This window comes from Wolffia australiana, chromosome 9 (genome assembly GCF_029677425.1).
Source record: "Wolffia australiana isolate 7733 chromosome 9, ASM2967742v1".
Lineage (NCBI taxonomy): Eukaryota > Viridiplantae > Streptophyta > Magnoliopsida > Alismatales > Araceae > Wolffia > Wolffia australiana.
This window is the reverse complement of record NC_135843.1, coordinates 993,583-1,054,530: the sequence shown is the minus strand read 5'-3', so window position 1 is coordinate 1,054,530 and position 60,948 is coordinate 993,583. Positions and strand designations below refer to the sequence as shown.

General features: G+C 39.2%; 3 long non-coding RNA genes across 3 annotated transcripts; 2 read left to right on the top strand and 1 right to left on the bottom strand.

The window, feature by feature from the left end:
• Positions 1-8,009: 8,009 nt before the first annotated feature.
• LOC144707810 (uncharacterized) lies at positions 8,010-9,250 on the bottom strand. Its single transcript, XR_013582547.1, has 2 exons — positions 8,552-9,250; positions 8,010-8,468 (listed from the first exon to the last, which is right to left on the bottom strand). It is a non-coding gene; the product is annotated as an uncharacterized LOC144707810 (long non-coding RNA).
• Positions 9,251-12,044: 2,794 nt separating this feature from the next.
• On the top strand, positions 12,045-13,083 carry LOC144707739 (uncharacterized). The gene is made up of 2 exons (XR_013582532.1): positions 12,045-12,675; positions 12,748-13,083. It is a non-coding gene; the product is annotated as an uncharacterized LOC144707739 (long non-coding RNA).
• Positions 13,084-60,084: 47,001 nt separating this feature from the next.
• Positions 60,085-60,865, top strand: LOC144707731 (uncharacterized). Its single transcript, XR_013582531.1, has 2 exons — positions 60,085-60,355; positions 60,421-60,865. It is a non-coding gene; the product is annotated as an uncharacterized LOC144707731 (long non-coding RNA).
• The last annotated feature ends 83 nt before the right edge of the window (positions 60,866-60,948 follow it).

The window sequence follows — 60,948 nt, the reverse complement described above, 5'->3', positions numbered from 1 at the left end:
CTTAGAAAAATCCATACTAAAGGTATATTAAAAATTTAAAACGTGATTTTTTTATTTGGGGACGAGGGACAGTACCTTTTTCTCCGGACGGGACGAAACTGGCGAAGTCGGGATATGGATGATTTTTGTCTTCAATGGACGAATCCCTAGATGGGACAGTTGGAATGAAGTTGAAATATCCGGACGACCCGGAACTATACTAGTGACATTTTGGTGTTGACATAATGTCATTTCTTTGAGAGAAATATTTGTTCTCTCTCATACAGAATAAGTAGAAAAAAAAAGATTAATCGTGTAGAAAAATCTCGATTTTATTAATTAGCGGCCTTAAAGCTAGCAGTTAAAATAGAGAGAATGAAACTTGTCATTCTCCGTATTTCTTTGGCAAATGCATCTTTCTTAGACATAAAACTCAATTTTTATCAACTAGCAGTCTACAGAGATATAATATAACAGAGGAATGAAGCTTTTCATTCTCTGCATTTCTTTGGTAAACACATTTTTCTACTAAATTTCACTACTGTTGTCTAGTTATAAAACTCAACTTTTATCAAGTAGCAGCCTGCAGAAATCAAATAAAAGAGAGAAATGAAGATTCTCATTATCTGTATTTCTCTGACAAACATATTTGTTTTCCCCATTTGTTGCTTTACATTACACTGAATTTCACTACATTTATCTCATCTAAAAACTCAAGTTCTACCAAGTAGCAGCCTATAGCTATCAAATAAAATAGAGAAATGAAGTTTTTCATTCTTTGTATTTCTTTGATAAACATTATTCACTTGTTGTCGCTTTACTTTTACTTTACTGAATTTCACTACATTTATCTACTTGAAAAACTTAATTTTTAGTAAGTAGAAGCATGCAACTATCAACTAACATGGAAAAATGCGACGTCTTCTTCTTTGTATTTCACTGACACAAACCTGTGTTATTCCTTTTTGCCACTGAATTTGGCTACGTTTATGTGGTCCGAAACACCCAATTTTCTTTCAGTTGCAGCCTCAACATAAGTTTATTGCATTCACCATTTTGCATATTATACTAGGGAGGAAAATCACAAAGAGTACTATAGAGATTGATTCGTAACCTATGACATATTTCCTAAGAGTATTTTCAAACATTGACTCACGCACAGTCTTCATATTGAACTCTTAATTGTGAATTTGGGTACCTGTATTTTCTGAAATATTTTTTAGAAAATACTAATACCGTAAATACAGAGTTTGATGTCCAATAAACCTGATGTGTGGCTATTTATGCTATGAACCAGTTCAAGTAATGTACTTGGACTCCAGTATATATATATTGCTTGCGTAAGTGAAGTGTGTCCAACTTATATATTTATTATTTCATTCATTTAACCCAGTCAGTAGATCAAGGGATCGATGCATTAAAAATTATCAAAAGTAATATTCTCATATGTGCACTCTATCGGTCAAGGATGTCATCACATTGTCTTTTTTGATTTGATATCTGGACATATGGTGGGTGTGTTCAAATTATATATTTATTATTCATTCATTTAACCCAGTCAGTAGATCAAGGGATTGATGCATTAAAAGTATCAAAAGTAATATTCTCATATGTGCAATATATTGGTCAAGGATGTCATCACATTGTCTGTTTTGATTTGATATCCAGACATATGGAGGACCTGAGATCCCATTGAGATCATCCAATGAGCTGTGTGGACTTGGAGTCTGTAAAAAACAAACATACATCATGGGTTTGTCATGTTTTATCAAACTTCGGTGAAACCGGATCAAACCAATACATTCGGTTTGGGATTCACGGGTTTACCAAATGTTTGGCACAGGCTTTGGACAGCAAAACATACCAAAAACCAAACTTAAAAAAAAACTAAAAAATATTATATTTGTTTTACTACAACAAGGTATGGAACACTGGTCTCCTCTCTTGTAGAATCTAGTCCATTCAACCAACTGCACCATTACACTTTTCTTTAACTGAAATGTCTTTAAAATATATAATGATAAAAATATTATTTTGATTCCATGTCCTCTTTGTTGGGTTCGGTGCCTTGGTTTGTCCACGGAAAACACGTTCCATGGATGCGGAAGTGTGTAGATCAATTCACGATCAACCTTTTGGGGAACTCGTCCCACCCTTGACTTTTTTGCTCCGAGACCGTTCTGAAGCCGTTCACGGGTTCGACCTCTAGAAGTATCCACACGATCACTCAGCGCTTGGGTCTCCACGTCTTCTTCTTCAACTCTTCTTGAAAATCTTGAAGACCTCACCATGAAGACACTCTTCCTTGGATGAGTGGAGAAAGGGAGGGGCTCTCAAATCTGGCTTGCATGGGTGCTTAAAATGAGACTCCTTTCCCCCTTTATATTTCACTTAAGGTTTTTCTAAAAAATCCTACAACAAATAAATAACCCTTAAATATATTATAAATTAAAATATTTTAAGTATAATCTACTTTGGTAGATCCATAAATTGATACTCTCAAATCAATTTTTCGTGCGAGTAACACTCTCCCTATGAAACTCTGATTCTTCTATGATTAAGATAAACTATGATTTCTAGTAAATGAACGGTGCTTTTATTTTTTATGTTTTAAAAAATTGGGGTAGAATCTGAAATAGGTAGTGGTAGTTTTCATGAAAATTAGACGTAATATTTTTATTTAGCTTATCAAAATATTAATTTGTTTTTAAAATAATAAACAACAAATGAGTAAATACTTTACATTTTACCATATTGGTCTCTTATGTTGAGACTTTGATGAAATTAAAAATCATGATAGCACTATTCTTTTGATGATACATATATGAGAATTGTATTTTATTATCATTAATGAAACAACTTTTAAAGTCACAAACTATGTATCTAGGTTTATTTAAATATTTTAACAGACTTATTATATTTTAAAAATGATATTCTGACTTTTCTAGATTTTCTAGTATTTTATGAAAATTTATGAAATTAAAATTCATAAAGAAAATAGTTTTATATGTCCAAAATATGATTTAAAATTTAATTAAATATTTTAATAAATCGACTGACTTACTTCCAGGGGTCATCTCAAACGAGGAGAATGTCATTTTCATGATCAACGTAGACTAACTTCCAGTCCGCCCTGTGAGGGTCTCTAGTTGACCCTCGATCCCAAACAATTTTGTGCAATTTTTGATTCCATGTGCGAATTTTGTTCTCTTTGTGCAAATTTTGTTCGGGTTGTGCAAATTGTTCTAATTGTGCGAATTGTTCTCTTTGTGAGAATTTTGTTCGGGTTGTGCGAATTATTCTAATTGTGGAAGTTTTTCTATTTGACCAAATTTTTCTAATTGTGCAAATTGTTCTAATTGTGTAAATTTGCACGAATTGTTTGAATTTTTTTCGGATTGTGTGAATTTTGCGAATTGTTCGAACATCTGTTCTAATTTTTGCACAAAAAAAGAACAGAACAATGAACAGACCCCTGTGCGGTTCTTTTGTGCAATTTTTTTGTTCGTTTTAAATGAATAGAACAGGACGACCATGCCTAATCACAGGTTGAGAAGATAGATCATAGTGTATAGTTGGAAGCAATGTAATAGCCGAGTGGGGCCAAAGCAAGGAATGTAGGAGCAACCTATTTTTTAGAATAGAGACAAGGAGCCGCATGAAGTTGTATCCCTTAGTACAAAAACCTATTTTTGTTTAGTAATTTTTTTCCTATGAAGCTTTGAGACAAAAAACTCATATCAAATTATTATTTGATTATAGGGTGAATCAATGGTGAACATGTTTTAATTATCCACTCAGATTGATTGTTTCACTATTTTAATTAATAATTTAACCTAAGTTTTTACTATAATTTTTTAACTTTGATTTTGATTTTTGCTTGATACTCTTGACTGAACTATAGAATTTACTGAACAAAGACTGATCTTTGATAGAACCGAGACTGTACCAAGTTTAGGTATATGGTTAGGTTTTGGAGAATTTGATATGTAGACTGAAACCTTCTTTCTCTGTATGATACATTCACTAGATTTCCTCGCCTATCTCAATTTCTAAGAGATTTTTTAGCATTATCGATTATAATGCTTTGATATATTTCCATCAACTCTAGAGTGGTCATATAATTGGATCCATTTCCGCTATACTCTACATCATATATGCCTATAAATAATGATGTAGTATGGATTATATAGGTCAACTTGATGTCTCATCAGTATGATACATGTGCTAGATGTTTCATTCAGTTTCAGTTTAAAGCTATCAACTAAAATAAAGAAAAGGAAGCCTCTCATTCTACATATTTCTTTGTCGAATTCCTTTCTTCTCCCTATTTTCTGCATTACATTTATCTACTTGAAAGCTCAATTTTATGAAGTATCAGCCTAGATCTATCAACTAAAATTGAGAAATGAAACTTCTGATTCTCTGTCTAGTCTTCTCCTACTTTAATATATTCAATAAGTCGAGTGCATGCATACTTAGAGGAGTTCCACCTTTTTAATCCTAGGGTTAATAGTATTACATATATAAAGGAAATACTACCCAAACTTAATATGCTTTTTCATTTTCAATATCAGAGTTTTGCTTTATCTGTCATTTGGGATCCTCAAGCCATCTCATTACCATCTCATCTATTTTATTTTCTTTTGTTCTCTAACCATATTTGTTCGTTCTTCTCTCTTGTGGTTTCACTCTCTTGTCAAATTTTTTACAAGCAGTATAAAGCATTATATACTCCACATGCTATATTCTTGTGTCATTTTTTGCATTACCATTCCAGAGACATTGTGGAAGATGGAACTAAGAAGAGGAGATAGGGAGGCTGGAGCAGTTTATAAGCAAAAAGAATCCAAAAGGTTAAAAAAATTAACTATATTACTTTTTGGGTGGAAGTGAGCCAAAACAGGAAGAGTGGATACATAATCCTAACAAAAGTTCTCTCAAATATTTCTCATTCAAATATATGGTCAACGCTGGGAGCCATAGTTATGGGCATAAAACACAACACATCTACCGCGTTGAACCCTTAAAAGTTTTTTTAGAAAATTAGGCTGCAACTGAGGCCTCCTAGTAAACAATTAGTTTCAATTAACTAAGTCAAATAAAATGACTGACTTCTCATCTTCATTTTATTGTTGAAGACCTAGTTTTAGTTACATTTTGACTTAACTTGCACGTACCTTTTAAAAATATTTCTGCTTCTTCTGCAAAGCTTTTGTATGCACTTGTTAGATAGTAGGACTTGCCCTTTCAATGAAAAGGTTATTCATGTTCCTTTGTTTTAAAGAATACTCATGTCTTGTTTTGTTATAAAATATACCTAAAATTTGATATAATATCTGAATTACACATAATACCGCTTGTTTGAAAGAAACTCCCAGAAGTTTATTATTCAATATTTTCAGTATACCCCTGGAAAATACCTATTCTACATATATATATCCATATCATTAAATTGAAAGGTTTAATAAAACCATGTTGATGTCTCAGTTAGGAACAGAAACATAATAAGGGGTGAAATGTTTCCTTAACGAATCCATCCAGGTTTGTATTCTACCCCTTATGAAAACCCATCCAGGTTCCCTAAAGTATCTCAATACTCTAATTTAGTATGTAGTTAAAAGTATCTGAATTTCTTTAGTAACTGATGTATATATATATATATATATATTTATTAGAATACATTTTCAGATTATCTCTTTATTTCAAGAAAAGTTGGTTGAAAATATAATGACTTCTTATAAAGTTTTGACTTTTTCGTACTTCGCGTTCTCTTTTTGGTTGAAGTCAAGTTTTTTCCTTGTATGTCATTTTTTGTTTTAAGTTTTATTTCTTGGAAATATTTTACATATTTAAAAATAATTACGTGACTGTGCTTATAAATAATTTAAGATGATAGCTTTTTATGCGTGATTGAAATACTATCTGAGAGTAAGAGACAATCATTGATCACTTTGACAAAACTATTTAGTGAAGAAATAAGTCGTGATAGCCCAGAAATGTGAAGAAAATATTTCTATAACATTATCTCATCTCAATCATTGGGAGATACAATCTAGGAAATTGAGGTTTTTGTGGTGGTGCTTTTTTAAAGAAAAATGGGATTAATTAGAATAATTACTATACGAGGTATTCTAATTCGCATTAACAGAGTTTATGATCCCAATTCTGGATTGACTTTTGGGTTTCTAAATTATTTACTAAAACGAGTCTCTTTAGATAAATACATATATCACAATTCTATTTGAGTAAAGAATTACAAAAGTGATCACACCCACACTGGTCTTTGTGCACACAAACATCTCATCTTGAATCACAATGAAATTACATGTTTTGATGTTTTGAAAAATATGAAGGTCTAAACGTGGAAAGATAGCTTCAAACAATGAACGGATCCTTGCCACTCTCACAATATTTTGTTAAATAAGACGAAGAATATTTTGTATCAAATAAAGCTCTCCCTTAAGAGATCCACTCAAGTAGTAACAACATCTATTTTACAAACCATGTAATCATGGTGTACTTAATGAGAATCATAATTTTTATTTACTTCATATTGAAAACCAGTAAGAAGTTTCCTCATAGTCAACTTCTGGTATTTAATGATACCTTGACCTCAACCAAAAAGAGAAAGCAACCTAGCTGGGAAAGTGTAAACTTGTCTATCAGTATTGCTATTTCTCCAGATATATGCTTACACCTAATGCATATAATATGTAATTGACGGTTTACCAAGTAAGGAACTTGGTTTGTATGCATATAATGTATTTCAAAATCTGTCCATTTTAGTGTATCCCTTGAGTTCCAATTTCCAATCAGTTCTGAATGGACCAAACGATGAATCCCCTTTGGATTGAGTGTCTCCACTTTACAAGAATTAATGTCTCCACTACATAGGTTTGGTAGTCAAGACACTCTACTAAATAACCTGTATTGTTTTGTGTTTATGTAAAAAATTTAAGGTAATGGATCAAGTAAATTTTCATTAAATAATTGTAGAGGTTTCATTAAATTTGATTGGGTTTCGATTTGATTTAGTTTCGTTCCACCTGGTTTCGATTTGATAAATAGGCCGAGTTTTTAGCGAGGGGACTTTTTTACCAGTCATTCAAAGACAATTTTTTTGTCCTCACAATATTTGATCTCAGAACAACCTGTAAAGGAGTAATAATGAGGCTTTAAGCATTCAGGGAGAATTACCACTGGTAGCTACCAAGCTATTAAAATAGGAATAAGTTAAATTATTAACCTAATGACATGGCGTGTTAAAATATGCACCTTGTGTATCACAATAAATGCATACGAATCGTGATGATGTGGGCCAATGACAAAATACACATTCGTTTGAGAATGAATGCAAGCCAAGGCTGGATGAGATGGACCAGTTAGATAATTTTACAGTTATAACTCATCACTAATGTGACGAGACTTGAACTATGCATCGATAAACATGTACTGGAATTATTTGAGAGACCTAGCAGCAAGTCAGTGCCAATCTGATTTTGCAGGGACATGTACTCCTCGGATTCATGCAAACGAAACTAAAAACTGATCACAAATTGTAGAGCCCATCAGGGTGCGTCAGTTCGATCTAATCAAATCGTGGAATAGATGATGAGAGATGGAGAGAGGGAGAAAGGGGAGAAAGCGGAATATTGAAGGAATGAAGGAGAGAGACCAAGAGAGAGGAAGATAGAGCGAGAGAAGGAACATAAAAAGAGAATGAGTAACGGAGAGCGAATGAGTAAGAGGCAAAAAATAGGACGCGATTAAGAAAGAAAGAGACGGAATTTGAGAGAACCGCTGAGAAAGAGAGAGAAAGAAAGAGAGGCTGAAAGGGAAGACAGAGAGAATATGAGGAGTAAAAGAGGGAGTTTGCGGGAAGGAGAGGAAGAAGGGGAGAGAGAGAGGAAGAGAAAGAAAGACAGAACGAGAGACAAAGGAAGATAGAGAGAAAGCGAGAGAGATAGAGAAATGAAGAACGGAAGTGAGATAGAGAAGAGAGAGAGCGAGAAAGAGTATAAGTGAGATTCTAGAGAGGGAGAGCTTTAATTTATTCCACAAACAAACGGGCGCAGGCCGGCGCTTTACAAACATGCAAGATCCCGTTATGGCGAAGGAAAATGGAAACATACTCTCAAGCTGAGAGCCCATAACATTTCAAGAACTTCCTGGGAATAACTTGTTCGATGAAAACAAAGGGCAGTCTCCGGCTAGAGACACCTTATCACAAGGTCAGCCCCTATTATTTATTCTTAGTTTAAGAGGAGCGGCGGCTGTTATTCTTCTTATTTTATTTCAAGTCGGGCAGCATCTGTAGCAGTAGCGCCCCCCACCCGGCATTGTGGGTGACCCCCAGCGGCAGCAGCTGCGGCAACACTTTGGGTTTCCCCTTGGCCGCGGTGGGCTGAGGCAGCAACCATTGCAGTATGCGCCGGAGACGATGCAGCAACGCGCACAAGGGATGGCATACGGGCCCTCAACGCACACTGCAAAAACTCTCAACACTTAGCGAATAAAAATGGAAAAAAACCCACAAGGGAAGGACTCCTGGGAGAGTATTATTATTTACCTGGGGCATTACCGAACGGGTCGCCCACTGCAACCGCGGACAGACTCGCCAGGACAGCGAAAATCAGCAACGCAGCCATGCCCATCCCCTTGGAATTCATTTTCAACCTCCTCTGTTTATCTATCTTTCTATCGGTTCTTCTCTCCGTATGAGCGTGATATTCCAGTGCCAGACAGAGCTCAATTTATAGAACACTATGCCCGGTCAAGTGAACGTCAAGAGGGCGGCTATTGTAGCCGCCAGGATAGACACAATAGATCGTGCTGGTATATTCTAAGTGACATTATCGACGAGCGTTCTAACTGGCCGAGAGGTCTTTGAACAGGTTTGACTATCGAATGCTACGCTGTCCCAATGACCTTATCACCTTTGTAGTTAGTATCTGCCTTAAATAAATATCAGTTAGGTACAAGCCATATCTTCCGGATGAGAAAGCGTTTCCCGATTTGACTCGGAACGGTTGCTGAGAGGTGGGGATAAGAGAGAAATCCCGATATACCTATTATTTCTTCTGAGAGTATTCTAATCTTTAATCAATCTTGCAAGGGCAAATGGTTTGGTTATCAATCTCTGTCGCATAATAAGACAAGTAATAGCGCTCGCCCACTTGGAGTGGTAGTAAAATGGTCGAGAAAACAATAGAGAACTGGGTTTTATTTTCTGGGTAATAAATTACAGTAATATTTATTATGTTGTATGAAGCTTGGACAGGAAGTATCTTCAATGTTGTGTCTTACGACAACATTGAACTTTGATACATTCTAACATCAAAGGGAGAATATCCGTCTAAGAATATATAGAGGTGCTTAACTATAACTTTCGTTTACCAACCCAGCCATGAAAGTTTAAATTTCTCCATCAGAATTGATATTTATATAATTATACTCTTGCATCTGATGCATTCTATATTACATGGAGGGTCTAACAAATACTAAACAATATTTAGGCATATACTGAAAACCAAAATCCATTCCCTCTTGTAGATTCTTTGACTGCCAAATTTAAAACGGTGTGCAGTCGGGGAAATTATGACTCTCTACATTGAATGTCTTAACATCATTTGTATCCATGTGTCAACTACATAAATTTGGCAGTTGAGATGATCTACGAGACCTGCATTATAATGTGTATATCTGAATGGTTTAAGGTGCTAAGTCCTCATTCCTGATGCTGGGTTAGTATAAGACCTGCAGTTTTTCTTTCATTATCCCATTATGTTCCAATGTTCTTATAGAATATATTGATAACCCAATAAGACATTAATAATGGACATAAAAATCATATACTTCAAACCTTCATCCTATATTTTTTTTGGGTTCTGGGATGATGGAGGCTCAACCAATAAACTCTTCCAGAGGCACTAAACTGTTTTGATAACAGGGGAAAAACTAAAAGATCGGACGATTATTTTACATTTTTTAGAATTGAATGTGCTCAGCATCCTGTCCATCGATGAGCCCCTTTAAGCATATCCATGTTGTTCAGTACATTGTAAATATTATCTTCTTGATTTCTTGATTAGTGACGATTGAAATCAAGGACGATCTTATCACCATTCGACTACCGGCCTAATAGGATGGTCGTCTCAAGTAAGAACTTGCAAGATAAGGCTAGATTGATAGAAAATTAAATCAATATCAGCACATATATGGGAAGGAGAAAAGGTTTAATGATTTATAAGCGGATACGTCTACAGGAATGATATCTGAGCTGTTTCAGGAGTTTCTATTGATGAACCAAGAAACAACAAATTTGATCCAAGTAGGCGTGACATTTTTGTCTTCCTCTGGTTTTCGTTCTCAGACCTGTCTTGATTTTTGAATTTTACTTGTGTGATATCGACTCATTATATCAATGACATTACTTCCTAGTAATCTATGATTTGATAACCCAATCCTCACATACCTCAGCATATCCCATATATTTAAATTTTGTTAATGATGGAGGACCATTCAACAGGGCAAGCCCAGAATCGTCATCAACGGCGGCGGAGCCCGAGCCAACGTGGCTCCAAGCTGTACACTTACGCCACCGAATTCCTCATTACAGTAAGCTTTTCCTCAACCTTTGTGTGGTGCTCATTGACCGAGAGAGAAGAGAGAGAGAGAGCTGTTGATAGAGAAAGAGATACACAAATAGAATCTGAGTACTATGGAGAGACATAAATAGAAAGGGCGAGAGAGATGGACAAATAAAGATAGATAGATAGATAGATACATAGATAGATAGATAGATAGATAGATAGAAAGATAGAAAGATAGATAGATAGACAGACAGACAGATAGATAGATAAATAGATAGATAGATAAATAGATAGATAGATAAATAGATAGATAGATAAATAGACAGAAAGATAGAAAGATAGGTAGATAGATAGATAGATAGATAGACAGACAGACAGATAGATAGATAAATAGATAGATAGATCGATGGATAGATAGATAGATGGATAGATAGATAAATAGATAGATAGATAAGCCAATAAATAGATAGATAGGGAGCAAGAGAGAGAGTGAGGCCGAGAGAGCGACAGACACCGCGAGAGACAGAGAGACAGAGAGACAGAGAGACAGAGAGAAAGACAGAAAGACAGAAAGACAGAAAGACAGAGAAGGAGAGACTGAGAGACAGAGAGAAAGACAGAATGAGAAGGAGAGACTGAGAGCGAGAGAAAGAGAGAGGAAGCATGAATCTTAAGAGTCGTGTGCTTAGTTTTGTTGCTGCTTTTGGTACTCCTAAGAACCCTTTTGTGTCTTTTATCAATCAATTTAGTTACCACTACAAAAAGTTTTTTAGGGATGTGTAACTACTCTGAAATTAAGCCCTTCAATCTAGCTAGACTCGAGCTTCTACGAAACCTTGGCAAGGGGGTGTTGGCTATTCGTTGTCTTATTATACAACGGAAACAGTTGGGCTAGGAATCGACGTGAAAATACTGTTTTTTTTCAGATTGGAGCCACTAAAGGCATACACCGTGTACCATTTTCCTATCATGCTGAACCTCACGCTGCGATACAATATCATTACTTTACGAAGGAATATCCAGATTCGCAATTTATTCACATTCCATCACAGTCGCCGGGGTCAGACGTTGGGTCTGCTTCTCTTAATCTGACTGGGTATTGTCATCCGGCAGGTTGTTTGGTTGTCTGGTGTTTTCTTTTACGAGTTAAACTGCTTTTACAATGTCACGAGGGATACTTAGAAAATCCGTGGGATTTGAGGTCTATGTTACTTTACCCGTCCAACGTGGTAATAGAAAAAGACATACTAGACTAGAAGACAAAGGCACATGCTGTTATTGAGAATGGGATAGGTGTTCAGACTGGAGCGCATAGAAAAAGGATACCTCCCTTATGATGGCTGTTCGGCCACTGAAAAGGCTAATCAATAATGCCACTTTAAAAACGTCAGCAAGTTCAATTTGGACTTTGCTGGCGGCTAATAGCCGCCCTGATAAATAGCGCACTTTCTTTAGCTTCTGGGCATGTTCATAGAGAGAGAGAGAAAGAGCGAGAGAGAGAGAGAGAAACAGCGAGAGAGAGAGAGAGAGAGAGAGAGAGAGAGAGAGAGAGAGAGAGAGAGAGAGAGAGAGAGAGAGAGAGAGAGAGAGAGAGAGAGAGAGAGAGAGAGAGAGAGCGAGAGAGAGAGAGAGAGAGAGAGAGAGAGAGAGCGAGAGAGAGAGAGAGAGAGAGAGAGAGAGAGAGAGAGAGAGAGAGAGAGAGAGAGAGAGAGAGAGAGAGAGAGAGAGCGAGAGAGAGAGCGAGAGAGAGCGAGAGAGAGAGAGAGAGAGAGAGAGAGAGAGAGAGAGAGAGAGAGAGAGAGAGAGAGAGAGAGAGAGAGAGAGAGAGAGAGAGAGAGAGAGAGAGAGAGAGCGAGAGAGAGAGAGAGAGAGAGAGAGAGAGAGAGAGAGAGAGAGAGAGAGAGAGAGAGAGAGAGAGAGAGAGAGAGAGAGAGAGAGAGAGAGAGAGAGAGAGAGAGAGAGAGAGAGAGAGAGAGAGAGAGAGAGAGAGAGAGAGAGAGAATGAACTCCAAAGGCATGGGCATAGCTGTCATGCTAATCTTGGTAGTCCTGGCAAATCTGTCGGTGATTGCAGTTGGAGGGCCATTCGCTAATAGCCCAGGTGATTAGAATTCTCTCACAACTCCTTCCCTTGCGTATTATTTCTTAACGTTTGAGGCTCTGGTTTTTGCAGTGTGCGTACGGCCACCATATGCGCGATCTTGTTTACGTTGTTGCGCAGTCTCCGGCCAAGTATGCCGCACTTGCTGTGCCGACTCTCCAATAGGGTCCCCTCCATGTTGTGCCCGCTGTTGTCGCTGGGGTGCCCCTTCCCCCACAGGGCGCTACTGCTACAAATGCTGCTCATGATCACCTCTCTGTATGCTTAGTATCTTGTCTGTCGTCCAAGTATGTTTGAGTTGGAAAAATAAGAGAAACAAAGGGTGGAGTTATGGAGTTATTTTCAATGTTTTCTTGAGAGACGTCTGTAACGTCAGCTTTTATAGTTGACTCCCCATTTGATATCGTGCATCGAGTGTGCTGAGCGAAAAATGAGGGCCAACACAGGTCGAGGAAGAAGGTAGAGTGGGAGAAGAGAAAAGCAGAACAAGAAGAAGAGGAAGGCCGAGGGGACAAAGAGAGAGTTAAAGATCCATTGATTCTCGGAAGAAGATTTCTCGTACATGGGTTGGTATTTAGAATAAAACACAGCAATTGACTACTGTTTTACTTGACCCCAGCCGTTCTAACACCTATATCAAGATTCAATCCTAGCCAGTTAAATGTTTTTTATCTAGGTTGAATCCTAGCCATCTAATGGGCATAAGATATTTGTCAATTGGCTTCTATAGAGTCTTACAGACCCTGTTGGCCCATGGTGTGTCCATCTAGGCTTCTGACGGTATTCTAAGTTCTGACTCCTCAATACCGTCTGATACTCCTCAAGGGGGAGAGAAAGGTTGAGCTTGCTTCAGATAGAAATGAATCGTGATCCGGGGACCAGCTTTGTGGGAGTATCAGCTAGTTTATGGTCGCTGCTGATGAACTTTATATGAAATTTATTTGGCTGCAACCTTTTCCCTCACAAAGTTAAAGTCTATCTCTATATGTTTTGTCCTTGCATGGAGCACAGGATTTGCTCCCAATAATGTTGATCCAAGGCCATCATAACCTGAGTTTCCTTCTGCAGATACTGCAGCCAAATTATCTCCGAGGCCCATTGACTTCAACTCAATGTAAATATTTTGGTAAATTTACCTTATGAAGTCTACACTGAATTGCATCCACCCATGTAACTCGGTAAACTAATGACCAGTATATTATCAAAACCAGTTTAAATAATTTTCAGAGAGTTTTTGTATCAGTTGGAAATAGAAAACCATCTTATACATGTACACATCAACTATGCCCTTTGAATGCACCGACACAGTGAACTTTAAAGCTAAGGTCAATGGGTCAGATCAACAAAACTTGGGTCCAAATTTGGATGGTGAACTATACGTTTCATTAGTAATAGTTGCTATATTTCTAGATAAATTTTAATATGCTTGGTCAATCAGAAACCTTGACCAAAATATGACTTCAGTTTACAGGTAAGGTTGACTGATTTAACTTAATATTTTCTACAGTAATACACATTCAATCAAATATTCATATTAGGAAGCAGTTTCTATATTATAAATGAATAATCAAATAGTGCACTGGCGAAACTATATGGATAACATGTACGAAATTGAGGCAAATTAAATATCATCACATAAATGCATTTTATTTTTTACTCAACCATACATGAATCAATGGTAGCATTATTGAGTGCTTGATAAATATTAAATTAATGAGATTTTTCAAATTGAAAGTATGACGATATAAATAAGCTTTGCATAATATTAGTTTCTGACAACTATTTGAGAATGTTAATAGTTGCTATATTTCTAGACGAGCATCTACAAGTTGACGGTTTACCATGATACCTTGTTATTATTTATCATATTTATTGTCTTCTTTACCTGGGCAATATCATGTTGTTTTATAGAGGTCAGAGGTTCTCTATAATTCTGAAAATTACCCTACCGTAGGGTTGTACTAGTAAGAGAAACCAAATGGAAAGAAAGCTTAGTCTTCTCACTTGAATTCGTATCTTTTGTGCATTTAATGCTGCCAACTACTTCAAATCTGAATTCTTTTTAAGAAAGATAGACAATGCCTTCAAGTTTTTTCTCCATTGTGATCGTGTAGCACGAGGCAACCTAGAGAAGACAAAGAATCAAGAATTCATTATTCATTCCTGGTATGCCTAGGTTTCTTTTATCTTTGAGTACTGATTTCAGGTTGTTCAAGATAAAGTTGAAAGAAGCATATGATGAAGGAACATTTAAGGGAAAAAGGAGAGGTGAATATCTGAGGGTTAATCATCAAAAGGTGCATAATTTTCACGGGTCCCTGAAAAAAGAGAATTGTTTTTGATTTACAAAGATGTGAGAAACATATAAAACAAAATGAGACAAAGTTGCAGATTGAAGATAGAATGAAAGAAAGGGTATTGGATAAGCGAGACAGATAAACCTGAGATCTAGTGAGCTGTATTCTACATCATATTGAATGGATGTCTCATTGAGTACGGAGTTTCCTAAATGTACTTTGACTTGCATACATATCATAGTAAACACAAAATTTCAAATACATGACATCTATTGGTGATAACACATGAGAATTATTGATATATATTGGTGAGTTTATTACTTGAACTATCACAAAAGTTTAGAGGATTATGGACTGCATGGGCTATGTGGTATATGGAAAGAAAGCCAGTGCGGGTTTTGTGAAGTTGTAGGACTCGCACATCTGATATAAAATATGGGGACTAAGAATGTCAAAGTCTTCGACAAATTATAATTATTTTATATCAAGTGTATTCCCTTTGACCAAGGTTTTTATCTTGCAGTGCATTAAAATTAGGTTTGGAATTTCAAAATCTATGGGTCAGATATCCCGATACAAGAATAAGGAACTAGCCCAAAGCTATATAAAGTGATGTGTGTTGATTCCCTTCACTATTCTACACTATCTACTTATAAAATGGTGTAGTCAAGAGTAACACATGCTACAAAATTTGAGACATCCCAATTCATCCCCCCTAAGGCATATCCTAGTCAGTATAAATTAACCGAGTTGCTTCTTTAATCTTCAAGAGACGATACTTTTCCAACGCGTACATTAAGAATGTTTTTGATAATTGTTGATCAAGGTTATATCCTGCCTAGTCAGCATCAGTAAAGGCATTTTTGATAAATCTCAATAATTATGAAGATGTGAACCAAATAAAATAGTGTCTTTTAAAGAACATTATGTTCTATACAGATTAATATAATGTATTCCTTATAGCTCATGTGATATGCTCATAATGAGGTCCACTAATACATGTTTGGGCTCAGTAAATTATGACAAGATCATAATATGGTGATTACTAGTTTTAAAGATACTCAAAATAACATCCAACTACCTAGATAGAATACCATTAAGGATACATTGTGGGGGATCTTTAGTGAAAAAAACAGTAAATTGATACATTTGAACCTTTCAATGGTATTATACCTGACTATCTATCAGGTTGATTCATGTCCTGATTGTACAAGTATTTTTTCAACTTTTTCTATGACTCACTAATAACCCAAAAAATAGGGGTGAATTTTGCAGTTTTATAATCCCTTATGGTTGTTGCTTTTTAGCTTATACAGTAAAATTTATAAAAACCCAACTTATGATATGTAGTGACAAATATACATATCATTTAAGGGAAACTAGTAAGGTAATTCAGTTAGTAATTTACTTGAAAATTTTGACCCTGATTAGAGCTATTTTTCTATTTAATGAAGATTAAATCACCGTAATCATTTGAAGAGTTTATGATGTAATACGACCTGCCAGGATCGGTCAGCTCGTATTACGCCACAGGAATCGATGAGTAGGTTTGTGAGTTATAGGGCTCACTCGCCGAGGCCCTACCTGTAGGTACCGCGGTGATAGATCGCCGGTCTTCGGAAGTTTGATTCGCCGGTGGTGCCGTTTCAGCTGGGGGCCTCGGAACCCGTGTGGCGGGTTCCCTTGGTGGAGGAGGAGGTAAAGGTACCTCTTCGTTCTCTACCTGATCTGCGTGCAGTCGTTCGCCTAAGGGATCCCCTAGTAGAGGATCATCTATGATGAGATCATGGTCATGATCGTCATCGCGTTCGAGATAGTCGGTATCCCGACACTGGGCTCGCGTACGAACCATGCTATGATCAACCATCCACAACCTAAAGTTTTCTAGGGGTATGCACGTGATGGATGATATGATATGACGTGTATAATGCGGATGAGTTTCAAAATATGACGTGCGTAATTCAATAAAATTTCTGATGATATGCTACCGACCGTGTTAAGCGAAAGCTAACACGACTGGCTCTGATACCAATATGATGTAATACGACCTGCCGGGATCGGTCGGCTCGTATTGCACCACAGGAATCGATGAGTAGGTTTGTGAGTTATACGAACGTATGCCGATGAATGAAATCATCGAATGAGCAATTAATCGGTCTTCCACAGATGGGGAAGAAGATCCTCGTCGATCAAAGGGAAGACATTGATCCTAGATCAAACTCCCAATGACCCTGATGACCAACTAGATGTCTAAGATGAGAGGGCCGTTTGACTGCCCAAAAGGAGTTCGTCGTCCAAGCCGGTAATTAACCCTTTACCACAAAGAAGACCCTTCCTCTGGATGATGGTGGCTATCCTATCAACGAGATGATGTAAATGGGCAGCGGACGAGATAGGGGAAGACGAGACTGTAGCAAGTAATGATACTGGTATTAAGGGAGGGGAGACGAGTGGGTACCTGATTCGTCACTAGTCCACGGCACAATCAATGTGTAATTCCCAAGTTGATGTGGATCGGTGGTAGTCCACGAAGAGGAGCCTCACGGTCGGTGACGGACGATGAGTCTGGAAGAGATCGCAGGGCCGGTGGATGACTGGAGCACAACGAGCAGACAGAGGCTCCCACACGGAGGGGAGGGAGCACACGGGATACAGGCTCGGATAGGCGCCTTCCCGGACTGGCGCGAAAGCGGGCGGATGTGCAGCGTGCGGGCGCTAGCGGGCGTGCGGGCGCTGACGGTCGCGCGGCGCGCGGGCGCTGGCAGTCGTGCGGGGCGAGGGCGCGGGTGAGCGCTCGGCACGCGGCGTGGGAGGTCGCGGACAGGCACACGGGAGCCTGTGCGCACGACCGCGCAGGTGTGGGTCTGCGCGGGGTGCGCGGCCGGAGTTCGAGGCGGGTTGGCAGCGACTCGCGGTTCTGGAGGCAGGCGGACGTGCGGGCGCACGTGTGCGTGACTGCACGAGTGCCGGACGAAACCGTGACTGTCGGCGGAATTGGCCGACGATGGCGGGGAGATGACGGAGACGGAGACCGGGGCGGGGGCATCGGTGGCGGAACGGTGTAGGTGGGGATGGCGGGCTGAGGCGGAGATGGTGTCCTTGAACCTCAAGAGGGGAATTCTTGAGCTATAACCACCCAAGAACCCTCAAAGAAGAGGGGTCTTCTTGACGTTCTTAGAAGCTCCTTGGTGGAATCTTGATATTCCCGTGGAAGGAGAAGTGTTGATGACGTGTCTTGAACCTTAGGCACCTTTGGAGTGATCTCGACGAAGGATTCTTCAGCTCCAGGCGGCGTCGTCTTCTTGAAATCTTTACTCGTTCCGGTGTGATCTCGACGGAACGCTTGGACACGTCGTCACGGAGTGATCTCGACGTGACGACGATGGATCTAACCACGGAGTGGTCTCGACATGGGCGAGGCTAGCCGGACCTCTCTACTCTCTACTCTCTACGATAGTGGAGACACAAGTTGGAATTTTCTTTTCAACAAATGACTCAAATGTTCACTTGGGCATGCTATCCCCTTATATAGTGAGGATAGGTGCCAAGTGAACGTGGGGGGAGGACGGACCGTCGTGAGACGTGGTTCGGCCTCTCCTTACAATTGAAAATAAAAAATGAAAAATAAAAGTAAAAGACGAGAACGAGGCCCACACCGGCCCAGTCCATGAAATCCAAAAACACAAGCAAAACAGAAAAAACAAGTAAGACAAGGATGCTTACGCAGGGTACTTAAACCCCGGTTGGCGAGCATCGGCGCGAGCAGCTCTGCGAGGCTGATGTCGACCGGTCGTCGCGTCTCCTGGATGGTCCCCCATCAGTTTAGAAGGGGGGCTAGAAGAGATGGGAAGAGTAGAAAAGGTAGGGAGCTCTAAATTGACTTCTTTGATATGATAAAAGGATCAAAGGAGTCAAACAAAGGGGTTAAGAAGGAGATTTTGTCTTATTTTATTTTGGGAGGGATTTGGAAACCAAATTCACTAAGGACTATTTGATAAACACACCCTAATCTTCCTACAACTTATGCCTTTTTATAATTTTCTTTCTCATTCTTAATTTGCAATTGGAATAATTAGACCGACTCAATGCTTACTCGTCTTGAACCTTTTAACGACTTGTACATTCCGCTCAATTCTTGTGATTTAGAAACTCAGACCAAAATCAAGAAGAATAATTAAAAGTTTGACTAACACCTAATCCAAATCACACTAAGAGTAAAATACAATGCAGTAAAAAAGTATCAAATACAATTGACCTAGGCTGGTTCCCCTCTTTATATTGCAGTTGTGAAAGATTCCCTTCAAGAATGACCTCACCAACTCAAAATTCTGTTATTATACTTCTGTGAAATGGAAAAAATTACCATTTTAACCTAATCAGTAATTAATTCTTAGCCATCGATGTAGGCTTGTTCTGAACCTACTGTATGAATAGAAAGAGGAGGTCGAGACGAGAAAATATACAAAACAATTGACCTCAATCCAACTTCCGGATCAAAAGTTATTAATAAATGAAATTGACCAGTCTCAGCCGTTGGATCAATTTGTATTTATTTATTTTTATATTTTGAAACACATAATCACGTGTGAATATCCCCGTGGCTGGCGAGTTTTAATTTCTTTTTTGCGCGTCCTCTTTAGGCGTGCCCCATACCCAAACCTTGAAATAAAAGGGTAATAAAAAATGCAGAAATACATTTGAAATAGACTTACCTGTGCATTTTGAATAGGGCTAGCCACTCATATTTGGCCACATCACCTCCCGTAGATGCGCTTTGTGAGCGGAATATAGGCGGTGAACTTACCGCTAGAGGAAGAATTTTTGTTGAACGCATTAAAGCTGTCAGATTCCTTTCCGCTAGCCGAGATGATGCCGCACATCATTGGTAACTCGATTTGCCAGAATTTTGCAGAAAAGTCACTGATTAAATGGGCGCGTGCAAATAGACACCGCCCAAAAACTATTTATGTATATGCCCATCTTCTTTCTCTCTCCTCCATATTTTCCTAGAAACCATTAAAATCCTCATTAATTTGATAAAAAACCTATCATTATTTTTATTGGATCTTTATTCCTGCAATGGACAACCGAGAGCTGCTTTAAGGGTAGAGTTGTAGTAAAAGTTTAAGAAAAACACTTACGACTTGATAAATTGTTTTAAAACTCCTATTTTCCTTATAAATATATTTTTCTAATTAAGGATTCATTACTCCAAAAATAAATTTAAAAAAATCCAATAAAATTCTAGACAAATCTAAAAAATTTAGCATTTCGTCCCCACATTAATTAACATTAAATTTAATTTTTCCATCTGGCATTTCCACTTACATTTTATTAATCCAAGCTTAAATTAATTCCATAAAACTCATAAGTTAAAAGAAAATCAGGAAAAAATCAGAAATTACCTGGAAACATTAAGTACATGTAAATATATGATTACAAACCTGTTTTAAACTCTTTAAATGCATAAACATATGCTAAATACCTGAGTTAATTACATAATTTATGGTATTATCACTTAAGAAATCCTAATCATGGGATTATAAAAGTCTTTGTTTGAGTGAATCCTGGAATTGTCAAGATGGGATCATGAGGTGACATAGGACGGCTACGGAATGGACGACTAAGGAATGGACGACGAAGGAATGGACGACTGGGTTGACGGGACAGACTATGGGTAGATGGACGACTAGGGATGGATCGGATACTGAAGGGATAAAACAGCCACATAAATCACACGGTTGAATTCGGACTTTAAAACCGATGAAAATCTGGTGGTGCAGCTCCGACCCTTATCGAGGGCGGGAGTACTAGCTTCCACCACCGCGACGATGCCTAAGCACCGAAATCAATATCCGAATTAGCGTCGCGAAGAAACACTCGAGAAAAAGAGAGAAGAAGTGGAAATCCAAACCAAATCTAATTCTGAAGGCGGTGCAAACTTCTCGAGAAAACACTAGATGGAGAACACTTTCGACACCAAAGAGTTCAGGCGTACCTCGGCACAGCAGTGCGTGAAGAGGATGCGAGAAATTCCGATTGTGACGAGGCTGAGCGAATCCGGGCGTTGAGCGGCCCACTGGACGAGGAAGATTCTAGGCGTTCCAGGCATTGAATGGCCCTAGTAGAGAGTAGATGTTGTTGTCACAGAGTCAGGCGTAGGCGAATACCGTCGGATGGCGCTCGAAGCGTCGGACGACAATCGGCGCCGCCAGTGTCGAAGTCTTGCAGGGCGGCCTTGGCAGCCCTGGTAGGGGCGGCCTGGGCGACCCTGGTTGGGGCGGCCTGGGCGGCCTTTGGAAGGTGAGAGAGAGAGAGAGTAAGAGAGAGAGAGGATGGAGAGAGAGGATGGAGAGGGAGGATGGAAGGCCGACGTCACGAGGCGGCGGCGGCGGCAACGGCGGCGCTAGGGCTGGCGAGATAGGGAGGTTTGGGCAGTCCTCCAAAAAGAGTTAAACAAAACTCGATTCTTGAAATATGACTGCCTAAGTGTTTCTTGAAAACAATGGCCTTTATATACACGCCTCGGAGGAAAGAGAAAATGACGAGAAATTAGATACGAGAAATTAAAGACGTGCTTCATGTCACGCCAAAGGGCAGTTGTTGATTTGCTTCTGGCGATGTGTCATGACGCGCGTAGGGACGTGCGCGGATGGAGACATGTGTGATGATGGTTGCGGCGTGTTCGTAGCGGAGATGATGACTTCGGTTGACTTCGTCGTTGTGTCCGTAGCGGAGATGTTGGCCTTGGTTGATGGCAGCGGCGCATCCGGTGTCGAAGCATTGGCATCCACGCCACCATGAGGCCTTGTTATAAGATGGGACAACTCAAGGAAGAAGATGTGTGACGAAGGCCATGACCAAGTTACTGAAATACTGGAGAAGAGCTCTCCAACCATATCAAAATGCATCAATTCTAACTCAAATAACCGATTGGGGATTGAGAGTTGACCATACGCCAAGTCATATGAGCAGTAACAAGTGGATCAGGTGGTAGATATAAATGATAACTAATGATAATAGGTTCTTTGACTAGGCCGATCAATGGTGCTATGTGTCTTCTAGAGCACGATGGTATATTGATAATGTTACTTTTTTAGTTCCTTAGTCTGACCCTATTGACATGCTTATTTGCATTATTTAACTATATCTCATGTTATAAAACTGAAGATGATTAAATATATTTTTAGAATGATATTCTGAATTATCAGCATTTCTGTACTCGTAAGGATTTTTCTGACAATAGATTGTGAGAGAATATAATTTTCTCAGTCCTAATATGAATTTGATTAATTTTGTTGACATTAAATTTGTAAATATATTATTTTTACTAAGTTGGAATACATATTGATATGTATTTTTTATCTCTATTTTTTTAATATGGAATTCAAAACTTATTTTTAATATTTTATTTTGTGTTACTATGTATCACCGTTCGATTCATTGAATGTCAACGAATCATAGGAAACAATAATAACTGGTGGCAACCAAACATTTACCTATGCAATTATGGCATTGCGATTAATGATGCGATAATTGCATTGAGTGAATAACGAAATCACTTTTTACTTTTTCAAGTGCATGATGTCATGGACGAATTAAAGAAGGTAGCTCTTGTTTGAAATTTACACATGCATGGATCGAGACAAAAAGTTTTAAAAAGAATAACGATTTTTCCATCTCTTTCTCATAGGAATGGTCAATAATGACCTTTGGGCGACGTGGCAGCATGACACGATGCCATGTGTACACGTTGCATGTACATCTACATGTGGCATACACATTTCAAAATTTTATTGGATGAAAAGGGGAAAGTCGCTGACTTAGTGCACGAGGACATGCCTCCACATCAGTTGTGAGGATGTTAAATGTTAAAGTATAACATATTTAAATAAGATAATAAACTATAACCTATTTTGTCTTTTTTCTTGTGCAGGTACACATGGCAACTCCAAAAAGTGCGAGCGTTGAAGATTAGAGGATGAGGAATCTCAATGATTTGACAGTTCAGCTGAAATGAAAAAGGAGCAAGTGTCAATGTCGATGATGAGGAGAGAGACAAAATCAAGGGCAACAATTACTCCAAATTCAAACTGCGATATCTGATGATCCACATGCCTGATTGACCTGGCACTTTTAACATTGCTTCGTCTTCCTCTCCTGTTTCCATCCATATCTTCTGATCTATAAATAGAGGCCTGGATCACTATGAAATTCATCATGAACTTGCTTCCTACTTATGCGAGTTTTGAGATCCATCAAATGTGTTCTTGGTGTCTTGGCTGCATGAGACGAACCATTAGAGAAGAGGGGAAGCTTACCAGCACTTGTAAATTCCATGATTGTGAGTGTCTTTACCTTATGCTACTCATTCCCAATATGATTAATTAAGTTAATTGTATTTTACTATCACACCTATTACAGAGCCATAAACTCATCTCTATATCTCCACACCATTTACCCACTCGATTATTATCATAGATGACACGCTCTCTACCTTATTCCATTAATGCTTCGTGTAGTTATAATTTAATTTCTTATTTTGTTTGCTAATTCCAAGTTTAGATTATAACTATTACAACCTTTTACTCAGTATCACTATCTCACCTATTGTATGCTCGTCTTTATCTATTATTGTATTGATAATCAATAGTAAGAAAACATAGTCCTTAATCATTCTTGGCTGTGGAGATGATCCGTTCGCATTAATAGCTAAATATTCCTAAGTACTAATAAATATTTTTTTATTAAATAATCTCAAATGCCAACGATGACTTAATCCCTGAAATTGAGATTATTATATATTATAGGACCTCAAAGGCTAGAGAATCATATTTTTTGATTGGGTTAAATCTATCTGGTACTAATCAATCTCTAGGATGACAAAATTATATATTTTGGAATAACATGAAGATTATTGGACTACTAGAGCATTATCTACATAAATATATGGGCTTAGATGGTCACCATGTAAATGATTTGTTGGACATCCAAATTATACCCAAGGTTTAGGGGTTTTTATGAAAGATACCCACTTAGTATAAATAGAGAGAGGCACTGAATGAAATTCGCCTAGGCGATGATGATTTTTGGCCCTGAAATATACCCACTATCTTCTCCTAATAGCTCATATTCTTTCTCGATGTGACTGGGACAGTGTAACAATGATTACGAAGGGTGAACGTAGCTTATGAAGGTGAAGGACAATATTCGATGTGCCAAGGATCACATGAATACATCTCGAGGATCAATGTGACTCCCTTGAGGATTGCATCATGAAGGTAATCCATGCATGGCAATTAGATTTATGTTTTGTTTTGATGCCATTATGATTTTGAAGTCTTCCACTTTAAATTGTTCTGAGTCTTTTGCTTGAACTCAACATTAGAGGCTCCCAGTCAGTGTTTCAGAGAGCATATACGGTAAGACAACATTTGTTTTCTGTAGAGGATATATCCATAGTGCTAGATATTGTACTCAACCGACCATTTGTAGAGATGTTTATCAGCTAAAGTGTCATAATGAGTTAATAAAGGTTGATAGATTGTGTGTGGTCTTGAAAGGTTTATAGATAACCATGTAATATTGATAAAAAGCAACCTATTGTACTTCGACAAAGATAAAATGTTCCATTTTTTTGCTTCGTGAACTCAATACTTGATAAAGAAATGCGCGAGACTAATTTGTAAAAAAATCAGTATGTACTACGCTGACTAATTAGTCAATTTCATAGTCATTTAAAGCTATAATCAAAATATCTGCAATGGAAGTATATACATATATAGAATCATAATAAAAGGACTTTTTAAGAAAATGTATGTGCTTTGGACCCCATATCTTCAATGTATTAAGATAACTTAGAAGGCCACAGATAATGAGAGTGTTTGCAAGTAGATAAACTTCTGAAGTGGATTGATTTGATAAAACTGGGAATTTGGCCATATATGGTATCACTTAAGTCATCATATAGAAAACTATAAGACACATATTTAGCCGATGAGTTTTCCAATCCCTACTTACATCTGGAGAGGGTAGTAATTGAGTTGTAACATTTTTGTGTGAGGACTAAAAGCTTCTAAAAAATAAAATCCTCGATGTTTATTGTCTCACTTTAAGACAACTCATGCTTTATTTTCTGATTGCTGACATTCAGTTTATCTCTCAATTTATCAATGCATTTGCCACCTATGACGTGAAAGTTTAAATTTAGAGCAAATTAAGTCCCTTCTCTTATTTTGTGTTATCATGTAGACTTCATACTTTATTGCTTACATCTAATTCTGATATTTAGACGAAGTTGAGAACAAAGTAGCTACTTCCAGATCGGTTTACTTGCACTGATATAGTAAGATAAAAATGGCAGAGGATGTTTAATGGAGAACATGTAAAGCATTTAGGTTTCGAGAGTTTCAGTTTTGTTGCTATGTATTTGGAGACGGGGGAAATATGCAAGTTTTGGAGATATATATTAGCAAATGTTTTAGCTTTCTAGATGACTCCAACTTCACGGGAGCCATGTAATGTCAAGAGTAGAGCTGGATCCTTACGACTTAGGTTATTTTGATTGAGTTCTGCAGGGATTATGGAAATTTATGAAAACTAGATGAATGCTGATGCAAAGTTTGAGTAGGAAAAGATGTGTGAACATCATAAATAACTGATAGGGGAAAAAATGAATCATTATCGATAAATTTTTGTAGGGGAGATTATGGAAGAATTGTGCGTGGGACATTAGTCATATCAGGGCAATGGTGTTAATTACTGGGTATATGCTTAGGATATGACCCACGTAATCCAGTAATGTTATGTACTTTAGACATTAAGGAGAAAGGAAACAAATCTTCATACAAAATGAAGTGAAGTATATCCCCAAAACATGCATATTCTGATCTCGTTTGTGACTCTGGAATAATTCGATTTATGATTGAACAGAAATTTTTATGGAGATTTTTAAGGACATTTATGCTCATTTGATATATTTGTAGTGCTGAACTAGTGACCACTTTATCCCAAAAGTGTTTGGGGCATAGTGGCAGGGTGAAATAAAGCTAGAGCTATTTCAACTAGATGTATGTGTTTTCTTTCAGCTGTTTTGCTTTGTTATAGGTTGTGTGGGCATGAAACCCTAAGAACCTTTACTTCTGTTTTGTTATCAGTGTGGAGAGATTGATATCATAAGAACAACCTGGTTGTAGATGTTTAGTTTAGGTGAAAAACTGCTTTTCTATACGTGGTAGGAATTCTCTAAAAGTTAACAGCTGGTCACTCCTCCTATAAACTAGGTAAAGTGAAGGGTATTTACTGAAATAATATTTGATTGTAACAGAAGTTTAGAGGCCTAAATCAGATAAAACTGGCTTTGGTCTGCAAATATCAGACTGACTCAATTAAAGGCATTTATTTAACATGTATCAAGTTGAAATAAACAGAAATCTATGAAATCCGGAAATGTTTTCTGGTCACAAATGAAATCAATAGTTAGATTAGTGACAGAAAGTCAAAATGTTTTAATGTTGGCGTATATAGTTAGAAACTGAGGATACCGAAGTCTATAGTGTGAGGTTTTAGTTATTAGGCTGTTTACAGCGGGATTTGGATATTGAAACTTGATACAATAAGTTCCATCCTTAGCTGTTCCATCGAGGAAGATTGGGTGTGACATTTTGTCCTTCAAAAAACAACAAGAGTCATGGTACTCCAAATTATTATCTAGAGCCAAATTATGCAATCAGTAGATAATATTTTGATATTTCTTGGAGAATAAACATGTTATCCATGTATTTTTCAGAAGATGCAACTTTCAAGGACTAAAAGCCAAAATTTTAAGAGATGTGATGTTAACTATTTTAAGATGATGGTTTGCTTTGTATCTTGCTAGATGATTCTATGTGCTTTGATCAATTGTCAGGTGAGGAATATATCCACACTTGGTTTTTGGAGGGATCTGTCAGATTAGTTTGAGCAGTATGGGAATTCGGGATTTTATTTTTTTCATAGGCTTTGTTTCCTGAAGTTACCTCAAAATCTTTCATTGAAATTTTGGCTCTATGAGTAACTTGGGAAAAAATTCACCCCTACGACAGAAATGTATGGTTTCTGCCTCTTGCTCATCCCTATGCACAATTTGAATGTATTCCCCATAATTGATTTTAGTCCCATATGGGAGTTTAGTTCCAGGACTCAGATCCATGAATATCATTAACTTTTTTCCAAATTTGGCACCAAAGTTCAAATTTATTAAAGGATCAGTAAACTTAAGATGATTGATAGGTTTGTTAATGCTAACCACTAATTGTGAATAGTTTGTACAAAGTTATCTTAAGCAAGTTAATATCATAGATGCCTTACTTGCTTGTTCAACGACACTTTAACTGGATCCAAGATTGGTCTAGAATGTGTTAGCTGATCTTGAATATTCATGACACCTTTGTTTATGTTATGAAAATATGGATGAGCTCCAGAACTCTATTGTGACTCATGGAAAATAATATTTTTCTAATATTTTTTAAGGTTCTTTAAACGCATTAGCCTTGTTAATACAAGGAATGATAGTTTCAGACAAAGGCGTTTGGAGGATTTCCAATAATTGTGGATCGATTTTCCTCTAATTGTTGAACATCAGGTTTTCAAAAAGATACTAAAACAATGAAACACATAGGCTGTTAACAATGAGAAGGAAGAAAAAGGAAAGCTGAGATGACACACATATAGTGAAAGGTCATGTTATTTCCACAAGCAGTTATCTTGTACAGAGGTTGTTATTTATCGAAAAATTTAGTAACTGATTATTGTTATTGTTCTTCATTGTCGTTATAAGATCCTTAACAGATATGTATATGTTTAATATATATGTAGATGGACAGGTATATATATCCTACCTAGCTTAAACCTAGCCATACATTCGTCTCTATTTTTGAACTTTAGTTGAATCACCCACAAATCATCTAACAGGTATAGAATATTTGTCAAGCTCTTACTATATATTGTATTTGAATGCATGTGTCTGGCTGGGATGGTGATGGTGTCCTTAGTTTCTGACTCCTCAATACACTGGTATATTATACATTGCAAGTTGTTTGTGTTGCCTGCATGCCCTACTCATTGATCAAAGACCTTATTTTGATGCACGACAAGGTAAAATAAAATGTGATTGTATATGTTTTTAATAGTTTTTATTAAGTATAATCTATATAAATTTAGAGAAATTGATATTTGCTTTTACTCCACTCTAGGTGCTCGACGAAATGCCTGAACGAAATCACGACACTGAATTTTGATGGAATCGAGCTTAATAAATGATTGAAATCACTTGAAACAAGTGCTTGTATTCTAGTACTGAGTATCAACCAGATAAAGTGAAGAAAGATTGGGGGACCTGCGCTGATTTAGACAAGCAAGACTGGGGGCACAGATCGCTGTCCTGAAATACAGTGTGCCTCCTTCCTCGGCCTTCTCCATGCTTGATGCAGATCTAACATCCCCTAGCTATTCCCTGAAGCCTCCCTAAGCTGTCTGCACTCCATTAGAGCTGTTATGATGCGACTGCGTGCATCAAAGCTTGAGTGGGACCTTCGCCATTTGCCTTCTTCTTGGGATAAGGGATTGATTATTTAGCCTTCAAAATCAACCCTTAAGGGGTCACGATATGTCCTCTCAATTCCTCAAGGGATCAGGCTCGATCCAGCAACTCTCTAGGGGCCGTGGGATCAACCTGTGGTCTCCTCATCTGAGGCCTTGGCTGGTCAACAATCAAGGACGAAGGCCAGGGGTGAAGAAGAATGGGATTGCCCCACCGTCGTCCAATCCCCAATTAGAATGTGATGGAGGACCATATGACAGAGCAAGTTTAGACTCATCATCAACTGCATCGCATAGCCCAAGCCAACCTGAAAAACCTGAGTTTTCGCTACGAGATTCGAGGAAACTGCCTTCGCGTTGTCTTATTATGTGTTCATATCTTATTGTGGTTTCATGGAGGCCCTTCCTCGTGTACGGCCCCCCCTCGCATCCTTTTGGTCTTATCCTGTCATTCCCTTTGACTATAGGTATTCTCTATGTCTAAGGGCCTCCCCTTTGTGTGTGTTGAGTTTGTTTTGTCTTGTTTTGTTTCACCCTTTAGGAGGGGAGCCCATGTTTGGCTTCTCTCCCTAGATGAGACCATTAGGGTACCCATGACACCCGCTCCCCTTTTTACTTTAAAAAGAGAAAGGGAGGGTTCACTTTTTCTTGAGACAAGTCTTGTTGAAGAAAGCTGAAGCCCTATGTGTTCCATTCAAGTTATTACCATTTCCCTCCATGGAAAGTAGTTTGTAGGTTGCTTGGTTCACCCTATAGAAGAAGTGTTTTGAAGCTCCCGCTGCCAGCCTTCCCCCTACAGCTCTTGCAGTCTAGTGACGTCGGATTGCACTAACCGCATGCCCATCGCAGAAGGAATGTTCGGGTTGCTGGAAGTGCACCGTTTCCAGCAGCATTATTAATGGACTCCTCGTGAACATTCATCCGTTGTGGAAGTAGCGTTCGTAGTTGCAGGACGTGAAACACGCCCATGGACTGCCGACACACTCCTATGACTGCCTCCCGCCATGGCCCAACTGGACTTTTAGGGTGGATACTTAGCCTCAACCAACCTAGGCCATTGGTGAAGCCATCTACTCCAACGCACTAATAATCTTGTAGCGTTGCAAACTGAGTCTCTAGCATCAAAAAAACCTGGAATGATGACCAACGCCCTCAACCGCCAAGTTCCTGCCTGTTTCAACTATAAAACTGAACCCCACACCCCTTGATTGCCCCGATAGCAGTCGTTTGCCGACAATAGTTCCGACAATGTTGCTCGTGGTGCCGATCATGCCAGTATCGCCCACCATCACTGCTATGTGCAACCCATGACCGTTGTGAAAGCTATGTGTAAGTCTAGTTGCCGCACATGTGTGACCTCCCTCGCAACCGTGTTCACCCCGACTATTGCAACATACCCGGAGATCTCTTGCCGCCTGCCAAGTTCAACATTGTCTATGGCTAGACTAGAACATACCTGCCCGTCATTGCACCAGGCCGCCCACTGGTAGTCTCATTCAGCTGCCGTCAACCGCTACGATTGCCCTCGTTGATTGACGGTGCAACCTGATCCTATTATGCTTGCTACGGAATCTTCGTGCTGCTATTGTCTTAGTGACCTCAGCATCTAGAAATTCCAGTAGCGTGGAACCTCTCGTTCATTAGTGAAGGTCACGTAGTTATGAACACCCGCCCCACTAACCACAATTTATGTTCGTTTTACCCTTTATTTTGAAATATTATAATGTTTTCTATTGCCGACCTCATCTGATGCGCTGCTTTGAGAGAAATTATATATTTTGTATGGTTTAGCCCGATACACATATTAGGGACATCCTTTCGTCAGCAATGGGCGTGGAGCCGCACAGATGGTGAACGTCCCTCCCTCTGTCAGCCTTCAGACCGACCACTCCGGTCATTGGGAGCTCATCTATGCCCTGACCCCTAGAGTCTTTACCTATGCTTACGTCCCAGATCAGCTGGGTTTTTTATGTTGTCCTTTTGGTGAATTTGGAAACGAATTCATATTTATCATCATTGCATCCCGTATCCTTGCCTATTCAATGTGGTATGACATGAGCCATTCAATCTCAACACGTCACGTTGCATCAGAATGGAATCAACAGATGTGGTTAAATTGCAGCCATAGACCCATTCTTAATGGTGTACCCCCCTTGGCCATGTCAATTGCCTCGTCACCATGCCCGATAGGGCTTTGCTCCTTAGTGATTGGTTCATCTAAGGGCCAAGCTGTCTTTGTCACTGGCTATAGCCAATCAGAAAGTTTGGAAATAAAAAAAGAAAAAGAATCTTAGGTGAAAAATCTTGCTGTCTCATTTTCCTTAAGAAAATTGGACCATTGATGTTATATCAATCACTTAAATATGCCCGTTATGATATGGGCTCCTGTCTTATTGGTCAAAATCCCTGTCATAAATCCTTCTGGTTTTTCCTAATATTATGGCCTGTTGGGCATGATACTTTTGTTACTTCTTGGTTCAGGCCAAGATGAAGCTATAAATAAACAATGAGACATAATCTCATATTGGAAAAGCCTGCAAAAGCAATGACTACATGATTTTTGTTAAATAATGATGATTCTAATAGAAGAATTTCATCTATTGTGTGTGGTCAACTATATGGGCCTATGCAACGTGCTAGTAGGACTTCATGTGGGTTAAGTGTCAATGGTTCGGTCTTGGTAAGGGGTGGCCCCTGGCTATTTGATGCACGATGACTAGGGGATGACGGGGTGATGAAAGGTGGCTAGAGGAGACGAGGACAGGGTGACAATGGGAACTAGATACTAGGATGACTACGAAAGGGATAGGATAAAACAGACCACAAATCACATGATCAAATTCGAAGATTTAAATCTGGTGAAAATAATGATGGTGCAGCCCCTTTCCTCGTCGAGGGCGGGAGTACTATCTTACAACCACCGCAGTGAAAACAAAGCAACACGTTCAATAAATTCGAATGGTGATCGATAGAAGGTTCAAAGACCTATTCAACTAATTGCTTGAAGATTCAAAATCCAATAAAATTCGACGGCGGTGGATGAACACTCGAAGAACACTGGAAAAAGAACCGAGACACCAAAGAGTGTAAAAGCACCTTGGCACTACATAGTGCGTGATCGCTAGAAGATTCAAAGACCTATTCAACTAATTGCTTGAAGATTCAAAATCCAATCAAATTTGACGGCGGTGGATGAACACTGGAAGAACGCTAGAAGAAGAACACGGACACCAAAGAGTGTAAGAGTACCTCGGCACTAGATAGTGCGTGAAAAGGCTGCGGGAAATTCTCGACGCTTCATTGGCGAGACGATTTACGTGCACTTTAACACGGTGTCGCTGATCCAACTACGCGGTCAGTTGGCGGGGGTTCAAGGGGGGAGTCGCCCCCTTGTGGGGTTCAAGGCAGCGCTGTGAAACCTAAATGGTAAACAGGGCGTGCTCTTGCAGAATGAAGGATCTGAAGCCCTAGATGCTGATTGTAGGGATCGTGTGGGCGCGAGGTGCGTTGACGGCGTCCTGCGCGAGCGGGGTGGGGGCCTGCTGATAAGCAAAAAATAGGGGTAAATTTTATGCAATTTTATACCCTTGTCGTTGTCAATTTTAGCTTATACAATAAAATTTATAAAAACTCTACTTAAGATGTGTAGTGATAAGTACGAGTGTTGTCCAAGGGAAGAAAGTAAGGAATCCAATTGATATTCTTCTTGAATAGTTTGAACCTAATTGGGGTTAATTTAATCTTCAACAGAGATAAAATCACCCTAATTAGATTAGAAATTTGGAAAGGGGGGTAGAATAGATGTGAGAAGTAGAAGAAATAAGGGGCTCTAAATTGAATTAATTGATCCAATTGAAAGGATCAAAGAAGTCAATTAGAGATATTAAGAAGAATATTTAGATGTGTTTTGGTAGATTCTGTAGATTTGATAATTCAGGAACAACTACTCTATTGAATAATGGAATGGGAAATTCAATCTCCTAGAAAGTTAACCCTTTTAATGTTTATTTATAGTTTTCTTGAAATGCACTTGAATAGCCAGGTAAATCTCTCAATTTCTCCTCTCAATCCTAGTCAGGGCTTGTACATGCCGCTCTAGACAAGCGATTTAGAAGTTCAGACATAAATTAAGAAGAACGATTATGAGATTCAACTAACAACATCCAAAATACAACAAAAAATTCAGATACAATGAAGGAAAAAGTACCAAATAGGTTGATCCAAGCTGGAACTCCTCTCTGTCTTGCAGCTGTGATAGAGCACCATCAAGAATGAGCTCCCCCTCTTGAAATTTAGCTTTCATACTTAGGTTACACGGTAAAAATCACCATTTAACCCTGGTTTAGTAATTAATGTTTTTCTATCAATGTAGGCTGTATGTGAATGATCCAACCATACAGATAGAAAGAGGGAATCAAGACGAACAGATCCATAAAAAATCATCTCAATCGGACTTCAGGATCAAAAGTTATTAATAAATCAATTTTAAACCAATTTAATCCATTAGATTTAAATTGATTTATTTATTCATTTCTTTTTAAACACGCCATGACGTGTCGCTGTCTCATTGGCTGGCACATTTTGAATTCTCCTTTTTGCAGAAAAGTCCTTAAAAAGCCTGGAATTGCTGCTGGACGCCGCCCAAAAGTAATTGTGTATATGCTGCTTGCGCACTCTCTCTCCTCTGGTTTCTCCTAAAAACATTAAAAAAATATTAAATAATTGCAATAAAACCCCATAATATTTTAAATCATATCTTTACATTTGCAACCACGACCGAGAGCTGTTTTGAGGGTATAATTGCAACAAAACTTTACAAAAAGGCCCTTCAAAGTTTCAAAATAATGTTAATACTCTTTTTTTTCTTATAAATATATCTTTTTTTCTTAAAAAAATGTATTTCTTCTTCAAATAAATCTCAAAAAAATCCTAGAAAATTCTAGAAAATTTCCTGATTCGTCCATGTACTGATAAATCTCAAAATTAAATATTAAACTTGCCATTTTATTTCAAAAATAATTATTTCAAGCTCAAATAAATCCCTTAAAATTCATAGAATTAACAGAAAATCAGGGAAAAATCAGAAATCACTTGAAAACAGTATTTTAATGTAAATCAATGACAACAACCAGATTTTAAGCTCTTTAATTGCATAAAATTGTGCTAATAGCATGAAATAAAGACCGAATTTAGGGTGTTATCACCTGCGTATGCGGCAGCCTACGAGTGGGGAGGGACGGGCATGGGGCAGCAGCCTGCGCCCGGGCGGATCTGCGTGGGCGTCAATCAGTGTGGGCAGTGGTCGACGCGTGGGTGGGCTGCGCGAGCGACTGGAGCGGGTGAGTGATCACTCGAGGCAATGAACAAGGGGTTTCTCTGGCGGCGGCGGCAGCGACAACAATGGCAGCGGCAGCGTTGGTTTGAGAAGGGAGAGGGCTAGGGCAAATCTTCCAAGAAGAAAACTTCGATTCTTGAAAATAAATTCACCAAGTGTTTGGTGCAACATTGGCCTAGAGAAAATACGTGAAAGAAAATAAAAGTAGACGACGTGTTATCGTGTCACGTCAAAGGGCACTTCTGGATATGGCGTTAATGATGTGTCATGATGCGTGACGGGGCATGTGTAGGTGGAGATGCGACTGATGCCGGTGCGTTGACTTGGTCGTTATCAGGCTGGTTCTGTAGTTGATGTTGGCGACGAGTCATGATGCGGGATTTCTCAGATGACGATGGCGGCGCGTCCCAAGATTGTGCAGTGACCTTGTCACCACCACTATTAGCAAGCTTGAGTACTATGGGCGCGCTAGCTGGAATCTACCTGATGTGCCCTAGGCTCCTCCTTCCTTTAACTGGCAATTTAACAACTTTTTCAATTTATTATTATTATTATATTGTTTGTTTGTTTTTCTTCTTTTGCACTTAATCATTAATGCTATAATAATTTCAAAGCCCTTTTCAATCGAAATAAAAATGACTTTCAAATACTAGAGAGGATTTTAATAAAGAAAATTGTCACATTGAAGATTTTCATTAAAATAATCCATGCATGGAAAAAGTTCAGTCAAATAAAAACATGTGTTATAAAATATGCATATAATTCTAAAGTGTGTATATTTTTACTATTAAAAATCCATTTATCACTTAGTGTCATGCGGCCAAATCCTGAGCTAAGAACAATGCCCATATTGAAAATGTGGCACCCTTAGTGCTTGGACAAGAACACTGAGCACCTTCAATTGTGTAGCGGAAGTCTTGCGTAGTAGATTTAGAATGCTCAAAGGTTAAGGGGAGAGGGTGGGGACACAACACCATATAGGAATAGGGTCATTGCATTGTCTATCTGAATGGATTACATTGTAGTCATAGTCACTGCATGGGGGAAGACCAAGGATGATATTATGTAAAGAGACAAGGTGTTGCGTGCCTAAGTAGTGTCACTCCTCTTAGTTGAGACTTGCAGCCTCAGATGCATGCCTATCGGCACTACTGCTACTTGCATGCCCCCAGTTTGGCTGCTGCGTGCTTGTGGGCCTTAGCAGTTGACACACTTCCCTGTCCAACCCCACCCCTGGTACTCCACGCACCAAGAACCCATGCTGACACCATCATGCTTGATCTGCGGTCTACAGCCCAACATATCGCACCCATTGCTACTTCCAAGAGCGCCATGTGTCCATAACCGTCTTGATGCTATGTGTGCGCCAATGCCTTAGTCTCCTTGGGGGGAGTCTTCTGCCCTGTGAGCCGCATACATAGTGTCTGCGACATACACACACTATACCCTCAACGCACACCCGTGTGTGGCGCATATCACCCACATGTTTGTGCCTACACGTCTCTTGCATGGGACGCGTGGCTTTGCCACCCAGCCTACACATTGTGTGTAGGAGCGCAATGCTTGGCATCTGTGTGTGCGTACTCCTCGCAGCCCCATGCCCCCAGCTAGTGCACAACCTTGACCTGATCCGCTGCCATTGTGTGCGACGAGCACAAGCACTAAAAAGGCCTTGGCTTTAATGATCAAGGTCGGGTGTCATCATCCCGATGCGTGCGGTGTTGCATGCTTGAGTACTAGATCTGAAATCCTGAGTCCAATTACCCATACATGTCCCCATAATATGCACTTATGCCTCAATGTAGGAAATGCCGCCTACTTTGGGGCCTTACTTGCCCCCCGCCACATTAACTTGTCCACGCCCTTGTCGATGCCTGTTGCAGTTCAAATGCTCTTAGAATATGTTCAAACTACCACAAGTCCGAGTTGTGCTCCCATGTCGATGCCTTCTCTGGCCTATTCTTCCAGTTCATCAGGTATTCAATCTTGTGGTAGCAACTGTGACGCCCTCCCTGGTTGAACTCCATTTTCACCAGGACCGCCCCTACCTCCTTGTCAAACTGTGCCTGCACATTCAAGGACACATGTCGGGCCTTGATTCCTCTCCTTGTCTTTAGGGTTTGACTCGTATTTCTTGAGCACTAAGTGTTGAAAGACCAGATGGACAGCCAATCATCGTTGCATGTTGGGTCAGTAGGCAACTCATATTAGGTTCCAATCCATTGTGGCGCTGCTTTACCAACTTTGTCTTCAACATTTGGGCATTCATCTTCAATAAAACCAGACCACCTACCTGAAATTCCACATCTCATCTGTGTTGATCCACACTCCTTTTCATGTATTGAGCAGATCACTATACTGTCTTGTGCACTTTTGCAATGCTGGCATGGTAATTGCACGCAAAGCCGCATAAAATGACCATTCTCTTTTATTTTCACCACTTATAGAGGGGTTAATGGCTCCCTTCTCATTGCAACCTCGATTAGCGAATGGCACATAGCTGGGCTCAATTGATGTTGTGAGCGAATAGTCCTGCATCCAGCTGATCCATCCAACTCTCTTGATTTGGTGAGACTTAGTGTCACATGAATTCTTCCATTAGTGCATTCACATGATTCATGTAGCTGTCATGTTGAGGGTGGAAGCTCGTTGAAACATTGAGCTTAGAGCCTATATACTTGAACAACGACTGCTAGAAATGCCCCACGAATCTTGTATCATGATGGTTAATAATGTCGAGTGGAATGATGGTTAATAATATCGTGTGGAAGCCCACAGTACTTTTCTAGATGTGACATAAGGAGCCGAGCCACACAGTTGGCGTGCACCTCCATTGTGGTGGGGATAAATGTAAAGTACTTGGAGAAATGTTCCATGTCTACCAAGATAGTGTCGTGCCCATCTACGCATGAGAGGAGGTGATGAAGTCCATGGAGATAGATTCCCACGATTGGCTTGCTCTTGTAAGAGGTTATAGCATTCCCGCAGCTCTCGCGTTCTTCGTCTTATCTTGACTGCAAATCAGGCAGGAGTGGACATAAGCCTCCACATCCCACTCCATGCTAGTGATAGCTACCGGATAGAAGTGCAAACTTGCACAATTGCCCTAGATGCCCGACATGGGGTAAGTCCCGAGCCTCAAGGAGAAGCTTGTGGTGCAGCCCACCTGCTCGCGAGACGTATTGCCAATTCGCACGTGCATAGATGACCCCATATTGAATCTCGTGTCTCCTCGTTGATTGAGCGTACCCAAACAACATTGACAAAACATCATCAGACCCATCTTCACCATCATCAATATCACCATCGGTTAGTGTCTAGCCCGACCGGCACGCCAAAGCATCCGTGAAGATGCCCGGGTTAAAATAACTCGGGTAGAGCATGTCCGTGCACGCCTTCGCAGTTTTATTATCTGTTTTGTTTGTCGAATTTCATGTTTGTGTTTGTCACGACGAGTTTACCGTACTCGTCGTGAAGCATCCAGATCGTTGCTTTTCACCCGTCATTTTATTTTGAATTATTTTTAATAATTATCCATGTTTTCATTTTAATTGTTGTAAAAGGGGTCTCTTATTGGGCCGCTTATGTGCATTGTGTAATGTGTCCATCATGGCCCTATATAAGGCCATGATGGACACGTTCAGTTTCAGATCTGGTTTTATTATGGAAGTTGTTGTTCAGTTATCAGATCTCACCATGAGAAGAAGAGAGGAAAGAAGAGAAGAAAGGAGAGGAGAAGAAGAGAAGGGAAGAGAAGGAGCCACGCCTTGCTAGAATGTTGCTTGCATTGGCGGTGCCGATGTCCTCCAAAGTGGATATTGTAATTTCTCCCCATTCAAATTGCATCGGTCACACAGTAGAGGGACTCGCCGGTGGTTGTCGTTCTGATCAATAACATTCCGGGCCACGCATCGACCATGTTTGGCTGCATCAAGGTAATCTGTCCGTTTAGGCCATCAGTTGTGCCTTGTGCGAACGGAGAGCGTGTTATCTCCCGCAAAGCTGTTTGCATGCATGTTGCACTGTTCGAGAGTAGTGGTGGGGTTGATTCTTCCTTGCTCAACCGCTTAGAGCCGCGTCACCGCTCAGTAGTTCTTCCACTCCCCCGATAAGTCAACACAGACGTGGACGCGATAGTCGTGACCACACCAGATCAATTCGTCATCCCCTTCCCAACCTACACCCGAACGATTTGAGTGACACACTTCTACTTGTTCCCCTTTGACCAAGCACGATTGCTCCAAGGGGGACATACATCATTCGTCAGTGGCATCTATACAAGTTGGCAACTCCATTTGTTGAACAATTGGCTCGACGAGATTTATTATGGATCTACACCTCGGCTGATCTGTAGATTGGTCATTTTCTGCATGAGAGAATTGCTCTAGGTGCGAGTTGCTGAGTTGTCAATGTCCACGCAAAATCTGCAACTGTCTCGACCTCACATTTCCTTGCGTCACCGATGACACCGGGTCCGCGACACATTGCTTCAAGTCTGTCGATCATTTGCCAACCTGCGCCAATTCTCGTGGAGGATTCCTTCTGCTCGCACGGTCCATCCACCTGGACCGAGCTTCCTGTGTTACATCTACTTGCACGTCCTCCGCCCAGCCTCTCCCTTTTCATTCTCTAAGCTTCCGATTTTCATTGCTCCACTCCTACCCCGGCCGCTAGTCAAAGTATACCAGATTATTTCTCGACCCATCTCGTGATCAACCTTCCTTAGCTTCTGCATGGCTGAAGATCTTGATGACGAGTGCCACAACAATGAGGTACGTTGTTCCCCTTGCTCGTCAATTATATTACTTTCTTGAGTATATTTTGATTGTGCTCAACCATGCTCAGGCTAGATTAGGTGAGAGAATATTGGCGAGAAAACTACGAATTGAGCGAACTCTTTGGTATAGGTCGAGCCCATCAGTTATGTGCGAGTCCCTATGAAATTATTCCAGTCGGCACTATAGTCGCTGTCGTCGCTCCGATGAGGGTCAGAAGGTCACTGTCATCATTATCGGTTGCTCACCCCGGAGCTCCGAAATTGGCAAACTCCTACAAGTTGGAGCTGCACGTACATCCACCCTAGGTTTCACCACCTCACGTAGTTACATTCACCTTGGTGAATTATCCGTCTGATGACGCCATCAAGGACGTCCAATATCACTCATTTTGCCTACAAAGTACATTTTCTTCGTATCATTCAATTTTTGGCTCTTGTATGCATCGGATGCCACCCCTACATCGACATGCCTCAAAGAGCAATATCAGCCGGAGCACCAGCTTGTTGTCACACTTGGACAGCCGGAGCACCGGCTTGTTGTCACACTTGGGCAGCCGGAGCACCGGCTTGTTGGTGACTGCCCACTTCAATTTTGTCAAAGGCCCCTTGGCAACACTTAGCTCACTTCAACTTGATGTCCTTTTCAACAAATCCATCAATAGAGCAGCTAGTTGGGAGAAGGACTTGATTGAATTGCAGTAGTTATTAGCCAACCCGAGGAAGGACCTCAATGGAGGTACTCCCTTTGGCACTACCTAGTCTCTGATAGTCTGCACTTTTGAGGGATCCATGCAGACATTTCCTTACATCATTTTATGTTTGAGGAACTCAATTTATTCTTAGGAAAATTCATATTTCATCGTATTGAGGTAAAGCAGATGCTCCGCTAGCCTGGGTATTACCTGCCTCAGGTGCCTCACATGGTCATCCAAGCTTCGGTTGTACACATGGATATCATCCAACTATAATAATAAAAAATCATCAGTCATAAAAAATAGAATTCATTATGCTGCAAAAACTCAGTGGAGAGTTAACAAAAATACAATTAATTAGCCAAAATGGCATACCAAAAAATTCAAAATCAACGATAGTATGTAACACATGTCATTTTGGGTTCATCTCCCTCCTTTATCCACACCTGGTGGTATCCACTCTTCAAGTCCATCCACAGGAAGAAGCGAGCTTTTGTAAGCCCGTCGACAGCTCCTCCGCATGCGACACACAATAATGGTTCTTCACCATTACCTCGTTCAATGCTCAGTAGTCCACGTAGAGTTGGAGTAACCTGTCCTTCTTCCTTCGGGATAGTACTAGGCGTCAAATGGTACCAACGACTATCCGATCAATCTGAATTCAAGTAGTTGCTAGAGCGACCTCTTAAACTCCTCCAAGTAAGCTAGGGGCATCTTTCTAACGCCCTTGCCAAGCAGACGAGTACCTGGTAATTGTTCAATTTCATGGTCTACGTCCTGCCTAGGTGGTAGCCTCGCTGGGAGTTCCACAGCCATCATTCGTGCAAACTCATATAGTACGTCTAATATTGGCCTCGGCAATCTATTCGCAGCACTAGCAAGGTTGTTGTCCTCATCGTCACTGCGATTGAGCACCAGCAACCAGGCTGGTCCACACCCCTGCTTTCCATTCCTTCTCTAGGATGCCAGCCCTTGTATGGTGATGAGGAAGGTCTCTTTCCCCTTTCTCAATCTGTCTTTGACTTGCATCTCAGATAGGAGAGCGGTATCCTTGGCCTCAGACTCCTTGATCTGTCACAAAAGAAGGGAGAGATCCCTTGGGGAACAGAATGTCGCGGTACTGTTGAAGCACAACCACACGTGCTCCCACTAGGAGGTCGAGGCCAAGGACAAAAGAGAAGTCATCCATGGGGGACACCATGAAAGTGGTCCAGGCCTCCCTCATCCCCACCCGTAGTGGCACCCCCTTGGCAAACCCAACAATGTCTGGAGCTTCTGACTTTACAGCATTAATCTTCCTTGTGATAGGGTAGAAGACTCAGGCCAAGCCACTTTGCTAATTTTCTGAAGATCTTGCATGTTGCCGGCGTGTCGACCATGGGCGTTGCGAGTTGGGTGTTGATGAGAACTTAGATGTGGAGGAGATTGAACGCCCCATAGTGGACTAGTGTAACCCCCTATAATGTCGTGAGGCATTGAAGGCAGTTCAGCATCATTGTGATGATGCCCCTGGGAATGTCCAGCTAAAGCGGTGGCACGATCATTGCATTGATGTTGGTGGCTGCCCCACACCTTGGTGGCAACCCCTCATAAAATGGGGTTATCCACAACAGAAACACCCTGGCTTGCCACCCCCACCACCTGAAACAATCATCGCCAATTTTGGGCTGTTGCCCTTCTCACACCCCTGTGCATTTCTTGGTTTCAACTTTCTATTCAGTCCGTAGCTGCCTGGGGTTGAAGCTTCCGTGGTATGGTCTGGCGATGCACTCTATTTCCCAGATTTCTCTTTTGACTTCCTGGCTCTATTAGTGTAGAGGTCGGCGAGCCCCTTCACAATCTTTTAGATAGCTTGTAAGTCCCGGCAGCGCCTCATTTCTAGTTTTGTGTGAGCCTAGCGGAAGAGTCCTCTAACGAAGCAGTAGAGCTTGTCCTCATTACACATCACTCTTATCTGCAGAAGTAGGGAAGCAACTTTCTTTACATACTCCCCTGGGGTTTGGGATCTTGAGGTTATTGAACTCATTCCGTGCCATCCAAGGAGTATTGTTCAGCATGAAATTCTTGTTATATTATTGTACAAACTCCTTAAATGACACTGGTGGCCAATTTCCTTCCCCCGAGCATTGGCACCACCAAATCTTGGCATTCCCCATGAAGTAGAAGCTATTTAGCTACATATTATCCTCCTCCGGTGTGCCCATCAAATAAAACTATCTTTTCAAGTCATAGAAGAAGTCAAACAAGGCTTCCTCCTCAAGGGCACAATAGAACTTTGGGGATGGCAGTGACAGTCTCTCTTCGCCCCCAATGTGTTGGGTCCTAGATGACTCTGACCTTCACCAATTTTTCCACTCTATCTTCTTGGACATCATCATCTATTTGATTTCTTGGGCCACACTGCGAAGGTGGTCATTCTATTGCCTGAGTTCATCCACTTGGGCCTCCCGCTAGGAAGCCCTAGTGTATGATTCCTCTTCATTGTCATCTACTCAAGCCTTTATGCCTAAGGAGTTGTCCGCATCATGAAAAGCTCTTGCTTCATCTTGTTCGTCTTTACGCGCCTCTTTTCTAGTATCAACATTGAGTCTCCTCCAAACTCCATATCTCCTTAGACAAATTGTTCAACAGAGCTGGTTAAGGAACCCAACCTTGGTCTAAAACAAATGTCACGCGGTCAAATCCTGAGTTAGGAACAATGCCCGGATTAAACACGTGATGACATTAGTGACGACATTGAGCAGCCTTCGATTGTGCACCGAAAGTCTTGGGACTTAGTATTAGAGTACTTGGAGGTTGAGGAGAGAGGATGGGGATGCAGCCCCATACAGGAATAGGGTCATTGCATTATAAATAAGAATAGATTACACCGTAGTCATAATCATTACAAGGGGGAAGACCAAAGATGATACCAACTAATGAGCCAATGCACTATGCGCTTGAGTACAATTACACCTCAGCCTTGAGGCCCGCAATAAGTCCAAATTTAGAGTCAAAATTTCGTTGTTTTAATTCAGCCTTAATCAGAAATATTTTAAAAAACTCCACTTAAGTACTCTATAAATAATATAGAAAAAGTAAGGAGTCAAACCATAGAGAGGTAGAAATTTAATTTCAATTGTTTTCTCAAGCGTGGACTGAAAGAAATGAGTTTAAAAGTCGGAAATATAATTTTTGTGATATTTAGTTAATATATATAAATATATTCCAATGGTTTAAATTGAAGCAGAGACACAAGAAAAAACAAACAGTAGTTTACACTAATTTTCCTAATTTTAATTAACAACAGAATTTGCAAATAAATATTTTAGAAATTTCTGGAATTTAATTTAGCTAAAAAACACCGGAAATATTAAAAGCGAGACTTAGTGATTTTTTATTGATTTTTTTTAGATTTTTAAATCAGTAGAAATTGATTATAGTAATTTAGTGCTTTTCCTGATTATTTAGATTTTTCATGCATAAAATATTTTTTTTCTAAATTTTCTTAGTTTTTCTTTAATTTCCCTCATTTTATAAAGTTTTAATGCAAACAATGATGAAAATACTTGCTCGGGCGATCGTCGGTGGTGGCGGCGGCGGTGGCAGCAGAGTGATGGTAGAGGCGGTAGGGGGGGAGTGTTTGGTCTTTTTGTGTGGGTTAGGCGACAAAGGATCAACCCAATTTGGCTAATCAGGACTTAGCAAATGGGTCAGCCCAATTGGGCTTTAACCCAATAGTGTCAAGACTTAACCCATTTGGCTAAGTCCTGCACAGGGCACTCATCTGCCTGTGGTCATGCGTGCTGGCCTTGCGTGGATCGGTGGGCAGAGGGGTATCAATGCACGACACTACACAACAACGCATGGGACTAGCGGTAGGGGGCTGAATGAGCTTTTTAAAGGATAAATCTGACATTTTAATGGGATTTTCTTTGGGATTTGAAATGAAAATGATAGAAGATTTGGAAGAGATTAGAATTGATATTTGGGATTCAGAAAATGACTGAAATGAAGAGTCAAAGAGAGAAAATGAAGAGGGAGGGTAGAGGTAGTTTGATATCAATTTTGAAAGTGTAAATGAAGAAGGTTTTTATAAAATTTTGAGGGGATGAAATAAGGATATGGATGAAGGTTGAGTGAGAGGAAGAGTCGATTCTAGATTGAGAAATAAGATAAAATGAGGGTTTTCAAAGCGAAAGAGATGATTTAAAAGGGAAAACGGATAGATAATGTTGGGAAAATGGAAATCTAAGAACCTTTAATCTCAATGCAAGCTTAACGAGTCCTCAATGCTTTCTCTTAAGTCTTGATCCTTTTATTTCTCTAGGATCAGGCATTTTCAATGAAAACAATAGTTGAGGTTGAGTGAAAACTTCAATAAACATACATTAAGCAGGTTGAGCAACTTCAACTCTGAAATATGCGTTGTCATGTTGGCCAACCACTTGATGGAACACATCTAGATTGACAGGAAATGAGGGAGAAAAGGAGTATTTATACATAGGTAAAATTATTAAAAATACCCCTGGGGCCATTTTCGATTATCGTTTCTTGTAAGTTTGCCTCTTTTTCTTCATGGATTGAGAGCTTCCCTTTACAATCTTTAACTTCTTTTTTTTAAGGCTTTTGAGAGCCCAATGGACGTGCCAGGTTGTGGCCCAGCTTGCTCAGATTCCTATTTCAAAGGCCCACTACATCCTTTGCTCCTTTCAAACCCGTTGTACAATCACGAATCTCCCATAATTCTCCAACTCCCTAAAAGTTGTGCCTTCTTATTCCTGTAAATTTATACACATCTGAAACTATAAAATAGTCCTCAGCAATCAAACTTCTTGACTTCAGTGAAGTCCACAATTTTAGTCAATAATAAAAAAAATGTGCAAAAATTGAAATTTAAAGCTGATAAATAAATATTTAGTTGATGCCAAAAATAACATGATGAATTCTGAATTATTAATACCAAAACCATCTAAAGTGTATCTAAAAATCCATGCAATAATGAGGTTTGTAGCCCACAAACCACCGAGCACGACTATCGACACCATTGCTACTCGCATGCCATAGGGCCAGGCTCTACGTGCATGTGGGCCTTCGCAATTTATACACCTGCAAGACCAACCCATGCCTCAAGACTCCTTGCACCATGCACCCGCCTTGATACCATTGTGTACGATCCACAAAGGCGCAGCTGTGCGTGTCGCGAGAAACTAGGCAGAGCGCGCCTAGTGCTACTTTTGGGAGCGCTACGTGTCGCGCAACTGTCTTGATCGCCAATGCCTCCGTTTTTTGAGGGGAAGTCTCCCACCTCACGCCAAGACATGGTGCCAACGATGTATGCGTGTTGTTCCCATAATGCACATGAGCACGACCACATGTCCCTGATGCATGACACTCGTGCTTATATTGCCCAAGCTGCACGTCCCCTATGCACACTATATGCTTGACAACTGTGCGCACATACTCCTCATGGCCCCGAGCGCCCAACTTGCGCATGGCTTTGACCTGATTCACTGCTATTGTTTGTAATGACCTCGAACACCAAAAGGCCCTTGCCTTTAAATATTAGGGTTGGATGGCCTCTAACATACAATGCCATGGTTGATTACTCGATCTTAAATCCTGAGTCAAAGTATGATGATATATCCTCACAAAAAGCACGCATGCCTTTGTGTAGGAGTTGCTACGTACTTTGGGGCCTCACAATTGGTGTTGTTCGGTCAAACCCCAAAATAGGACAAATGCTCGAATCGTGCACATGCTTGGCCCCAGTCCTTGGAACAGAACATTGAGCCACCTCGATCTCTTACAGCTGAAGTCTTTGCAATAGCTTAAGTATGGATAGAAGGGCTAGAAGAGAGGGTGGGGACACAGCCCACAGGCCTCGCGATCACACGCCATCCCAGCCTTGGTGATCACTCACGACTTCTGCACCTGCACTAACACCTATCACGCGCTACGCTCAGACGCCATCAAGATGGGTGCCTCAAGCTGGGCACAACGTACCCACTACAACCCGTAGGGGGGCCATGCACTCACACCAGATTGGTGCTCTCTATGCCCCAATGCCTTAGTCTCGTGATTGGATGCCTCCTGCCTTGTGCCCCGCACACCCAATGTGCATGGCATGCACGCAGCCGTGGGACTCACCCGCACGAGTCCGCGCACAGTGACGCGGCTCCACTGCTTAGCCTGCGCATCCCATGCACGCACGTGGCATGTGCCACCCGCGTGTGTGTTCTTGGTGGCCCACTCATCCAACAAGCGCGAGTCTTCCCTTACCTGCCACGTGCGAGCGTTGATGGGTATGCGCAACATAATGGCGATGGGTTGAAAGATCAAGGTCGGGCGTCACCACCCGTAGTGCCTGTCATGACATCACACTTAAGGACTCATTATCCAAATTGCGAGGCTCAGATCCCAGCCTTCTTTTCTTTGAATCTTGAAATACCCTTTACTAAAAATCACGATTACAAGTTCTATGGACTGGATTGATGTTAACAAAAAATGATATCTTCAAACAATGCTAAAAAACTGCATGAAAATTTCTCCAGGAATTAAAAGATCTCTTTAGCTTTTGGACTTCAATTTTCAAAGGGTAAGGAGGAGGGGGTTTGAAATTAGGGCTCAAAACTGCATATATGGACTTGGAAATCTGAAAGGGGCATAATGGTAATCTGTCAAAGTTCAATAGTCATATTCACTGACTATGACTAAGCAATATAAAATAATAATCATTCTAATTTTAATTTTTGATATTTATAATTTTGCATCAATTCAAAATACATTTCAAGAGTTAAGAGCAAAAACTAGCCATTATGCCAAGGACTTGAGATCTAAAATAATATTAAATTTTTAGATATGTTTAACACAACATTTAAATAAAGATATTAACATTGGATAATAGTATCTTGATATAATTAATTTTCATTAAACTATCAATCAATTAAGTTTTAAATACTCGAAGGTAGTAATTAAGATTTTGAACAAATTATGCAACAAATCAAATGAAGATAAATTTACACAAATGTCTGAACAGTGGTAAAGACTATGTTTATCTTCATTTCATAAAATTATAAATCCTAACTACACAGTTTGAGTTGTTCAGTGTATGCTTAAACTAAGTAACCTTTTAATGTATCTAAGTCTCTTATTTTATCTTCACTTACAATCAGTCAACTACTTGACTGAGGGCCTATTGTGCGTGATCACAATCCATATCGAGGCATGCACACTTTGAACATTCATCAAAACACACATTAAATCATTGTGTTAAAAATACCCTTAAAGCTTAATCTTCAATCTTCCCCTTCTTGATGAATTTCAAAACATGCCACAATATTTGTAATTTTATCCCCTTTTCTAAAATTGATCAAAAAACTAAGGATGGCTCCCGCTAAGCTTTAGCTCCCCCTACATTATAGCTCCCCCTAACACATAGCTTGCATACTTCAGACATTTCCATCAGCAAGGGTTAGTCAAATTGGAGATCAACAAATAGGGAAAGATGCAAGACGATAATGGGAATTTTTGAGATATGGATCTGGGACAATCCACAAAAAGAAAGAAAAATAAATCTTCGTTTGGCATATGAATGACTGAACGAATAATTGATACAGACGAATACATGTATATAAGTGGAAGAAATCCAAAACTTTTATATGAATATATGAAAAACTACAAACTTGTGTATAACACAAGTAGATTCTCAGTTTAATGTGATCCTTGATAGGAGTAGGACCATCATATTCGATGTCTTATCCTTGATGGATCTAAAAAAAGACTTCTATAAAAAAAATTGTGGATGGGCAGTCATCATAAATCCCTAGTATGAGCCATGCCTAGCTCTCCCTGTAGAGTGCTAAACCGATCTTCACTTAAAGGTTTAGTGAAAATGTCTGCAACTTGCTGTTCAGTACCTATAAAGTGAAGATCAATGTCACCTCTATTGATATGATATTTAATGAAGTAATGCTTCACTTCAATGTACTTTGTTCATGAATGCATGATGGGGTTTTTGGCAAATTGATGGCACTTGTATTGTCGCACATTATAGGTATTTAATTTAGTGTGACTCCATAGTCTTCTAGGTGCTGTTTAACCCATAGCATTTGAGCACAACATAGTCCACTTGCTATATATTCAGCCTTAGTTGTATATAAAGCAATTGAGTTTTGCTTTTTAGATGTCGATGATATGAGACATCCCCCAAGAAATGCACATGTGCCGCTTGTGCTTTTCCTATAAACGTTGCATCCTGCAAAGTCCGAATCACAGAAGTTGACCAATGTCAAATCTTGATTCTTAGGGTACCAAATCCCTAAATCAGTCATCCCTTTGAGATACAGTACTATTCTCTTCACTTCCTTTAGATGGGATTCCTTTGGATCACTTTGAAATCTAGCACAAAGGCATACACTAAAAAGTATGTCTGGTCGGCTAGCTGTCAAGTACAGTAGGGATACAATCATTCTTCTATACATCCGTTGGTCAATATGTTGACCAGTGATTTCTATGTCCAGCTTACTGCTCGCACTCATGGGAGTCCCTTTGGCTTGACAATCCTCTACTTGGAACTTTTTCAAATGTTCCTTCGTGTACTTCTCTTGGCATATAAATATAGCAATGTGCTTTTGTAGAATTTGAAGTCCGAGCAAATAGCGTAGTTCCCCCATTAGATTCATCTCGAATTCATTTTGCATAAGCTGTGAAAATGCTTTGCATAAGTTTGGATTCGTAGACCCAAATATAATATCATCAGCATAGATTTGGACTAATATCAAGTTCTTCCCCCTCTCTTAATAAAGAGAATATTATATACACTACCTCTCTTGTAGCCATGCGAACTTAAGTATGTACTCAACTTCTCACACTAGGCTCAAGGTGCTTGCTTGAAACCATAGAGGGCTCTATGTAACTTTAGGATCCAGTCAGGTTTCTATAGATCTTCAAAACCTGGCGGTTGCTTCACACATCTTAATCCTTAATCTCTCAATTAAGAAAGCCACTCTTTAAATCCATTTGGAATAGTTTAAAATTATCGGCACAAGCTAAGGCCAATAATATCCTAATGCCGTCAAGCCTTGCGACTGGAGCATATGTCTCGTCATAATCGGCCCCTTCGATTTGAACATACCCTTGAGCAACAAGCCTCACCCTATTTCTAATGATTTCTCCTTTTTCATTCAACTGATTCTCAAACACTCACTTAGTGCCTATGACATTCTTACCCTAAGGTCTCTGTATTAGCTCCCAGACCTTATTCCTTTCGAATTGGGCTAACTCCTCTTGCATGGCATTTACCCAATCCGGGTTGTTTTGAGCCTCCTCCACTTTGTTTGGTTCAATTTGAGATGTAAAGGCTATATCTACATTGTCTCTAAAGATGGATCGAGTTCTAATTCAATCCACAAGACTGCCAATAATGTTCTCTCGTGGGTGGTTCTTAGCTAGTCTGATTTTTCTTTGTTTCTCTCTAAGTTCAATCATCTCTTGATCTACCTCCTCCTTATCATCAGATTATATAAAATCTGCAATTCTTTCTCTCTCACCTATCATGTCATGTATCGTCATCTCCTCCTCATTCTTATCATTATCTTCTAGACCATCAATCGCTCTATCTTTCTTCGGCCTCTTTAAATTTTACAAATTTAACATGAATAGATTCTTCAACTTCTTTTAATGCCATGTTATACACTCGATAGGCTCTTGATGTCTCTTAATATCCAACTAAAATCCCCTCATGACAAGATGGATTAAAGTTTCCAAGGTCCTTTCTATCGATATTCAAGATAGAGCATTTACATCCGAATGGTCCAAAGTATCCAAGTATAGGTTCCTTACCCTCCAATAACTCATATGGAGTCTTCTCCACATGAGGCCAAATGAGCACCCTGTTCTGAATGTAACAGGTTCTGCTCACGGCTTTTGCCCACAGGGACTTCTTTACGATATATTCTTCTAGCATAGTCCTCGATATTACAATCAAAGATCCATTCTTCCTCTCAACCACCCCATTCTGTTGGGGAGTTCTTGGGGCTGAGAATTGATGTGTAATCCCGTTCTCATCACAAAATTCAGTAAATAACATATTCTCAAAGTCTCTCCCAAGGTCACTTCTAATCATCTTAAACTTAAAATCAAATTCATTTTGGATTCTCTTTGAAAAATTCATGAAAATTTCAAATGCTTCATTCTTATGTGCTAGAAAATACACCCAAGTATATCTTGAATAGTCATCCACTATGCCTAGGCAATGTACTTTCCCACTCAGGCTTGGAGTCTGGTTTGGCACAAATAGGTCCATGTGTAGCAACTCAAGTGGTCTCTTAGTAGACACACAAAGCTTTGAAGGAAAACTTTCTTTCACTTGTTAGCTCATAAGACATGTTGAGCACACTTTCCCAATGCCCTCAAACTTATTTGGTAGGCCTCTAAGTAACCCTTTGCTAATCGGCTTCCTCAGCTGATGGTGTCCTATATGCCATAGACGCCTAGGCCATAGGTCGATAAGGGTCTCTTTGCCTCTCACCATGAGGTATATGCCTTTTCTACTGATTAAATCTATATCTATAACATAGATGTTTTGTAATTGCTTTCCACTAAACAATAATTCTCTAGTAGTGGAATTAAGAACATTACATGTGTCCTTTGTGAATTCAACTCGCCGGTTGCTATCACACAATTGGCTAATGCTAATTAAATTATGATGAAGCCATTTCACGTACTAGACATTCCGGATCAAAACCTCGTGATTTGAATTCACGTCTCCCATACTTAGAATCTGCCCACACTTGTTGTCCCCAAAAGTTACTTTCCCTCCTTTTGTGTTTCTCATGTGTCTTGAGCAACCAATATCTAAGTACCAGCTCCTCTTTGACCGTGACTGACCTGAAGTAAATCTAGGTCAATTTCTTAACCCATGTCATCCTAGCAAGTGGGCTAGGTGTAGTTGTATAGAAATGGTGAAAATTGAGTTCCATATCATATTTCCTAGGTTTGATATGTCTAGGAGGGAATGTATATGTCTGAATAGATGTAGGGAGATGATGATGCATGTGCAAAGTGGTTTCTCGACATATGACCGTAGTCATACCCATATGACGTCACATTTGTTGGAACATGTGTTTGCAGATATTGATGATGGCCTTTGATTTAATAAGAGTGAATAAATGTGTCAAATTCACTCATCAGACTTCCTAGTGGAGAAGTACACTTTCCCATGTACATTTTACACCATCACTTGTAAATCCAATAATAGCATTTGTAACATCAGTATCATATGATATGATAATCTCAATTTTAGGGGTTTTAACTTCGTCGTCTGTAATTGAGATTATTTTAAAAAACTATATTTAACCGTACTTAAGTATATTTAGTTAGTGATGAGTACGGATCGTCTCTAGAGGAAACAGTGATTAAGGATTTCATTTTCTCACTATAGTGATTTTCAATATGCGAAGAGATAAATACGAGAATAGAACTAAAGAGACAGTAATATCGAGGAAATATAAGTACATTTACGGGAAGTGTTACGGGAATTAGGTGGATGCACCGATAGATACTGTAGTGATCGAATGCGTGAACGCCATGATGATAAAGATAGAGACGCAATAATGCGCGTGTAAGTAAGTGAAATGATAAATGAAAAGTTGAAAAAAACTACAATTATGATAACGATGATGTCGGAAGACAAAAAATGTAGGGCGAAGACACTTAGCTTAGATAATTAGGTTCCACCACGATTAGGGTGATTTGCGAATGCCGGTAAGCTCCCCCTCTTATCTTAGGTCTATTCGCACACACCCAAGACACCAAGAACACACTTGATGGATCTCAAAACTCACTATCTTTCAATCAGCCCACACAAGTAGGAAGCAAGTTCAAGATAAATTTCAGAATGATCCAGGCCTTTATTTATAGATTATAGGGCAAAGATAAAAAGTGAGGGAATACAAATCAATGCTGAATATTGCAGCTCAATTGGAGTTGTCGATCAAACGTTATGGCCGTTTGAAGTTGAGCCAATCCTAGCCCTTGATTTCCTTCTCTCTCCTCATCAGCCTCCTCATTTTGTGTGCTTGTCAAGAAGTAAAAAACACTTGAGATTTTGCACGTATCGTATTCTGCGTGGGCACTTTTTCTTATTCGCACCACGTGTACGTGGAAAAAGGACAAAGAAAAACAGAAGAAAAACATAAAAACTCTTTCTCAAGGATGATATGGCGGTGCGTTAGTGCGCCATGTCACCCTCTTTCTTCTTTCTTCTTTTGTTTTGATTTAGTGGATTTCAGCACGCCATGTCACCTTGCATAAAAAAAAACTAAAAATACTTTCAAAATAAAATACAAGCTCAAAAAATAGGTATAAATGTATATTTCAACTTACAAAAATCATATCTTTACAAATTAAATGTGAAACAAATCTAAACAAACCATATTTTGTCTCAAAAGTTTTATCCTTTAGAATATATTGTTAGGAAAATCCCAAAAAATGCAAAAAATTCATAAAATTATTATAATAATAAATTTAATCATTTTAAGCCTGATAACATGCAAGTATGAGTGATTTAATGCAAATATATATAATGTAATGTGTAGTCGGCCAGGATCGAACAACACGTATTACACCATAGGGAAACCACAAACGCGATTATGCCTCAGACGTGAATATGAAAATTTTAGAATTAACACCAAGTTCAAAGGAGAGCAATAAAATCAAACGATCGGTTAAATCGACGAAGTTTGATTTAGTCAAAATCGACTTCCCAATGTCCTTTTGGACCAATTAGACACATTAAGATGAGTGGTAAATTCAATTACCCGTCGGCGTCCAATCCTCCTTAGTAAACGAGTAATGTTTTACCACAAGAATAAAACTTATCTCTCATTAAATTGGGTTATGGTCAATTCAACAATGTGGTTCCTACCTCTTGAGGCACGTAGTGTAATTCGACAGTAGTGTAAGGAAAATAATGAACTGTGGCGATGGAAAGGTGGTAAAACCTGATGGGTATTTTATCTGTTGACTTTTGTATGAGGGCAGTAACCACCAATCTTATCCTGGGCAGTGCGTCAACAAAGCAAAGTGCGTGAACAGGGTAGAGGCTCCGACAATGTGTAGCGAAGGGCATGCCTTCAACCTTATATAAAGGCCAGCATGCCCAAACGCTTTTAAAAGTGAATTTTAAAGAAAATTAAATGTTTAATTGACCTATTTAAATAAACAAAAATAAATTAAAGAATAAAATATATTTTAGGAATGATTAATTAGCTTTTAGGCATTAAGAAGCAATTTTTACAATTTACTTTAAGTGTTTTTTATAACAAAACTCTTTTTTTAATTGAAGCTGGCACTTATTGGGCTGGTTTAAGCGCTTATTGTTTGTTAAATGTGCAGGGAAACACACCAAGCAGTGCACGGAGCAACCAGAAGCCAGGGGCAAGCTCTGGTGCATGACACGCACGCACACAAAGTCGTGTGTGTCGCACACCAGGTCAAGTATGCCGCGCAGCATGGACCAATCACCGTTGACATAACCCCGTCGCGTGTAATGGGCGATGTGGACCAATAAAAAAACAGATCGAATGAAGCCTCTAAAGTCCATTCCGTGAGTTGCACATGCACGCACTGCCGTGCACACGAAGTTTGACGCTTCACCGTACTACGTGGACCAACCAGCTGGCTCTGTATGCCCTGCGTGAAAAGCAAACAAAACAAAATTAATAATGGAAATGGAAGAACGAGTTCTTCCGATTCTGCGACAGTAAAAAGGGGAAAATGAAAATTGAAGGGGGCTTCTTGATTTTTAAGCTCAAGGATTGATTGCCTAGCCACCTTGAAGACTCAAGACCGCCATGGAGTGATTTGGAGCAAGGAATGAGCTCAAAGTTGTCGATCCGACCACTCTTCTTCCCCAAATTAAGTCTTTAAGTATGTGGAAATTCGGTGTTGTTCGTTGCGTGAATTCTCGTAAAATGAAGTCCTAATCTCCTCCTGGTATTCCTAGGCATCATTTGAATTCATTCTGCAATTAATTTTGCTTTCAATTTTCCCCATTCGATAGTTCATTCCTGTCCGCCGTTCTTCTTTAAATACCTTAAGTCAAAAAATTTACGTTGTTTTTAATTTAATTAGTACCCCTAGATTAGTAAATAACAATTTCAAATTATATCCATCTCTTAAATAATCCAAATTAATCTTGTATTTCTTAAGTTAACAAATCGTGAATTGTATTCACTATTTGCTAATTTAGGACCTCTTTGCCAATTCGAATTAAATAAGGTAAAATACAAATTTTAATAAAACATTCTTAACATTCTAAATCTGTGGGAAAATTGAATTGGATTTTACAAAAAAAATTGGTATTATATATTACGATTTACTATCTTTTCTCTACCATTTGTAATTAACTAAAAAAAACTCTGAAAACATTATTCAAGCTGAATTAAATGCTTTTTTTTCAATAAATGAGCAAAAGCATGATTAACGAGAACCTATTGATCTAGATTTTAGTGAAGCTCATATCATAGAAAATATAAGAGCAAATGAATACTTAAACAGTCTAGTAGGGGATTAGTTAGTAATTCTTATCAAGAATTGCTAACTAATCATAAAATCAGTTAAAATCTAACAAAATTATATCTGTTAAAACCTAGAGTGCTAATCCCTAATTTGAGGAAAACTGAATTTCCCTATCGCCTCCCTAAGGTTCGATCCCTTAAACACTAAGGGACAAATATTTTTATTGATTATGTTCAAAACCCCTTAAAATAACGACATATAAATATATATTTTTTGAACTTATCGGCTCGGGTGGCTCGGTGAGGCTGTTGACGTCATTCCGTGCTGACGGTGAGATGTTCCCCGTCAATATATGTAAATACGATCATATTAAAGTGCAAAACATGCATGTGATCAGTGTGACATATTCAGTAGGTGTGAATAAATATTTCCATTTCACTCCTCTGATTTCCTAGTGGAGAAGTATAATTTGCCATATACATTGTACGCCACCAGTTGTAAATCGAATTATAGAATTTCTGCCATTAAGATCACACGATATGAAATTAAATCAAAGAATCATTTCTATCAGAAATTATATTCTTTAAGGTGTTATTAATATATAAGTTGATTGATATATTGTTATTAATATAAAAGAAGTCATTCCGTAAGAATAGTTTATGGAGAGAAGTCCATGTTGTCTAATATGTTTCGGTAGTGAAATTTCATATCACTAACCCAAAACTTTGATGTTACTGGCTTCTCATTCAAAAGCCCACCTATGATGTATTTAATATAAACTCAAACATAAATTACTCAAATTTACTCATCTGATTTGGAGGTGAATAATTAGCAGTTTCATATTCCACTTACAGGCCAAAAAAGTTAAACGAAGTAAATATATTTCACATAAAAAATCTCAAAATTTTATAGATAATATGTACCTACCTTTATGTATCTCTAGGTAAGCTGTAGGAGAACAATCTATTTATTCATAAACAAATATGTAAAGTAGCTCGAGAAGTCTATGTTTCCCCAGATGCTTTCTTTTGGCAAAAACTATTTCTTTCATGTATGTGTGATTCCAAAGCCCGAAAGCTTAAACTTTTTGTTTATTAAGCTCTTATACATTAATCCCATGTTTTTAAAGTTAATATCTAATGTGGGTAGTGATCTGGACGTTGCCCCATCTATTGGCTGATATGTTTTGTACGCAAAATTTTGTATGACTAACCCAAAACTTTGATGTTATATATTTCTAAATCAAAATTCAACTGTGCATTCTATTTAATATGAAAGAAGAAATCACACACATTCACTCTTATGATTTTAAGGTGAGAAATTAGAAATTTGTTATTCCCTTTACAAGCCAAAAGGTAAATGGACTAGTCATATTTAATAAAAAAGACTCAAAATTGTATAGATAGTATTACTTACTTTTATGTATCTCTATATAGTCTGTATTAAATAATCTATACATGCACAACTAAATATGTTAAGTGCGTTGAGAAGACCATGTTACCCGAGGTGTTTTCCTTTGCCAAGTACTACTGAATCCACATAAAATTTTAATTTATGAATGTCTGATTCCAAAACCCAACAGTTTAAAGTTTTATTTGTTAAGTTTTTATAAAACAAACCCATAGTTTTCAAAACGATATCTAATCTGGGTAGGGACAAGGCTGTTGCCTTACATGTCACCTGACATGTTACCTGCCTGATATGTCATGTTTTTGAAAATTCGTATGACTAACCCGAAACTTTGATGTTATAGGTTTCATTTTCGTTTCGAAGTGAACAATTAGCACTTTAATATTTCCTTTACAGGCCAAAAAAGTTAATTCACTAAATATATTTCACAAAAAAATCACACAATTTTATAGATAATATGTACTTAATTTTATGTATTCCTACGTAAGCTGTAATAAAATAATCTGTTTATTTATAAAACATTTTGCAATGCAGCTTGAGAAGTCCATGTTACCCAGATGTTTTCCTTTGAAAAGTACTTCCTGGTCCACGTAAAATTTTATTTTATGATTTAAAAACTTGACATTTTGAACTTTTATGTTTCAAGCTCTCATAAAAATAATGTGGGTGGAGATGTAAATGTTGACCCATATGTTACCTAATATGTTTTGCTTGTCAAATTTCTTAAGACTAACCCAAATGCTTGATGCTGTAGTTTTATAAGTAAAAAATCCAACTATACAACGTATTTAATATAAAGGAAAAAATATAACAGAATAACTCTTCTGATTTTAAGGTGAATAATTAGAAATTTGATACTGCATTTGTAAGCCAAAAAAGCAAACTGGACTAATTATATTTTATATAAAGTTTCAAAATTTAATAGATAAAATCATTAGTTTTATGCGTCGCTACATAATCAGTATTAAATAATGTATTAATTTATTAAAAGTATATAAAGTGCGGCAGTTTAAATTTTTATTTGTTAAGCTCTCATAAAAAATTCATATACAACGTATCTATGTGACAAATATTTGTCACATAGATAATTAATGTGGGTTGAGATGTCTATGTTGCACCATATGTTTCACTGGCTAAGTGGTGTCTTACTTGCAGTTGATTTTCTTGCATAATATGGCTGACTAACAATTGTGACAGTGTGGTATATTTATTATCAGAGATATATAGAACACATTTACTCTATTTAGGAAATGCAGAATCACAAATTTTTCATTTATTTTGTAAGGCATAAAAGCTGAAGACAGTATTTGCAGTTCTTTGATGAATATGACTTAAAAACCAAAATTCATAATTTCAAATATGAGAATATCTGTTATTCAGAATATTATAAATATGTTATTCTAGTTATCTACAGTTATTGTCGTGTATAATAATCCATAAATTGGTGAATAAATTTCATGTGTGGATTGTGGATTGGGTTGAGATGTCCAAACAAGTTTCAATGTTATGTAGAGTCTGATTCACTTGAGTAAAATACAATTGAGATCAGTCATCGTTTCTAATGCATCATTAAAATCATGTGGTGTGATTCGAAGGTTCCATGTTTGCCAAATAGTCAAATAACACATCCCATTATATACGTGAAGGTCATGTCCATTTCATCTATAAATTTGATAGTTTGAGCCCTATAAAGTCGGTTATCTACATATTTTTATTGCCTGATCTGGATAAACATGTCTCATGTAATGTAAAATCATCGAGCCAGGGCTGGCTCTGCATAGTCCACTTTGAACATACATCTACACACGTACTCATACATTTTAGTAAAAACCACTGAGCCTTAATCTTCATTATGAAAAATTATATCTTTTGTACGTTTCGTGGGAAACAAAAAAGTCCATTCTATCTAGATTTCCATTATTCGTGAATTCCCGATTTCATTCTGCAGGTCTCTTCTCAGCCTCATGGGATAGATGCTTATGTCCAGTTTTGTTGTTACTAATCTCGGTGTCTATTTGGCAAAAATCAATGTTCTTCGTCTGCTTATCAAGTATACTATGGGCTATCATTCGTTGAAATAGCCAATCGTAGGCTTGATTATACCTCCTCCTCAACGCTAAATGTGGTAAAGGTTTTGTCATTTTCACTTTAATGACATGTAATAGGAACCTATCAAACAGTACCATACTCGATGGATGTCATCTGTAAATGAATATTCGATTCTCACTTTCTAGATCCCACCAGATAAGAATGGTTTAGGTGTCACTTAAGAAAGATAAAATAATAGGTTCAGAGATATTTAGAGGAACCACCCTTACTACTTTTTAATTCCTTCACAAAATTATACATGGTCCTTTCTCCCTCTTATACGCTGTTCAAATGTTATTCTGGAATATTCGCAGTTGTTTTGTGTGTGAACTTCGAATTTATCCCTAAAATTTATTATCCTTAATTTTGTCGTTAATATACTCCTATGAAAAAATGTTCATTCAATTATTCAAATCTGGATGACTACGAGATATAAAGCTTCAAGGACAGGGATTTAAGATGGGCATCATCCAAAAGATCCGAGATAGTAAAATATATTAGACCAAATGCTGGGATAAACACTCTAATTTGCCGTGGGATTGGGAGAGAACGGAAATCCAATAAAATACATGCCTCACTCGAGACGGCTTTAAACCCAGACCAAAAGATGATAGAGTAATGGCTTTCACGGTCCCAGATAGAAATCTACCGGGAGTTGAATACAAGCATTGCTGCCTCTCAAACGTGTACCAAAGCCACAAAATTCCTCAATACATAATGTTCTTTTAATTGTTTACGTGGTTATCATTGCCCCAGAAAAATGAGAGACACATAGAGAATGAGAACAAGAGAGATAGAGAGAGAGTGAGAGAGATAGAGAGAGCGAGAGAGAGAGAATGAGAAAGACAGAGAGCGATATAGAGAGATAGAGAGAGCAAGAGAGAGAGGAAGAGAAGGAGAGAGAGAGAGTGATAGAGAGAGATAGAGAGAGCGAGAGCGAGAGAGAGAGATAGAGAGAGCGAGAGAGAGAGAGAGAGAGAGAGAGAGAGAGAGAGAGAGAGAGAGAGAGAGAGAGAGATAGAGAGTGTGTGTGAAGAGAGAGAGAGAGAAAGAGAAAGAGAGAGAGAGAGAGAGAGAGAGAGAGAGAGAGAGAGAGAGAGAGAGAAGGAGAGAGAGAGAGAGAGAGAGAGAGAGAGAGAGAGAGAGAGAGAGAGAGAGAGAGAGAGAGAGAGAGAGAGAGAGAGAGAGAGAGAGAGAGAGAGAGAGAGAGAGAGAGAGAGAGAGAGAGAGAGAGAGAGAGAGAGAGAGAGAGAGAGAGAGAGAGAGAGAGAGAGAGAGAGAGAGAGAGAGAGAGAGAGAGAGAGAGAGAGAGAGAGAGAGAGAGAGAGAGAGAGAGAGAGAGAGAGAGAGAGAGAGAGAGAGAGAGAGAGAGAGAGAGAGAGAGAGAGAGAGAGAGAGAGAGAGAGAGAGAGAGAGAGAGAGAGAGAGAGAGAGAGAGAGAGGAGGAATAATGGCTTTCACCGTACCAGATAGAAATCATATGGGAGTTGTGCAAACATTGCAGCCTCTACTACATGCACCTTCGCCAGCGAATTCCTCAATACACTATGCTGTCTTAATTTTTTACGTGCTGATCATTGCCCGTATAAATAAGAGAGACGCACAGGAGAATGAGAACGATAGAGAAAGAGAGAGATAGCGAGTGAGATAGATAGATAGATAGATGGATAGATAATTAGATAGATAGATAGATAGATAGATAGATAGATAGATGGATAGATAGATAGATAGATAGATAGATAGATAGATAGATAGATAGATAGATAGATAGATAGATTAATAGATAGTCGATAGATATATATAGATAGATTCATAGATAGATAGATAGATATATATATCTATATATATATATATATAAATATATATATATAGAGAGAGAGTGAGAATGACAGGAGAGAGAGAGAGAGAAAGAGAGGGAGAGAGAGAGAATGAGAGAGAGAGAATGGGAGAGAAAGAGAGGGAGAGAGAGAGAATGAGAGAGAAAGAGAGGGAGAGAGAGAGGGAGACAGAGACAGAGAGAGAGAGGGAGACAGAGAGAGGGAGAGAGGGAGAGAGTGAGAGAGCGGGAGAGAGAGAGAGAGAGAGAGGAGGAATAACCTAAGGCGTGTGCTCGGTTGTGCGGCTCCGTTTCGCACTCCTGAGAAGCCTTTGTATCGTTTACCAGTCTAGTTAGCTCGTACTACAATAATTTTACAGGAATCCAAAATTACTCAGTGAGTAAACCAATTTCCACGTTGGTTCTGCCGGCTTTCGACGAAACCCGCGCAAGTGGGCAGCGGCTATGGGTTGTCTTATTATACAGCAGATACAGTTCACCTAACCATTGCCTAGTCAATAATGTTTTTGCAAGCAGGAGACGTTGAAGATATACAGCCTGTACCATTTTCCTATCATTTTGGACCCCACAAAGCGATATCGGTAATTATTTCACACAAGAATATCGAGATCCGTAACGTATCCTCATTGAAGAGCATCCGCCCAGGGTCAGAGATTGGGTCGTGTTCTTTTCATCTAATGGGTTGTTGTCATTCGGCACGTGGTTAGCTTGTCTGGTATTTTTACTGCAAGTAAAGATAAATTTCCAAACGAGGGATACTGGAAATGTTTGGGATTTCGAGGACTACGTTATACATACTAGATGAGAAGACTGAAGTAAATAATGTTATTGACAGTGGGATAGGTGTTCAGACTGCACCGCATAGAACTTGGGGTCCTCCCTTATGACGGCTTTTCGGCAACTGAAAAGGCTAATAAATAAAGCCATTTAAAAAACGTCAGCAAGTCCAAGTTGGTCTTTCCTGGCGGCTGCTAGCCGCGCTGATAAATAGCGCCCTTTGTTCGACTTCTGGGTAACCTCATCGGCAGATCAAGAGAAAGTGGTAAGCAGACAGAAGGGGGAAAATGAATTCAAAGGCCATGGGCATAGCAGTGATGCTTATCATGGTAGTCCTGGCGAATCTGTCTGTGGTCGCAGTAGGAGACCCATTCGGTTCTGCCCCAGGTGAATAGAGTTCTCCTCTAAATCCTTCCCTTTTATAATTTTTCCTAACTTTTAAGGCCTTGCAGTGTGCGTAAAGGTATCGTTTTCGCGCACTTGTTTACGTTGCTGCTCAGTCTCCGGCCAAGCATGCCTCAGTTGCTGCCGCGGCTCTCCCATAGGGTCCGGTTCATGTTGCGCGCGCTGTTGTCGCTGGGGTTCTCCTTCCCCCACAGGGCGCTACTGCTACAGATGCTGCCCATGATAACCTCTCTCTATCGGTAACTGCCCTCCTGTCTGTTGAAGGAGGAAGCTGGAATATGAAAAATAAGAGAAATAAAGGCTTGAGTTATAGAGTTCTCTTCCAAGCTATCTTGGAAGGGGTATGTAATATCAGCTGCTGTAGTGGATTTTCCAGTTGGAAGAGGGCGTGGAGTGTGCTTAGCTGCAATATTTGGTGCACCTTTTGTTTATGGCCAGCCTGGCCTACTTGTTGATGCAATAATATAAGGTGTGGACGACTTTCTTGAGTTACGTCCCGTTTTAGACTTGTGAGGAGTCGGATAAATATCATCACGTCATATACAAACAAGTAACCAGTCCGAAAAAAAAGTGGA